At 44.7% G+C, this 72,089-nt stretch overlaps 2 protein-coding genes across 3 annotated transcripts; both read right to left on the minus strand.

Annotated features, from left to right (window-relative positions):
- Positions 1–1,647: 1,647 nt before the first annotated feature.
- Positions 1,648–30,557, minus strand: KCNA5 (potassium voltage-gated channel subfamily A member 5). The gene is made up of 3 exons (XM_075901710.2): positions 27,064–30,557; positions 5,241–5,372; positions 1,648–3,361 (listed from the first exon to the last, which is right to left on the minus strand). Exon 1 carries the CDS (start codon positions 30,304–30,306, stop codon positions 28,495–28,497), a length of 1,812 nt encoding a protein of 603 aa, XP_075757825.1. The 5' UTR covers positions 30,307–30,557; the 3' UTR covers positions 1,648–3,361; positions 5,241–5,372; positions 27,064–28,494.
- Positions 30,558–46,792: 16,235 nt separating this feature from the next.
- Positions 46,793–59,700, minus strand: LOC102463304 (very long chain fatty acid elongase 4-like). Of its 2 annotated transcripts, none has more exons than XM_089771468.1 (8): positions 58,784–59,700; positions 57,144–57,210; positions 56,003–56,190; positions 53,688–53,768; positions 53,070–53,129; positions 50,283–50,397; positions 48,987–49,114; positions 46,793–47,211 (listed from the first exon to the last, which is right to left on the minus strand). In XM_089771468.1, the coding sequence occupies exons 2-8, from the start codon at positions 57,199–57,201 to the stop codon at positions 47,041–47,043; spliced, it is 801 nt and encodes a 266-aa protein (XP_089627594.1). In that variant the 5' UTR covers positions 57,202–57,210; positions 58,784–59,700; the 3' UTR covers positions 46,793–47,040. The 2 variants fall into 2 exon arrangements, with proteins under 2 accessions (XP_089627594.1, XP_014425756.2); XM_014570270.4 differs by having other exon boundaries at positions 53,070–53,126; positions 58,784–59,633.
- Between the last annotated feature and the right edge of the window lie 12,389 nt (positions 59,701–72,089).

A 72,089-nucleotide genomic window follows, 5' to 3' on the forward strand; every position in this document is an offset into this window, starting at 1 on the left:
AATGCCCTGCTGGTGTCCTTTGTTCCCCATATTTGTATTTTAGATATCTAGGTAGGTATTTATATGGCTCCCATTACAGTAGCCTCTGATCATCTCACAATCCTTAATGTCTTTTTCTCATAACATTCTTGTGAGCTAGAGAACTACTATTGTCCCCATTGTACAGAGAGGGAAATCTGACTTGCCCATGGTCATACAATAGGTCTCCAGCAGAGAAAGGATCTAAGCCTACTCTTCCAATTCACTGACTACTGCCTTATCCACTAGACCATCCTTCTTCTCTTCTGAGGGAGGCTGTGGTATAGTAGTAGCCCAAAAAGTTTCCTCCTAAGATCTCTGAACGACATGTACAGCCTCAAGAGCAGGACAAATGATTTATTGTAGTTGTATAGTCAGGGCTGTGCCCAGGACCCTAAGCTACGGGAGCCCTGCAAAAAGATTTCCCTTCTGCTAAAAATCCAGTGGCACAGCACAGGGGACAAGAAGTCTGCCTGCGTGCTGTGGCCCTACACTGTTCCCAGAAATAGCTGGTTGCTGGCATGTCTCTGCAACCCCTACTGGAGGGGAGGGAGGGAGATGGCTTCAGAGGCTGCAATTATCCCTGGTTGGGCTGGATCTGGGAGCGCTGGCTTGTGATCAGGGAAGTTCCAGTGCTGACCTCACCTGCAGGTGCTGCCCCCACAGCTCCATTGGTCAGGAATTGTCGCTAATGGGAACTGTGGGGGTGGCATCTGCAGGCAAGGGCAGCATGTGAAGCCACCTGCCTGCCCCTCACCCCCACCCCGAGGTTGCAGCCAGGTTTACGCTGGCAGCTTCTGAGAGTTGTGTGGGGCCAAGGAAGGCAGGGATTCTGCCTCAGTACTGTTGCACTATGAAATAGGAGCTGCCTGAGGTAAGTGCCCCACACTCCAAGTCTCAGCCCTGAGCCCTCCTCCTGCATCCTAATTCCCTCCCATACCCTGCACCCCAACCCCCTGCCCCAGCCCTGAGCCTATCTCAACATCCTAACTCCTGCCCAAACTCTACACCCAACCTCCTGCCCAGAGCCACCTCCTGCAGTCCAAACCCCTTATCCTCAGCCCCATCCCAGAGCCTGCACCATCACCCCCAAAACTCCAATCTTCTACCCAGCTTGGAGCCCCCTCCCACACGCTGAATCCCTCATATTTGTGTCCACCCCAGAGCACAGGGGAAGACCTGAAGCTGTGCCTCCCCCTACATGTGATTATAGGAGAAAGAGTTGTGGGGGGGGGGCACAAAATCTAATAGTTCTAGGCCTCCAGCAGAGTTAATCTGGCCCAGTATCTATTCACCACTGCGCTGGAATAACATATGATATACACATGAGGCCAAATTAGACCTAGGGTAAATGGGCTCAACACCATTGATTTGCATCTGCTTATATTAGCTCTGAATATAGCCCGTGGTGTACAATATTTTAAGAAACAGATGCCTTTGAAAAAATCTTTTCAACATAAGCAATATGATATAGTTATTGTTGTAGGAATTAATTTACCCCTTCACTGATATAGTTGCACCCTCTCAAATCCCACATCAGAAGAACACCTACTCATGGCAGATATATTCAGTGCGCACCTACAAAGATTTTGTTTCTATACTATGTAAATAACATACTTCTGAGGAAAACATTTTTTATTGAATTACGAGATGGGACAAAAGGCAGAAAAAATACAGGCAGTGCATATTTCCCAAAATACCAATATTAACAGAAAGAAAGTTGGGAATGTATTCAAGTCAAAGCCACACAAAAACTAAGACTACCCTTCAGATGGGTACTAGACCTGTATGCACAGTATTTTGAGCTAAGATTTAACATAGTAAACCCAGAGACTTCACATCTTAAAAATACAAAATAACAGAAAATGAATGTCAAAAAAGGCAGAAATAAATGATACTTCAATAATCTCCCTACACTATGCAAGACTTTGACAAAGAACAGCACTAGTGGAAGGAAAACAAAGAATTAGAGACAATCATTCACATATTTCCATACAAAATCCAAAATAGCAGTCACTGACGTATTTCTCTATATCTGAGAATGAGATCAAAAGTGGCTCTTCAGACTCCTGTCTTCTTCTAATGCAGAAAAGCTTCTCTGTAAGAGCACGTCTACATGGCAGAGCTAAATTTATTTCAACTTTTGGCGCTTATTTAGACTTTTGTCTACACTGCAGTTATTTCGAGAAAAAGCACTCTTCCCCCAACTTCACTTACTCCTCTTACAACGAGGTTACAGGGGTCAGAGTAAGCAGCCCTCCAGCTTAAAATGATTTAGACATTATATACGAAATAACTGCTTATGTGTAGACACCGACTATATTATTTTGGAATAATGTCAGTTATTCTGAAATAATGCTGCTGTGTAGACATAGCCTAAGAGAATCTCCCCTGCACGCCAATAGAACAGATTTCCAAACATCTGAGTTGAGGAATACAACCAATGAGAACACATCTATATAAGCGGAGTAAGGAAGGGAGTACATAAATAAAGCTGGGCAACTCCAAAGCAATGTATGCAGGGGAAAAGCTTCCAACAGAGTTTCGTATCCAAAGAGGGTATGAGAACAAGAAGCAAAGGGGTCTGGCTACCTGCATTTCTCTGAATTTCTTCCCAATGTCCTTTTACTGCAGCATGACACCAGGAGAAAAGCAGCCAGTCCTCTACCAAGCAACTACAGTTTCAGTCTTTAGGATGCATACCAGACACAGAGATATGGCTTAGATCAGGAGTGGCAGAATCACAGATTATAATATTCCATTATTTTGCTGTCCTTTAAGAGCAAATCAATAATGTATCAGTGCCTCCAGAAACCATTCCTGACTTTCCTGTTGGATAATTCTTTTAATTCAGTACAGTTGCATAGACAGATTTCACAGAAGAAAGAAATTACTTTTGTCTCCTATACTAGTAAGTTAGATTTCTAGGGTAACATTTTCAGAAAAGTAGATAGATCATTTGCAGGACTGTATGCTCAATTACATGCCTACATTTGTGCATGCAATGAATACAGCTACCTCTGCATTTACAAATCACCAGTTGTCTTGGCCAAATTACCATTTATAATGAACTGATTTCCACTGACTTTAAGGGCAGTTGTACATTTTCCTACCTCCAATCTTTGTTCCAAAGATGTCAAATCAGAATTACAATTACTTCCTTTTTTCCCCTCACATAAATATGAATAAAAAATTAATGATTGTTTTACAAATTTTGAAATAAAAATAAATAATATGCCAAAAATGATGAGCTAAGCAGGTGTCAGTATAAATTAAAAAGAACAACTCAAGATCAGTCAAAAATATTATAAAAAGATGTCCTAAATAGCTTCTCATTCAGCCTCTGAAAAAGAAAATAGAAATAGAAAGGATTATTCAGGAAGGTTTCTTCTTAGTGCAACCACATAAGTCATATGTAAAAAGATTAGAAGGGAAGAAAAATATTTTGCTCACAAACATAAACCTGGTCCTGGCAACACAGGCACACAAGCTTCACATTAAGCACGTGCATCAGTGTTTGCAAGACAAGGGTCACTCTCTCCCTGTCTAAATTTCAGCAACCCAAGAGGCTGGGTACATGTCCTATCTCATCAGGAAGCTAAGAGAAGGGGAGGAAGAGGAGAATATTTACAGACAGGTAAATTTACATTTTCAATAATGTAGCATTGTGAATGGTAAGTAGAGCATTCATAATTAGAGGAAGTGATGGATAAGAATACAGAGTCTTGCCTTATAAACCCCAGATTTCACTAGCCTCTCACTTTTGCAAGTCTTCGCTGTTTTTGCTGAAAATTTCCACATTCCCATTAGAGCCCAGAGGAAAATTATGTTAAGAAAGTTGACGAAAAATACAGTTTTGTTCATTTTGAATTTACTCCACATAAAATAAAAAATATCCTTTCTTCCTGTTAAAAAAAATGAAGCCCCACCAACCGGGTTAATTCAAAATGGCTGAACTTCAAATCCAGGACCTGTCTATTTGGTAGCAAAGATGACCGTGGGTGTGAATCTATGCTCATTGAAGCCAATGCCAAAGTTCCCATTGACTTTAATGATGCAGAATCAGGGCCTGATTTCCTGACTAAACTGTAGTGGACCGCCATTAATCCTTCCTGCGAGGTTTTGAGGAGGAAATCCCCATGAGGACCTTCTTCCCGATACCCCATTGTCCTTTCAAGGAAGTGAGAAGCATTCTTGCAGTATAGAAAAGGCCAACATTTTGTTATTCAACTGAGGGGCAACTATGCCACACAACCAATAATGCTAATATAGCACAAGGACTTCATACAAAGACCATTCAAGTCAACGGGCATTTTCCCATTAACTTCAGTAAGATTTAGTCCAGCCAGAAGAATCAGATTTACAAAGGCCCCTAAAGATGTAGATAAGCACCTAAACACCTAGCTCCCATTGAAACCAACGGGTGTAAGGCATGTAGGGACAATTTTTCAAGGATATTTAGACACCTAAAGTCCATTGATTTAATCAAAAGTACAGAATATTTTGGGCATTTTTTCAAGCAAACAGTGGGTTTTCACTATCATTCAGTGCTGGCCTAACCCCCGTCCCGAAATCTGATTTGGACTCTAACTCCCATTGATTTAATTGGGAGTCAGGCACTTCAACATCTTTTAAAATCTGGCACTTAGTGCCTATATGCAGTGGCCTTTAAGTTTTCTATCGGTGTTTATCTTGGCAAGAACATAAAAGTAAATCTGGCCATTTATTTACCCCTAGAAAAGGGAGAGAAAAGAAGGAGGAAGGGGTAAAAAAAAAAAAGGGAAATGAAAATATTTCATTTTCATTCTTCTCAGTTCAAATTGTAATGATTTTTTTTTTTTTGCATTTCAAATTATTTTGTCCAAAATCTGGAAATCTTGAATGATGCAAAAAATTCATACAGAAATATCCAAACTGTTTGAAAAAGCATTTTCCATTGGAAAAAAAATATTTTTTTCAATCAGCCCTAAAAACAGGTATTATGGGGAACTGCCCAATCTGGCATCCTAACCCATATATTTTCAGAATAGTAAATAACAATCTGTGTTATGCACAGCAGTGCTCAGTAGTATTGTGGCTAATACGAGCAAAGATAATCATAGAATCATAGAATCCTAGGGCTGGAAGAGACCTCAGGAGGTCATTATAATTCAACATAACAGATTAACATTCAACATCATACTGCATTCCGTTATTTTTATCCTGCTGTCTCTTTCACTCACCAGCTCATGATTCACACCCTCCCCAGACTGGTGTTTCCATCCCAGTACTGTGTCTCATTGGGTGTGCCATGGATTGCTGTGCCCTGGGAAGCCTTCTCAAAGACAGCACCACAGTGTCTGCTCCAGGTTCCTCTAGAGAACAAAAAAATGCAAGGTCACCTATAACATGGCATCACAATTACTGTGGCTGGATCAGTCTGTTTAGCAAGCTGTTGTCAGCATTCACTGGGGATATGACACTGATTAAGTTTATTAGCTAGGTGCCCACACGTAGGAACATAGATGATAGCAATGCCTACGGCAGGAAGATAATACAACTACAGAAAGACCATCACATGGGTAACCTACATTTCAGAAGCCTTGTGCAATAGGAAAATTAAATTCAGTGGATAAATGCAAAATAATGTACACTGGAAGGGAAAACTTAAATGGCTCATAAACTTTATAAGCTTCTAAATTAGCTGTATCAGCTTAAGACAGCAATCTGGGTGTCAAGTGTAGACAGTTCAGTGAAGAGCTGTGCTTAAAAAAAGCTACCATTATGTATAAAGAATGAGATGAGAATCATAAACTGGAAATATTATAATGCTGAATATAAATCAATGATACCACCTGGTCTGGAATAGCATGTGTAGTATTAGTAACCCCTTCTCAGTCCATACATGGCTTCTTCCTCTCTTGTCTCTCTTGGAGCCAGATTGTAGTCCAACCTTCCATGGCTACACTGGGGCATAAAACCTCCTCTACGCTTCCCTCCAACCCACATTGCTGCTTGTGATGGAATGGGAAAGCAAGCTCCATATGGCCACTGTTCCCACTGCAGTCATGTGGGTGGGGTGGGAGCAAAGAGGGACAGGAAGACATAGAAGCCTTGGCTCCACTCCCTGCATGGCATGAACCGGTGGAACGTAAATGACTCTGGAGCTGGTATCGACAGGAAGTCATCTGCCTCTGTTATGGAGCTCTGGAATAGGAAGTAACTTAGCCCTGAAGCAAGGGGTATCAAGAGAGGCTATGGGATTCTCTGAGTTGCAATTCCTTTTCTGCGCTGCTGCTGAGGTGGCACAGATATGCACCAGTCTGTGCTAATTGCTTCATCCTTCCAGTGCTCCCAGTCAGATCCCTTGAGTCTCTGTTCTCTCTCAATCTTTCATGCCTGTTCTCACAGACACCCACAAAAACCTTCTTGAGGAGAGGCCAAAGCACATTGTGCTACCATGAAAGTTACATTCTGTTCTCTGCACATCCATTAGTCTTCTAGCAAGTGTAATTTCCTGTCAGCTCAATTTTCAGCAGGCCCTTCTAGGTGCCCTGATGATGGTGAATTAGACAGTCAGACAGCAGTACCAAGCAGTCTGCGCTGCCAGAGACACTTTACTGCTCTACATGCTGATGCTACCTCAGGCCACCCGTTCTGTCCCCCCATTCTACTCCCTCACCCAGCCCAAAGCCAGTGTATGACTGAGTGGCTAGGGGGAGTGGGCGTGCACACGAGGGAAAGAAGACTGAAGGCTTACTCATACTCCCCACATTCAAATGTCAGGGTCGTCCTTCAGTCCAAATAATAGGGCATCTTGAATGCAGAAGCGTATCCTCTGCACACCAGTCATGTCTCTGCCTCCCACCATTTTCCCCAGTTGCAGAAAGCCTGAAGCAGACACTGGAAGAGGTTGTGGTTACTGACCTGAAATGAAACCTGTTGCCATTTTAAAGACTGGTTTTGTTTTGTTTTGTTTGTTTTGTTTTGTTTTGCGGGAAAGCTAATGGGAATCGAAGGGTTCCCCCAGAAGGGGCAGAGCTGTCAAAGCAGCACAACATCCTGCTGTCAGTGCCTGTGAATGTTCAGTCGCAGCTGCAGCAGGACAGTATCTGGATATGACTGGATCAAATCAGAAACAGGCTGTATTTGTTGAACCCCGGTCAGAGACACTATTCAGCAATAGTGAGCTTTAACCTCTTGCCTTGAGCCTATGTTGTCCCTGAGCTTGTAGCTCATTTGTTTTGAAGTGGTATATTTTAACTCAGTTGGTCTGGAGTCTGTGCAATTTGAGTGGGACTCGGACAATATCTTGCTAAATCCTCCTAAGCACCCCAGCCTCTTCCCACCATCCGAGACGTGCAAAAGGGCTGCAGAGCAGCCACTCTGGCCACTGCTGTGAATTCGCCTGGCAAGGGGGTGTCTTTCAGCTGTCACAGAGCTGTGTACTGAGACCTTGTGCTAGACCCATCCCATCCACTCAACCACAGTGTAGGAAGAGGGAGGCAGCATGGGCAAAATATACTGTACTCCATCTCTGATTCTACTGATGCATGGACCATTAGGGAACATAGCCATCTGGCAACAGCTGGAGCGGCCCTAGATTGTTTTCACCTGTGCCAGGGTGACATCTATCAGCGCCAAGAATCAGGGAGCCATAATCAGTTTCCTATTCCCCCTACCCTTTTGCTGAGTCATATGAAAGTGCAATGAAGTTGAGGCATCAGGACCTGACAATAAATTATTGTGAGTCATAATAATGTGTTTCTTAAGGACCGTTCCTATTTTAGGTCAGTCCTAGAGGTAGTTCTCTCACTCCTAGTTTTGGTACCAAAGATGTTTCTCTGTCTACTAACTGGTTTGTCTTTCTCATTTGAAAGGAGGTTTTAAATAGGCAGCTTAGGAAAGATGTAACTAGGATGTCATTCCTTAGGTGTTAAGGCAAACCTAAAGGGTCTTGACTCTTAGCCCAGACTCAGTTGCTATCTCTCATTGGCCAGTTTTGACCAAGTCATTTGACATCCATATATCATACAATGGCAATTTCATGGTACATGAAGGACCACAGCAGAGTATATTTGTTGGTTACAGAGGGAAAACCAACAGTCTTTCTTACAGGTTTCCAACAAGAGTCAGGGTATGTCTACACTAGCCCCCTAGTTCGAACTAGGCTAATGAGGGCAACTGAAATTGCACATGAAGCGTGAGATTTAAATATCCCGCGCTTCATTAGGATGTTCCCAGGCGGTCGCCATTTTTGGAAATTGACTAGCCCTGAAGAACTGCCTGCATCTATACGCGGCAGAGAAGGATGATTCTGAAATAAACCCCTTACTTTGAATTACCAGTTAAACCTCATTCCATTCCATGAAGTTTAACTGGTAATTCGAACTAAGGGGTTTATTTCGGAATCACCCTTCTCTGCCGCGTGTAGACGCGGGCAGTTCTTCCAGGCTAGTCAGTTTCCAAAAATGGCAACCGCCTGGGAACATCCTAATGAAGTTAGGGATATTTAAATCCCGGGCTTCATTTGTAACTTCTAATGCCTACATTAGCCTCCCTAGTTCGAACTAGGGGGCTAGTGTAGACATACCCTAATTCATCAACTATATCACCAAAACCTGAGGCCTTGTCTACACTGGCAAGTTTTGTAACCAAAAACCGCCTTTCAACTTCCAGGCATGGAGGAGAACTAGATTGAGTAGATCTGACCTAGCACTCTGGGGGTACGTCTAAACTACATGCCTCTGTCGACGGAGGCATGTAGATTAGACAGATCGGCAGAGGGAAATGAAGCCTCGATTAAAATAATCGCGGCTTCATTTAAATTTAAAGGGCTGCCCCGCTCTGCCGATCAGCTGTTTGTCGGCAGATCTGGGCAGTCTGGACGCGCCGCGTCGACAAAGAAGCCTTTCTTGATCAGCACAGGAAAACCTGGTTTCACGAGGCATACTTGTGCCGATCAAGAAAGGCTTCTTTGTCGACGCGGCGCGTCCAGACTGCCCAGATCTGCCGACAAACAGCTGATCGGCAGAGCGGGGCAGCCATTTAAATTTAAATGAAGCCGCGATTATTTTAATCGAGGCTTCATTTCCCTCTGCCGATCTGTCTAATCTACATGCCTCTGCCGACAGAGGCATGTAGTCTAGACACAGCCTGGGAGATGGGAGTAATAGCTCTGTGACATCATCTCTCCCTGGTCCTGAGGAAACTCCATAGTGAAGGGAGCATCAGAATCGGGTGCTGTGTCTGTGAATCAGGAACCAAAACTGGAACATCACTCTGTCAGAAAATGCAGGGATTACCCATGTAAAATAATACTGATCCTGTCAACACAAAGTGTTGGGTCCTCCACCATGCATGGCCCAGGCCACCGCTTCCAGCAGCTCCCTTTGGCTGAAAACAGTGAATTTGAGCCAATGGGAGCTGTGAGGCTCCGTGGCTACAGAGCCTTTAGATAAAAAAGACTCACTTCGGGAAAAACCGGTCAGATAAATGGTTAACAAGGCTAACATGTCGGAGAGAAAAGCTTCAGAGGGGTAGCCGAGTTAATCTGTAAAAGGAAAAACTTTAAAAACAAGAAATAGTCTAGTAGCACCTACATATTTTGTTAGTCTTTAAGGTGCTGCTAGACTATCTGTTGTTTTTTAAAGTTTTTCCTAAATAAAGTAGATTGGAAGCTTCCGCTATCTCTGTCTTATAACATAAGAACACAAGAACAAGGGGAGATTCAATCAAAATAAAAGGTGTAAAACTCAAAATCAATGAAAGGAAATACTTGTTCATACAAAGGAGAATTAATCTGTGGAACTCACTGCCACAAGGAGTAGTTAAGGCCAAGAATGTGACAAAGTTCAAAAAGGGATTGACGCCCAGAATTATCAAAATCAATGTTAAAACATTTGGAAGGGATATAAAATTTTGTTCTTTGGGGGTTATGCTATTCTCTGGCTATTAGAGAACAAGAGGAGACTAAGTCTAGGTCTACACTGCAAAGATAAATTAGAAAAAGAAATGCAATTTGCAGTACGCAAATTGTGTCTTTTTTTTCACTTTACTGTCGAAAGAGACTTTTCCAAAATTTGGCATGACTACATGGCGCCAAATTTTGGAAAAAAGTCCTTTTTCAACACATCCTTTCTTCCTCATAAAATGAGGTTTACAGGGATGGTGAAAGAGCATGTCCACTTTTTCAAAAAAAATTGTGAAAAAGCAGATGCACTCCTTGGATGCGGTATCCTGGAAAAGCACTGCAGTCTAGACATAGACTTACTGGCTATTGTCAGAGATAGAGTTCTGGGTTAGATGGGTTAGATTGTCCACTGGACTGACCCAGTATGATATGTCCTATGTTCCACATGAGGCACTCTGCTACCCTATATTTTATATTGAATGAAATCTAATAGCCAGAGAATTGAACCTTTTTAATAATCCATTGTCTCAAACAAACATGAGAGCACCCCGTGAATTAGACATGGATGAGTTGTTTTTCAATTTTGGTGTCATTTGCAAATTGGATCATGGTTGACTGTACACCAAAGAAATACTCGACAAAATGAGATGTGATGCAACCATGCTGTGTGCATAGATGGGCATTTATTTATTATTGATTACTATTATTATTGCTGTTCAAAAAGCATCATGAAACCCTACAAGTCTTGGAAGGATCTAAAAATAGCAGGGCACATCACTGAAGACTGATAGACACAGCTCTACATTTTTCCAACTATATTAAAAGAAAAGTTAAGGAGGAACAAAGAGAGAATATCTGAGTCTTGCTACTTTTGGGAGGAGAACATCGACAAAATGTATGAATTCCCTGTACAGCCTCCAGTGCCTGCACTTTTGCTTCATCCCTGTGATATAGACAATCACTGTAAAAACAAGAATGAAGAAAATGTTTAGGATGAAATCTTCAAAAGCTTTCAGCATTAGCCTAACTGCACCCACTGAAATCAATGAACTTCTGCTGGCTTCAGGGGAGCACACTTATGCCAATATAAAGTGCCTTTAAAAATCCCAGCCTTCTTGTTTGATACAGTGAGTTCATTTCGAATGAATGTATCTGAACTGACATGTTTGCTCCTATAGTTATTTCTGGTACCCTTCAAAATACTTCTTAACATCCTCTTATACTGTGGTATTATGGTGCACTGCAATATCAAATCATTTCCGATAAGCTTTCAGATTCACTTCATAAGGAAAGTACAAAGCACCACTTGACTTAGAACTCCTTGTGCAGTTCTATTTTCCAGGTTAAACATTATGCACTGGCAGTGACATCAGGCCTTATATAATAATTTCATGTGATGTCTTTCTAGACAGTGTAGATACAGACTGAATCACAACTTTGCTTTAGAGTTGACAATGAATAATAATTATATTGCCTCCAGCCTTTTCCAAAATGCTCTCTCATCTTGCAGCTAGTTCAGAGGCATGCTGAGGCCCTGTCTGGCTCTCACAGAAGTCAATGGGAAAACAACAGTTGAAATATTCATACCTTCAAAGATTGGTTTTACTTGCCAGTCAATGTTTGCCTATAGAGCCCGTGATCTTTGATGACAGCTATCGTATGTTTGCACATCAAGCACTATAATGCAACCCTAACAGCACTACTTTAAAAAGTGAACTAGGAAACTATTAGTGAGCAATAGCAGGGTCTACATGGACCAATTATTGAAGAACTGTTCAGGTACAAGTTGAACCTCTCAAGTCTGGCACTCTCGGGACCTGACCAGAGAATTTGCCAGAGCATGAGAGGTTTATATTTTCTAGCAGCATTACCAATTGGGGCTGTAAAAAAAAACTATAAGCAACCATGGGAAAATTGGCCACACCCATGATAAGTGGACATCAGGCTAATTAAAATCATACCAGACCATGGATGTTGTCAGACCATAAAGTGCCGGATCAGAGAGATTCAACCTGGCTACGTCTACACTGGCCCCTTTTCCGAAAGGGGCATGCTAATTTTACAGGTCGTAATAGGGAAATCCGCGGGGGATTTAAATATCCCCCGCGGCATTTAAATAAAAATGTCTGCCGCTTTTTTCCGGCTTTTAGAAAAGCTGGAAAAGAGCGTCTACACTGGCCCCGATCCTCCGGAAAAAAGCCCTTTTCCGGAGGATCTTTTATTCCTACTTCAAAGGAATAAAAGATCCTCCGGAAAAGGGCTTTTTTCCGGAGGATCGGGGCCAGTGTAGACGCTCTTTTCCGGCTTTTCTAAAAGCCGGAAAAAAGCGGCGGATATTTTTATTTAAATGCCGCGGGGGATATTTAAATCCCCCACGGATTTCCCTATTACGACCTGTAAAATTAGCATGCCCCTTTCGGAAAAGGGGCCAGTGTAGACGTAGCCCCTGTGTTTCAATTCCAGTATAATTATACTAGATTAGTAAAACCGGATTAAGCCCTGTGTGAACACACTCAGTTCGAAAAAGTATCCTTAATTAGGTTTAATTTAATTCAATTCCAAAGCACATTAAACTAAACTGAATTAAATCCACTTTTATTTCAAATGAGAATATCAACGTAGGATTTTAATCCAGTTTAACATATTTAGTTAAAATTCACATTTTTGGTTAATTCAGATTAACTCTCCTAAGTGTTCCCATCTACACTTAGAACCTTAGGCTCTTAAGGCTTTTGAAAATGTTACACCCAATGCCGAGATTTCATCTCTATGATGGAAGTTGTTGTAGCATACAGATAGGAAACTCTAAATGGATAATAGTAATGCAACACACTGAGTCCATACTGCACATCTATCTAATCTAATCTATGTATTTTTTAAGAATATTTCTGATAGCACTCACCACCATAGTGCATAAGGTCTGACATCGAAATTCAAAGGTGGATTCTTTGGATTATGGCAATGACCAAAATACATTTCCAGCTCCAATTATTTCATTGCATATCAACTCTGGGAATAAGGCCCATTTGGCAGAACATTGACATACACATCTCTGGCTTTTAGCCTGTGTGCTTACTGCATTATTTTTAAAAGCTATTTATTAGCCAGTCCTAAGCATCTACCAATAATTGGTAGGTAGCTCTGAGTAAATTGTGAAGGCTCTGTGTGCAAGCTTATTATGTAAACTGACCTGGATCATTCAGGTCTGACTGTTCTGTGAGTATTATACCAGACAGAGGGCAAAATTATTGTTTCCAAAAGGTCAAAGGGCAATGATTAATACTGCAGGGCTGATACTTTGCCCTGTTCTGGAACATAATTTGAATATATCCCCAAAGTGGGAGTGTGGACACAGAGAAAGCATATCTGGCTCCCAGAAACAAGTTAGAGCAATGCCTGGGTTGCTCTAACCTGCTCTAGGACTCAAAGAGTTGTAACTAGTTATTGATTCTCCTCTTCTGTTTAGTTCTCCTTTCTCCTGAGTTGCCCTAGGTGGCTGTTTTTGAGGAAGGCGGGAGAAGAAAGGGAAGCCATCCTTTGTCATGTGCTCCCTTACGCTTAAGCAGAGCCAGTCGGCCCCCAGCCCTCTCCCTGGAGTGCCCCATTGTTCAGCATGGAAGACCCCATTCCCTCCCCCTAGTGGTAATTCTGATGCCAACATTTCTATTTAATATCAGAGGGTGTGGCTCAAAGAATGCCTTTTCAATTATCATTTTTTCTTTTTAAGGCAGTCACCTTTGAGAGTAATAATTTATAACCCTGAGGGCTGCAAGTGGTTCCCAGTACACACATGAAACACCGTGGCTGCGTCCAAATGCATTCTGGTATATAGCATGTAAATTGACTGTATAAATGAGGCATGTGTGAATGCATTGTTTTCACTGTACTTACTCAAGGAAACAATGGTATTTTTTCCAGAAACAAAAAAAACATGTATCAAAATTTTCAAGATATATAACCAGAGGATTAAGCAGAGCATGAAGGTACAAAGAAAGACCATGGGCAGATATTTTCCCCCTATTTATGTAATCAAGATCCAGATATGAAACAATCAGACTACTCATTGTTTTTAAAGTTACAGACTAACACTGCTACCACTCTGAGAATCTCTTATTCAGTTAAGCCCACATAACAAAGGTACATAGGTACCTAGACCTCAAAGTTAGGTATGTAAAGCCTTTTTACACTCCAATGAGATTCTCAAAACTCACACCAAACCCTGAAGGCATCTAAACTCACTCTGTGGCTAAGTTTTTGCAATGAAAGTTCCCAACGTATCTACGTTTATGCCTCTGGCTACATGCAATGCTGCCTCACTCCAGGTGCCTGGGGACCTATTTTCCACCTACACCCAGAGTATGTCTACACTGCATGGCTATTTTGGGATATCAAAGGTATCCCAAAATAGCTACCCCACGTCTTCACAAGCTGCTCATTATTTCAAAATATATAACGGGCATGCTATTTCGGCATCCTGGTAAACGTTGTCGTACAAGGGATGGCTCGAAATAGAGTGTTATTTCAAAATTTGGCACTGTGTAGATGCACCAAATTTCAAAATAAGCTATTTTGAAATAGTTTTGAGATAAGATACATACACTAGGGGATAAATTCAAATAAAGGAACACAATGGCAGCTACATTCATTGCGTAGCTGAAGTCGAAGTATCTTAATTCGAATTTTGGCACCATCCGCGCTGCAGGGAGTCAAAGGGAGAACACTTTCCCTTTGACTTCTCTTGCTCCTTGTGAAAGCAGGACCACTGGCACCAACAGGAATGCCCTCTCAGTTCAAATTAACGTGTCTTCATTAGACCCATTAACTCAATCCCTAGAAGATTGACTGCGGCTGCTTCGATCTTATCTGTATTGTGGATATGACCTGAATGTTTGTAAAAGGCTCTGGAATCACTGGAGGGAAGGAACTATCTTAATGCAGCATTATTATTTTCCAGTATTATACCCTATTTCCCATTGGTACTTTGTAACCTTCCTCTAATCAGTGTTTGTTGCATTGCAAAAGAGAAATGGGAAAGAAAAATCAGCAGGAGCTCTATTTGATTCCCTATGATTGTTTTCTGGAACGCCAACATGATGTTTTTCACTGTTACTCTGCAATGCTACCTATAGGAGTGAGATCACAAGTCATTAGCATATGCTAATGGTGGGCCAAAATCCGGTCTCAGGATGCCCCAGTACAAATCCCTTGAACTGAGTTCTGTGCTGACTTACTCCATGTGCAACCCCATTAATTCTGATTGGGTGTCATGTCTGTCATTGACAGCAGAATTTTGCCTGCTCAGTGTAAAATGCTGCTATATGGTAACTCCATAGTTGATTTAATAGGGTAATTAAAAGAGCACACTGGGAAGCCTATAAAATTTGTTAACATGCCCAATACTATTAATTAGCCACATTCATTCGTATAATTCTAGTTTTCCCTTGAATAATAAAAGGCCATGGACCTGATTTCCTCTGTGCTAGGCCTGTTTTATGCTGGTGTTCTCCAATTACACCAGCATAAAACTGGAGTAATGCAATGGTGAATTAGATACAAGAACAGTATTAACCATTTTTTTCACTGACATCAGGGTTAAACCTTAAAAAATTCTATTTTCACTATAGTCCTTTACAGCACACGTATTTTTTTCTCCTTCTGGGAAGTAAATGCAAGGTTGGTTGCTTATCCTTTGGGAAGAAAAAGGAATTGAATGTATCCTTATTAATATACCAGATATTCCAGAATTCATTTCACTCTTTCCCTAAATAAAGAAGGCAAGAACTACATACACGTGAGTGAAACAACTTCATTAGCGGGATTCCTTTTCAGAAAATGTACCTATATCATGTTTTCTATTCATGGGAGACTAAAACTTCACAGAATGTTATTGGCAGCTCTCACAGGATATTTTCCATTTGCACATATTTCTAAAAATGTCAACCTCACTGTAACTATTCTCATGCAGGAAGTCTAACATCAGATGTACATTAGATTGAAAAAAATCACAAACTGCTTTTAAAAAGGAAAACAAATTTAAAGTATGTTATACTGGCTCATGTCTATCAGCTTTTTTCCAATAATACCGAGAAATCATATTTTTGGACCTTACGATGACACAGTCGTGGCAATGCAGTTTGAAAACCTGCAACAAGAACTCTGAGGTTTTAATTTACGAACAACGGATTTTATGTGAGCCCTTTATTAAGGCCTGATTCCTCCACGTGGATGTGTATTACTGAATATAGGGAAAAACTGTGTATGAGGCATCAAGACCCAGTCCTGGAATTAAAAATAGACATCTAAGCAAGTGTGCCTCTGGCTGGAGGAGTCCTCACCAAAAAGGGGAGAAGTGCAATGCCATGGCATGTATACTGTGCACCAATCATCTCTCCTAGTATGTCTACACTACCACCCTAGTTCGAACTAGGGTGGTTAATGTAGGCAACCGGAGTTGCAAATGAAGCCAGGGATTTGAATTTCCTGGGCTTCATTTGCATATTGCCGGGCGCCACCATTTTTAAACGTCCGCTAGTTCAGACTCCGTGCCCGCAGCTACACGCGGCACGAACTAGGTAGTTCGGATTAGGCTTCCTATTCCGAACTACCGTTACTCCTCGTGGAAAAATGGCAGCACCTGGCAATATGCAAATGAAGCCTGGGAAATTCAAATCCCGGGCTTCATTTGCAACTCCGATTGCCTACATTAACCACCCTAGTTCGAACTAGGGTGGTAGTGTAGACATACCCCTAGATGATTACGTTGACTAATTTGGGACCCCACTGGATATAATTGCTTTGGAACTAATCCTCTTGTAACTTTTGCTCAGGGCATGAAATAAATATGGAAACATGAAATATCTGCTCTCTAGACATTTTGCATGTCAAGCATGTGGAATACACAGGCTTTGGTCACTACACACCCTCCTCCCCACACTAACACATCCACTCTTCCTATTAGCCATCTAAGGGTGTGTCTACACAGCAAAGTTATTTCGGAATAATAGTTGTTATTCCAAAATAACTATGCAAGAGTCTACACAGCAATTCCATTATTTCGAAATAATTTCGAAATAACAGACGGCTTGTTCCAGTTTCTGTAAACCACATTCTAAAAAGAATAACTCCTATTCCAAAATACCTATTTCGAAATAAAGTGTGTGTAGATGCTCCACTTCTGTTTTTTTGAAATAGCCCCTCCCCAGGGCCATTCTAAGTTATTCCATCTGGGGCTCTAAATCGAGATAGCAAGTCTACATTAGACTAATTTTGAGGCTCGGACTAATTTTGAGGCCGGCCTCGGACTAATTTTGAGGCTTCCCTGCAGTATTGACGTGAGCCATTAGTTAGTTTGAGCACCCTATTGAAATCCGTCAGGCTTCTAGGCCTTTCTGTAGGATTTCTCTGCTCACTTCTGAGCCAACCACTTTTGATCCTACTATACCTTTGCTATTATTACATTTCCCCTGCACATCTCCTATATCTTTTTTCCTGTCCGTTCCCCTCCATATAGTAGCTGCTTAATAAAGTTTTAATTCAATGGCAAAGGGTTCAGTGGCCAACATTTAAGTAAAACCAAAATCAGACCATGTAAATAACCAGTCAAGTTCATTCTACATTAACTATATGTAAAAAGCAACAGAATAATCTGAAAAAAAAACAAACAACCACAGCTACTAATAATATGTAACATTTGTGAATTCAACAATAGCACTTACATGGCACTTTACCCATTGCCAGTAAAGATTGGTGAACCAGTGCCACCTCACAACACTCCAGAGAGATACATTGGTCAATATAACTAAATATGGGGAAACTGAGCAAGAAATTCAAAGGGTCTTGCCCATGGCCTCAAAATGAAGCAGTGGCAGAGTTGGAATTCAGGGCCTGCTAGTTTCCAACCATAAGCTCATTTCTCCAGACCATCCTCCCTTAGCCAAAATTGTGCTGCCGCTCTGTGTCTCCATTTCCCCATCTGTAAAAAGGTGATTGTGATATTGGCCTCCTTTGCAAAAGTCTTTTTGAGATATATAGATGAAAAGTGCTATGCAAAAACTGGGTGATTATTAATTATTATTATTGTCATAATTATTATTAATCTCTTTTCAGACTGATCATGTTTTTCTAAATAATCATTTATTATTGAATTAATCATTTGGCAAGCAGTCTGAAAATTCCACAATTTCACTGTTTAATAATAAACAATTTTCAAATTAACTTTCCTCATCTTTAAATAACCCTTCTATGCCTTGAAAAATTAGTGTTTTCTAAAGAAAAAACCACCATAAATTCATTCCCATTACAAATTTGCTGCAATTACTCCCCCTCAGATTTCCAAAACATTTAACAAGAGCGAGAAATTACAAGGCTACGCTGTTTCAATAATGCAAATCTCTTTTCAGCTGTCCACAAAAATCACATGCATTTCTAGCTATGGGAAGGGATATGCAGATTCACTTGGGAGTAGAGGGAGGAGGGAGAGACATAAAGGTGCCTTGAGCTTGCTCAAGAGAGTTAAGTAGAGCAGAATCTCACTAATCCCTTCTAACTCTGCAGAGGGCAAAGAGAACCTTGGTGCGGATTTGTGGGGTCTGAGGATTACCAAATGATGAGCCACTAGTGTAGGTAATTAAATTTTACTGGTCATACAGCCTGGAACGTCACCACTGCTGGGCCTGCTTCCAGCACTGATGCAGAATCTCAGTTTTCTGCACTATTGTCTGCCTAGCCACCATATTTGTAATGCCCCCATCAACGTTGTTATAGCTGAGTGCAAGCAAACTGCAAACCTGGTAATGGGGATTTGCCATTGTACTGGTTGTTGAAGGCTGGAGCATCAAGATTATATTGTATATGTGTTATCTGTATGGAATATATCGTATTGTAATGGGCCTCCCTGCCCTTTCCTCTTTCCCTCCCACTGCTGGATTACAGGTGGGTGTGGATTGAGGGAGATGTGAGGTAAAGTTTTGTGGTAAAGAAGAGGGCCTTCGGATTGGTACACATTAGTTCTCTGGGGCTATGTCTATATTGCATGCTTATTTTAAAATAATTCATGGTATTTTGAAATAAAGTGCACGTCTACACAGCAAACCTGTTATTTCAAAATAATGGGCTTCTTACTGTGACTCATGATAATTCTTATTTCACTAGCCAATAGCCCATCATAAGATGGGATTTTTGGGTCTTACTCCTCCATGTCTGTCTCTCTCTCTCTCTTTCTCTTCTCCTCTCCCTTCTGCCTCTTATTCGGGGGTCTGCGGAGCCCAAATGGCCACTTGAGCCGCTTGCTCCCCCGCAGTGGCCGGGCTTAGCGGCGCAGTTGTCAGCCGAGCGCCACGGTGGGAGGTGAATGACGTGACTCAGGCAACAGCGCCGCCCAGAGGGAACAGCCAGCATTTCAGCGTTACAGAGTCACAGACATTGGGCTACTATATATATGATGAGGAGTAAGGGAAGTCGAAAGAAGAGTGTTTTTCCTTCGACTTCCTGCTGGGTAGACAGCACTTAAAGCTGAGTTAAGCTATTTCGACTTAAGCCAAGCAATTGACATAGCTGAAGCCACATAGCTTAATTCGACTTTAGCCCTGCAGTGCAGACGTGCCTTAAGGAAGGTGCCCTCAGGAGGTAAGGGAGAGGAGGGGAGGCACAGTCAGGGCAGTCAACATCCAACTTCTTGAGATAAGCATCTGCCACTAATGGGAAAACTAAAGTTTGAGTTGCTCAAAATGTAGGAAGGGACAGAAGCATGTGATGCAAATGTCAGTGGAGCCAAATGTACATCAAGACACCTGAGCATAGGATATAAAACAGCACAAAATTTGGCCCTGCTTTCTGCAGGGCAGCAAATGACATTCTTCATGCCCTGTTGCAGCCAAAACACAGAAATGTGATTTTGTCTTTCACTTCACCCTCCATGCCATCAAATATTACAACCTTTTTTACCTTCTTTGGGTACCTAATTTCATGGTGATACTAAACCAAAGCCTGCAGATGATACCCCAGAGGAGTTCCAAGATTTATATTGTGATAATTTGACATTTTTGGTAAACTTCCTTTAGGTTAATCCATTGCATTTATTCATTGGATTATCTATATTGAGACCCACCCCCACCGCCCGCCACACACAGCAGTCTTTAAACTAAAACAGAAATCTTCTTCAGATAATGCAGCGTTTGCCTGTTACGAAGATAATTAATCCACTGCCAGATAAGGGAATTTCAAAAGTTATTCTACCCTTGCACTGCCAAAAATGCAGAGCAACAGCATCCCAGTGAAGTCATGGGACCTGATTTTGATCTCATTTACATTTCTGTAAATCCAGCATAACTTCATAAACTAACAGTATCATATTTATGTAAAAACAGTGTTAGTGAGATCAGTGGATTTCAGTTGTGCTTCTTTGGATTTTGGTAGTATAAAGCAAAGTTTGCGCAATTATGTTGAACAACAAATGCTTAAATAAACCCAAAGATGGACTAGCTATCAACAGGTAATATGTTCTGGAGTGCCGCTGGGCAAACTTTTTGAACCACCAGATACTGTTGTAATTTGGCAGTAACTCCACTGCAGTAAGTGACTTGCAAAGCAGATGTGAATGAAGATCAAGTCCTATGCATTTATGACAGTAGGGAATTTCATAAAGTTATGCATTCCTGTTTCTGTCTGCACAGATCTGCTGAAAGTCTGGAATTATTGGAGATCAGAAGCTCTGCTGGTGTAAAATCAGTGCAGCCCCATTGTTTATTCTATTTCTAGGAGAATTCTAATTACCTCTACTTATGATTTATTGTCAGAGATTTGTAAGGGATTTTGCAATACAAGATATGGCTAAATCCTCTGACCAATGGACTGATACTGCAAACACTTGCTAGAGCAAGGGTGGCCAACACATGGCTCTTGAGCCACATGCAGCTTTTTGCTCAAAGAAATGTGGCTCTTGCTAGTTCAGAGCCACGCGTCTGGACTACTCACAGCCGCTCTGCGCACGTACGCCAGCACCTGGAGCAAGAAGCACATGGCTGCAGCGGCAGTGGCTCCAGTGAGACCCAGGTATTGGGTTAGAACGGGGGGGCGGGGGCTGGGAGTGTCTGGTTACGGGGGAGTGGGATTGGGTTTGAGCAGAGGAGCTGGGGGTGCCTAGCTCTGGGGGAGAAGAGGGAGAATGGGTTAGAGTGGGGCAGCTGGGAGTGCCTGGTTATGAGAGAGGGGGATTGGGTCAAAGCAGGAGAGAATGGGGGTGCCTAGCTCTGGGGGATGTGTAGGTGCATTGGGTTAGAGCAGCAGGGCTGGGGGTGACTGGCTCTGCAGGATGGGTAGGTGCATTGGGTTAGAGTGGAGGGGCTGAACTCAAAATCTTCATAGATGCAGAATAAGGCAGCCAACACAGATTTCATATTTAAATTCCAGGGTGGAAAAGAATCATCATGTACCTGGTTTACACTGTGTTTCTTTAAAGAAAATTCAAAGGCCACTGTTTGCCAGGCTGAAGCAACTATTCTGAGATATGAGTCTCTTCCTTATTTATTTTTAAACCTCTCATAGTTGCAGTCTGAGACAGACCTGAATTTTTAGAGCTATAAAAAAGCCATAATTTTCATAAGCAAAAAAAAATGAGGAAATCATTCCAGAGATCAACACGCTGGAGTGAAATAGGCACTTCAAATTGTGCTAATTTACTTCAGTTTAATTTTTTAAAACTCACAGGACATAATAGGGCAGTAGTGTTACATTTAAAATACATGGTGGGGATGCTTATTTTTATTGTGAGAGTATTACTGTATTTTCAAAGGTATTTTAATTTGATGTTTGTTCCTTGTCAAGTTCTCTGAAGATCTATGGACTGGCCATGATTTTTTGAAGAGACTAGAGACTTTTTTATTGGTTTGTGTCCAAAATGTCCTGTAATTTTATTTTTATCACTACAGTTTGTGTACTATATCTAATCTAATCTATCTATCTATGTGAGTCACACAATACTTAACAGAATGATTTTGCCCAGTGATTTTGATGGTTTGCAATCTATAATAGAGTATATTTCTTTTTTCAATTTTAAAAAAATGTAGCTGTATTAAGTGAGGTGGGCAGGTTGGTCCTCATGAAAATAAGGGGTAGAAAAAAAATCTAAAGCAGATGGGGCAAGCAGATGCTAGTAACGCTTTCTATCACATTTTCCACCAAAGCACCTCAACTCTGACCTGAATCAACCCTATTATTACAGCCTGAGGTCTTTCTAAAGCACAAATTACCAAACGTGCCAAACGATATTCAAAATCCATCTTTTGGGTGAGTTGCGAAACCAATGTCCTGAATAGCGCCTTAAAGATCCATACTCTAGAGCTCATGAATCATGATAGGGAACAGCCTGAGGCTATGTCTACACATTAGTCCAAAATAACATAGTGCACATCTACATGCAAGCCTTTATTTCAACATAATGTCAAGCAGAAGGGCTTCTTACTCTGACTCCTGTAACCCTCATTTCACGAGGAGTAAGGGAAGTTGAAGGAAGACTGTTCTTCCTTCGATTTCCTGCTGTGTAGACAGCGCCCAAAGTCGAATTGAGTATTTTGACTTAAGCTACATGATTGCTGTAGCTGAAGTTGCATAGCTTAATTCGAGTTTTGCCCTGCTGTGTAGATGTACCCTGAGAGAATGGGGTGGGGAGGCGAAGTCACGTAATATATCCCTTACTCATAGCCCAAAAATCATACAAAAGGAGGTTTTGTTAATGCTGTTGGAAGCAGCGTTAACTGTCCCTATGTGTTTGGCGTGCTCGGGTAGATCCATCCAATGATGGCGAGGTCACCGAGCATAAATGCTGACTCAGAGCCAATGGCTGCACTTCCCCCAGCCACAATGCCTGAGGCTGCTGTGTGCAAGGGCAGGACAGCAGAAGGGAACGGGAAGACTGAGCTGCTCCATCTCTGTGGGGGTTGGTCTAGGGATCCCTAGGTTATATATCATATTGGGCACTGTCCAGTAGCACTGATGCAGCACTAGTGGCCCAGTGCAGAAGAGCAGCTGTCTTGCAAACACTGCTTCCTTTCTCCCTGGCCATTCTCAGGAAGTGTTATTGCCCCTTTTGCTGTGGGCAAAGTACTCTGGGGCTACGTCTAGACTGGCATGATTTTCCGCAAATGCTTTTAATTGAAAAGTTTTCTGTTAAAAGCATTTGCGGAAAAGAGCGTCTAGATTGGCACGGATGCTTTTCCGCAAAAGCACTTTTGCGGAAAAGCGTCCGTGCCAATCTAGATGCACTTTTCCGCAAAAAAGTCCCGATCGCCATTTTTGCAATTGGGGCTTTTTTGTGCAAAACAAATCTGAGCTGTCTACACTGGTCCTTTTGCGTAAAAGCTTTGCACAAAAGGACTTTTGCCTGAACGGGAGCAGCATAGTATTTCCGCAATAAGCACTGATTTGAGACAGTAGGAAGTCAGTGTTCTTGTGGAAATTCAAGCAGCCAGTGTAGAGAGCTGGCAAGTTTTTCCGCAAAAGCAGCTGCTTTTGTGGAAAAACTTACCAGTCTAGACACAGCCAGGGACTAAATGGGGTTCTAGAACTGGTACTGTATTATCATTTGCAGGGGGACAGGTTTTAGGTGTTCCTAAATGTCCGTTAGTGACCAGACTGAGCACTGGTTACCCAAAGGATGATTCAAACCAGCACCTTAAAAATGGAAGTCAAATGTTTTTCAATATCATCCTGTCCCAAACAGCAAGTCATTAATAACAATTCTAGTGACTAGAGCAGAACATTGATACTGGGTCCTCCCATAAGGCATTACATTATCCATAAGTCCTGACCAACAACCACTATTATTTTCCAACTTTGATTGAATTCCTTTTGAATGAAGCTTTTACATTTTGTGGGTTGGATTGGTCTAAAGAGGTTTTAGTTTGTGTTTTACTTTCCAGGTCAGCTAACATAAAACCAGTAAGGATCTGGTACAGATTTTCTTCCTGAAATGATTGGTAAACGGGTGAAAGCAGTATGAACTTTCTCCATTTGTCATTTAAATGCATGACCTTTGTAATTTTGGATTTTGGGGTAGAATAATAGCAGTTTGTTCCTTCTCATACGTCTTCAGCACTGCATGTAGGAGTGGGTCAATGCCAGAGCCTGCTCCCAGTGAAGTCAATTAGTGTGGTTAGCATTGCTGACTTTAATGATAGGGTCTGAGTGAGGAAGGATCACACTCAGGAGCAAGGGTCACAAGTTCTCATTTATAATAAGAATAGTGGAAAATAATAGGGAAAGTAGAAACTTGAGGTATAATCCTGGTGCACAACACATGGCTTCAGGTCCAGTCTTCAAGGTGTGAAGCACCTTCTGAAAATGATTAAAATTCTCAATTCTTCATCTTAAAGTCAATGGGAACTAAGGGCTGTCAGTCCCCATTTGGGCACATGCTTAGCTTTAAGCAGCTGAGTAAGTACTGAATACAATGCTTAAGTTACTTAAGCACATACTTAAATGTTTTGGTGAACCAGGGCCTAAGCACTTCTTAAATTCCAATTCTCAGCACCTTGTAAGCTCTACCTCTTTCTGCCTCATCAACCTTCAGCAATCTCTTCTCCCTGAAAAGCTTTCAACCCTGAGTTCAAAATGCAGGCTTGACCATTTAAAAAAGACAAGCCAAACAAATATTTTCAATCATAGCTGAAGAATAATGTTTGACAGCTTTTCCCTTTTACCGTGGAAAACCTCAGCATGTGAAATAGCTATAGAAATGTAGCCGTGTTAGTCTGGTGTAGCTGAAACAAAATACAGGACTATGTAGCACTTTAAAGACTAACAAGATGGTTTATTAGGTGATGAGCTTTTGTGGGCCAGACCCACTTCCTCAGATCAAATAGTGGAAGAAAATTGTCACAACCATATATACCAAAGGATACAATCAAAAGAATGAACACATATGAAAAGAACAAATCAAATTTCAGAATAGAAGGAGGATGGGGGGGGGGGGGAGGTAAATGTCTGTGAGCTAATGATATTAGAGGTGATAATTGGGGAAGCTATCTTTGTAATGGGTAAGATAATTAATGTCTTTGTTTAGACCTAGGCGTAAAGTGTCGAATTTAAGCATGAATGACAGTTGAGAGGATTCTCTTTCAAGTGTAGTCTTAAAAGGTCTTTGAAGCAGGATGCAGGTAATCAAGTCGATGAGACAATGTCCTTTCTGGTTGAAATGGCAAGAAACTGTTTTTTCTATGTATTCCTGCGCCTCCAGAAATATAATCTATGCTATCATGCGCCGAAAGTGTCCGTCTGCTATGTACATTGGACAAACGTCTCAGACACTTCGCCAAAGAATCAATGCCCACAAAACAGATATTAGACAGGATCACAAAGAAAAAACAGTTGCTTGCCATTTCAACCAGAAAGGACACTGTCTCAATGACCTGCTAACCTGCATCCTTCTTCAGAAGACATTCAAATCTGCACTTGAAAGGGAATCCTCTGAACTGGCATTCATGCTAAAATTCGACACTCTCCGCGGGGGACTGAACAAAGATCCCAGCTATCTTACCCATTACAAAGATAGCTTCCCCAATTATCACCTCTAATACTATTAACTCACAGACATCTACCCTTCCCCACCTCTAATATCATTAACTCACAGGCATTCACCTTCCTTCCCCCCCCCCCCCCCCCGCATCCCCCTTCTGTTCTAAAATGTGATTTGTCCTTTTCATATGTGTTCATTTTTTTAATTGTATCCTTTGGCATATATGGCTGTGACTATTTTCTTCCACTATTTGATCTGAGGAAGTGGGTCTGGCCCACGAAAGCTCATCATCTAATAAACCATCTTGTTAGTCTTTAAAGTGCTACATAGTCCTGTTTTTTGCTTCAGCTACATCAGACTAACACGGCTACATTTCTATCAAATTTCAAAATAATCTACTTCAAAATTACTTCAAAAAAAGCTATGCAATTTGTGTAGAACAAATTACGTAGCTTATTTCAAGGTAAGAGTGCAGTGTAGATGCACCCTTAGGCTGTGTCTACATTGGCACCCCTTTCCAGAAAAGGGATGCTAATGTAGACTTCGGAATTGCAAATTCTGCGGGGGATTTAAATATCCCCCGCGGCATTTGCATTTACATGGCTGCCCCTTTTTTCCGGATTGGGGATAACCCAGAGAAAAGCGCCAGTCTAGACGTGATTCTCCGGAAAATAAGCCCTTTTCCGGAGGATTTCTTATTCCTACTTTTCCGGAAAGGGGTGCCAATGTAGACACAGCCTTAGTGTCCAGAGAACCAAAAGAGGATTAGGACACTAATCCTCTTCTACAGGCACTGTAGAAGCATTCAGGTCCTTCCCCAAAAAGCTTACAATCTAACCTGAGAACAAGAGACAAGTGGGAGAACAAATAATGGAGAACATGAGGGAGAAAGGACCAGGGTATCAGCCTTAGGGTTACAAAGTCAAAGTCTGATCTTGCAAGCCTTAGTCAGATGTCTCAAAAAGGGTCTAACCAAAGTCAAAGGGACTATTTGCCTGTAAAGGCAAATACTAGAAGATCCTATATTCTAGAGTCTTGAGTCCTTAAAAACTGCAGCAGGCAGACTGTGCCACCTCTCCTTTAAAAACATTTTTGCTGAACCTCACCATAGGCCTAATCCCACACTTTTCATGTAAGCAGAACCCCATTGAAACAAAAGAAAACTTTGCCTATATCAGGACTCTGGCAAGATCAGGCCCTTTATTTGTAAGTTTTGTTGTGAATGATTTCTAAACAGACTACACTGCAGCATCACATCAAACCCAAAAGACAAAGATCTAATGCCAGTGGGAAGAATCCGGCACTCTTCCCTTCCGCAAATTCTCCCTGGTTTGGGGTTGAGCCTTATGTGATATTTCTTTATGCCATCTTGAAAAAATTCTACTTGCCAGTTGACCTGGCATTAGTCATATTTTTTTAAACAAGAGGGAAAATATCACTTTGTTTTCATTATCATCAGTCATCAAAGTAAAGGAAGGATGAATAGGTGCTAGATATTGTGCATGGGCTATGGATCATTAAAGGAAATTTTTGCATGGTTAATTTACACTAACCTCAGTGCATACAGTTTACTGTCTTGCATAAAATGTAGTCTTCTCTTAAGTAAAGTAAGTGCATTGAAAATTTGATTTAAAAAACCCCAAACCTTGAGTGTTGACAAGCAAGACTTCTTTTCCATGATCTGCTAATCTTACATCCTTCAGCAGTGAAACAGACGTTTGCAAAAAATGTGTAAGTTCTTTGCAACATAAATGTTAAGGTAGTGCTTTGATTTGAAGTAACGAATCAACTTCATTTCTGTGTTCACTAAGATCACTCCACAGTGCCATGTCATCAAAATGAAGATGATCTGTCATTGTCATTCAGGAATATTTAAATTGTAAAATCTATAACATTGTGAGGGTTTTGCTTTGAAATAACAGAAAAAGAAAACATGTTGATGAAAGATGGTTCTTTTCTCCTCAGTCCAAGATATAAGCCACGTGATGGTTACTTAAGTAGCACTCTGTGCCATGTCAGACTCTAAGTGCCATCCCTTTTTTTAAAAATGTGATCATTATAAACAGCAAGCCATTCAGACAAATGGCATGGATACCCATTTGTGACTGATTCATATGCTAAAGAATGTTGGAGTGTAAACCCCCCAAAAAAAAAAAAAAAAAAAACCTTTGCAGATACTGCACATATGAATAGCTTTCAACTTGTTTCCCCCAGTTCCCACTGTTTATGATCTGTTGTGCACTTGGATAAAAACCAGTAACAGCAGACAATAGCCTATAAAAATCTTCAAATTATATCACTGATAGAAAAACAAACAAAAAACTGCACGTTTTTTCTGGGATAAAAAGCACAGGGCTGAGTTATTAGAAATTTTGAAACAGTAAGATTGTTAATAAAAAGTACTTATAAAGAAATATATCTACAATACTTAATAATTTAAGGCTCACAAAAACCAATATATTCTCAATAACAAAACTAAAGTTTTCTGCTCTAGGTTAAAAGCACCAGTTTCACTTCACATACTAGACAACCAGATCTGTACGGATCACAAGTGGAGAAGTCTGAAAGTGTTTCTTAGCTAATGTTTCTAGTGTTTTAATGAAGTCATGTCTCACAGGAAAAGAAATACCCCTTTTGCTCCTAAATACACATATATAAAATATATTGGAATAATTTCAGTTTGAAACTACATTACAAAAAAATCCATTCATCCTCCACTCACAACCCCTCCAACCTTTTAATACTAAACTCTGAGTAAGTGAATTAGTTACAAATGACCCATTTAAAAATCACAGTTTGCTAAAGCAAATGTCTACAAGTAACACCAGTTTGCACTCTACAAATTTTCCTGCTCCTGCATGGTGGAGTGCATCTTATTCTTAGTCTGTTTTAAAAATTGGTGGCCCTTTGTGCTGTTGGGAAAAGAACATAAAAACATGTCCTCCTGGAGGTCTGTTCAATTATAAAATATAGGCTGACTTAAAATACTGTCTAAGTGATACAAAAATTATATATATATATATTTTCCAACATCCACAAACCCTGCTTTCTCTCGGAACCCATATGCACTCCATCCTTACAGGTCTGTTTCCCTGCTGGTGTCCAGACAGAGCGCATACAGGGATTTTCTGAGATCTAGGTTGCTTTTAGCTTTGATATTGGTTTTCTCTAAGGAGCCAGTGCCATTGTTGATCCCCTCGCTGTTTTCCAAGTGCACAACAGATTTGTCCAGAGAGTTTCTACTGCGGCTTCTCTTCAGCTCCCCCGCAGCGGAGCTGCCCTGAGCGCTGCTCGGCTCCTCCTTGAGGATGGCCTGCTCCTCGTTGTCCGTCTCTCGGTGGTAGAAGTAGTTGAAGTTGGACACGATGACAGGCACGGGCAGGGCTATGGTCAGCACGCCAGCGATGGCGCACAGGGAACCCACGATCTTGCCCCCTACGGTGACCGGCCTCATATCCCCATAGCCCACCGTGGTCATGGTCACCACCGCCCACCAGAAAGCGTCGGGGATGCTGGAGAAATGGGAGTCGGGGTCATCCGCCTCGGCAAAGTACACGGCGCTGGAGAAGAGGATCACCCCGATGAAAAGGAAGAAGATGAGGAGGCCCAGCTCCCGCATGCTGGCTTTCAGCGTCTGCCCCAGGATCTGCAGCCCCTTGGAGTGTCTGGAGAGCTTGAAGATCCTGAAGACCCTGACCAGGCGGATGACCCTGAGGATGGCCAGGGACATGGCTTGCTGCTGGCCCCCGTTGTTGCTGCTGGCGGAGCTGGGGGCCCCGGGCTGCTGCTGCTCGTGAGCCAGCTCGGTGCCCAGGGTGATGAAGTAGGGGATGATGGCCACGATGTCGATGATGTTCATGATGTTGCGGGAGAACTCGGGCTTGCTGGGGCAGGCGAAGAAGCGCACCAGCAGCTCGAAGGTGAACCAGATCACGCACGTGGTCTCGACGATGAAGAAAGGGTCGGAAAGGCTGCTGGGGTGCTGGAACTGGGGGGCCTCCCCGGCGGTGCCGTTCAGGGGCGGAGGCGGGGGGGTCTGCAGCTCCCTCTCGTCCCGGAACTCGGGCAAGGTCTCCAGGCAGAAAGTGATGATGGAGATGAGGATCACCAGCACCGAGACGATGGCGATGCCGCGGGCGGAGCTGGAGCTCTCGGGGTACTCGAAGATGAGCCACACTTGCCGCTGGAACTCGTTGCGGGGCAGCGGCTTCTCCTCCTCCTTGAGGAAGCCCTCGTCCTCCCGGAACCGCTCCATGGCCTCCTCGCCCAGCTGGTAGAAGCGGATCTCGTCGGCGAAGACGTCGATGGAGACGTTGACCGGGCGGCGCAGCTTGCCGCCGGACTGGTAGAAGTAGAGGATCCCGTCGAAGCTGGGCCGGTTGCGGTCGAAGAAGTACTCGTTGCGCAGCGGGTCGAAGTACCGCATGCGCTTGGCCGGGTCCCCCAGCAGCGTGTCCGGGAACTGGCTGAGGGTGCCCAGCTGCGTCTCGAAGCGCAGCCCGGAGATGTTGATCAGCACCCGCTGGCGGAGCAGGGCGCGCTGGCTCTCGTCCTCCTCCTCGGCCGCCGCGGCCATGGCCATGCCCAGCCGGTGCCCGCCTTCCTCCGGCAGCACCAGCGCCTCCTCCTCGCCGGGCCAGGCCCGGGGCGCGGCGGGCGGCGGCGGCGGCGAGGCTCCCTGGGCGACGGGCACCTTGCGGCTGGGGCTGCCGCCGCTCTCGCTCCCGCCGCCGCTGCCGTCGCTCAGCCAAGCGGGGGCGGCGGCGGAGCTGGGGCCGTGCAGCAGGTCCCCCCGCCGCCGCGCCCGGCCGCCGCCGCCCTCAGCATCCTCGCCGCCCCCGATGGCCGTGGCGCCCCCGTTCTCCAGAGTCACCAGCGCGATCTCCATGGGCAGCGGCGGGAGGGCGGCGCAGGGCAGGCGGCGGGCATGCTGCGCTCCCCTCCCTGCCTGCCTGCGCGCCGCCCGCCCCCGGAGCGCTAGCGCGCCGCGACTGGCAGCCCGGCAGAGCCCCGGGAGCCGCGCGGGGACCCGGATATGAACGAGCGAGCGGGAGGCTTGACGTCAACGAGGATCCCTTCGTCCCCGCAACCCCCCGAGGCGCCCAACCCGCCGCCTCCCCGTTACCAGGCGGCCCCCTCCCCGCCTGGCACGCACGCCCGGCCCGGCCCCTCGCGCCCCGGGGAGAAGGGGATGCTCCCGCCGCCAGCCCTGGGAACGCACGGGAGGCTGGGGAGCTACGGCGGCGACGGATGGCGGGGAGGTTGTCCCCTCGGATCCCAGGCACGCTGGAGCACAGCCGGGGAAATCAGTGTCGCTACTCCGGGTTCACGCTGGTTTCACTGGGATCTGAATCGGATCGGGAGTGGGGGGAAGGGGAGGCAGGGAGACCTGGGGGAAGAAGTGCAAATATGACACAACAGGGAACCCTTCCCGCGCTCCTGCCTCGGTAAAATCCCCCCTAAGCGCCCCACAGCGGGTCTCCTTCCAGTGCCAGACCGCGCCGCTCGCGCGCAGCAGTGTGACAGGAGACACAGGCGGCTGAGCAGGTTGACTGGACAGGACCCAGCTCCCTGGAATAATGCGCTGCGAGGAAGGACGCGGCAAACTGGCTCTCGCCCTTCGCGGAATACAGGAGCGATTGAAGTTACACAATGAAGCCTGCGTAGACATCACATCCACTCCAACTCACGCTCCCTCGCACACACACGTGCCTGCACACACAAGCACTTCAGGCTGAAACAAAGGATTACACTGCCTGGCCTCATTCATGGATTATTCCTTAAAAGGATTTTATACAGTCTCCCCTGCCACAAAACCCCATTTACACACGATGACAATCATAATCAGACCAACACACTTTGGGGATTCTTTCGATTTTTCCCCCTAAATTCAGACAGATCAAAAAAATGGGACGTTGCAGCCTATCCTGAGTTTGTTCAGCCTGCAGAATGCATGAGCTGTTGTTTGTTTCAAAGTTCTCGGGGAAAGAAAAATTATTTTCACCCGAATACATTTCTATTTAGGATTTCAGTATATCAGTACCACTGGCCATGCTTTCCTTTGACATACATTCTTAAGCCACATCAAAACTTCGTACATTTCAATAGATGCAAATGTATTAGGACAACGGGTTGAATCTGTTTGAAGTTGCCACTTAAATTATGCTACACTGAGTAAAATCCATGCTAAAATATTATTTGTTTGCCATCTTCAGCACATCTACTCATTTTCTACGTGGGCATATAATAAATATGTATTAGAATCGTACTACATTTAATATTTTAAAACTTGTGTTGCACCTATTTTTAACTGCTGCAGATTTCTGAAAAAATCAGAAGTAAAATAGTTCTGAAGTGGAAAACCATTTTCCTTCCCCTCCTATGCACCACTGCAATAACATTATTCATCACTGCATCCTTTTGTTATATTCATGTGGCTGCATAATGATTTACCTAGTTTCATGGGGATTAATTCATTTGCACTTAATGCAAAATGTTACCTCTGTACACAACATATGCCCACACATATTAACTATTCCTGAAATAGAAAAATATAATTATATTAAATGGTTGTCATTAGTGATTATTTCCCATTGATATGGTCCTGTTCTATAATTTGCCTTCCAGATCTTACACAATATCAGTGACGTGTAAAGCAATGCAGCTGTACCCTAGGGTCCAATCCTGCAAACACAAGCAACTTTACTTGTAAGAGCAGTTCCCTTTGAATTCAATAGGACTACTTGCCCAAGAGCAAAATTATGTGTTTATTTGCAACATGGGGCCCTTAGTTTGCAGCCCCAGTGATTTAGATAATAAATCAGATTTGCAAAAGGTGTTGTAATACTCTCTGGGGTATTTATTGCTGTGTTTGCCTTCAGAAAGACCTGCACATTATCACCCGATTGGTAACACAAATACCTGTCCAGCCTCCCTCTGAGAGAAGAATAGTCCCATTTCCATAGAACACATTAGCCCAGACCCCTCTGAGTTAGCCCCAGTCCAACTATCAGATCACAGGGGAAGAAAGAAATCTCCACTGTTTCCATGTGTGTGCCATGGAACTAGCAGGCATGCTCCAGAAAAGAGATCTGTAACCTGGTCATCACTGTATACACTTTCTCCACCCACTCACCCATCTCTCCCCTTCAAAAATGCACTCAGACACACCCACAGACACATATCCCTGCCTGCTCCCATCCATCCCACTGCTACACCCATCCACAGGTGCATGTAAATCTCCAAACACATACTGAATTGCCTGTGTACACCCACCCAGACCCAGACACATCCACCTATTTACTGCATTTACATGAACACATAAATCCACTACACCTCTGCACTTGCCCACTCATAGGGGTGTCCTCATGAACTTTCCCACACAACTGCACACCATCTCCCCTTCACACTGTTCCACCATGTTGCACCCACAATAATCCAACCATGGCAGGAGGTACACCTTGACAAATGCCCCAAAGACATCCCAGAATGCCAATCCCTGGCCCTCCCTACACATCACAGATTCCCACTCATGGGAGTGAGAACTGCAGATCTTTCTGGAGGTGAATGTATGTGGCTACAGTGTATACAGCTCAGCGCGTACTCCTGAAGCATCCACCTACACTCACCCCCAGAAACACCATCTGCAATTCTCTCTCCTCTCTCATCTCTCCCCCCCACACCCACACACACACACACATGGCAAACACAGTGCTGGGTTAGGATGGAGATCACAGCCTTTCCTGGCACAGCATCTAGGAGCTGATGCTATTGTTTCTTTTGCCAGGATAGAATACAGTGGGGGAAGGACTGGCAGATTTCTGCCTTCCAGAGTGTTCCATCCTAGCCCCAATAGGGGTGGGAGTGAGCCCGCACTCTGTGCTATACCATACCAGCATTTCTCTGATGCCCATGGGAGTTTCAGCAGAATTTAAGCTTTCATTGGAAATAAAGGTCCGAGCCCTTACGGCTGTGAAGGGAACCTTCTGAAGGTGAAGTGCTGTGGTGCCATTTCCCTGTTTTTGCAGGCAAATGAGGATTATAGCAGTAGAAGAGAGCTGAGTCGTCTTAATTTAGCTCAGACAGATGATTAACTCTGAAACCTAATGAAGGACATTAAAACGGAAACATCCTTATCTCTCCTCATGCTGATTGTTTCAGCAGAAACATCCCACTCCTCTGGGACTGTGGACAGTGTTTGAGGAGAATACCACAATTTCTTTCTCTCTCTCTCCATCACCCCCTTCCAATGCCCTTCCAGTTTGACCATTCTGAGAACTCTTACCTCTATGTACCATTGTGTCTGGATCCCTTTCCTTTACAGAGGGCAGGTTATCAGGGTGTGTGTTTGTGGCATTGCATGTGCCAGAGGGACATGGTGGGAAAGCAAAGAGAAGACTGGAAGGAGAGAGAGCGGTTCATGTTCAGCCCCCCCCCCCCCCCCCCATTTCTCAGTGAAGTGGCTGTGTGGCTGATGCTTACTTGGAGGTTAATAGCGTCAATAGAAATCCCACTGGCATTTGATAGGGAGGGAGGAATGGAAACTGGGCTGACAAATAGATAGTGCTGCCAATATTTTAACAAGGGGCTTTCTCAGAAATGTTCCACTTCACTCAGTGGCACGTGTGACATTCTTTGAATAGCATAAGCCAAACCACTCCCATCCTCATACACACCAGAACATTCCAGTCTTTCCCGCTCCATCCATGTGTCAAAGGAATCGACACTTTCACTCTCAATTTATCCTATTTCCTAGTATCTTGGGAGGTGCTTCTCCATGGCCCTCTTACCTGCTACTCATGGCAGGAGCAGGTGGATTGGCTTGTGGACTGGGTAAGACACCTCCTCTGGTGGTTGGCTGGCTGGTAAATAGGATTCCTCTACCAGAGGTAACACGAAAGAGCTATTCCAGGACTTTGAACATGTCCGCTATTTCAAAATATAGCGGATGTGCTATTTTGCCATCCCCGTAAATCTCATTGTATGAGGAGTAAGGGATGGCTAGAAATAGCGCTGTTCAGACAGCGCCAAATGATGAAATAAGCATTTTGAAATAGACTCAAAATAATCTTATTTTGAGTGCTCTGTAGAGGCACCCTAGGTGGGCTGGCTCCTTCTGCCTGCTGCTAATTTCCTGTGGCCAGGGTTTTCCTCCTTTGCTGAGGAGAGAGAAATGGCTCCCTTTCTCTGGTTCCCTAGGGTGTGTCTACACTGCACCCTTAGCTCGAAATAATCTACACAATTTGAGCCACACAAATTGCTTAGCTTATTTTGAGTATATTTTGAAATAGCTTACTTTGTTATTTGGCACTGTCCACACAGTGCCAAATTTTGAAATACAGGCAGTCCCCGGGTACGTACAAGATAGGGACTGTAGTTTTGTTCTTAAGTTGAATTTGTATGTAAGTCGGACTGGTACATATTGTAGGGGAAACTCTAGCCAAACATTTCTCCAGAGCTCAGTTTTATTCTCCCACACCTCACTTCCCTCAGTCCTTTATTCTCAAGCTGAGGTGTCTGCTGAGAAAAGCCGCTCTGCATCTCTCTGGTCTGCTGGGGGAGGGGGAGCGCTAGCTTCGTGTCTCCCTGGTCTGCTGGCGGAAAGCAGCTAGTGCGGGGTTGCCTCACCCCGTTTGTAAGTAGGGATCCAATGTAAGTCGGATCCATGTAACCGGGGGACTGCCTGTATTCTTAAATTTCCCTTAAATCTCGTGGAATGAGGTTTACAAGGACATCGGAACAGCGAGCCCAATGTTTCAAAATATCTTTCAAAATAAGGGTGTGCCATCAAGACGTGGAATAGCTATTTTGAGATACTGGAAGTATCCCGAAATAGTGCCACAGTGTAGACATACCCATAGAGTGCTAGTCTCCTGGAGCACTGGCTTCCATTGTCTTGTGAGATGAGGACTCCCTATGAAGGAGAATCTGAAATGTGGACAGGAACAGGAGCTAGTGCCTGGCTGAGACTCCCATCCTTTTGTACCAGTGCCTGAGAAAGGGAGTGGGGAAGGTATCCATAGCTGTGACTCCTCTATCTCAGGGGTCTCCAACCTTTTTAAGCACAAGATCAGTTTTTGAATTTAAGTCAGTCCAGGATGTTCCTCAAACCCAAATACCCCTGCCCCGCCCCTTCACTGAGGCCCCGCCCTCCTCACTCTGTGAAGATGGGGTACAGAAGAGGGGGACAGACATCAGTTCCCCCCTGCTGCTGTCTCCCCTACCCTGCACAACGAGCAGGTAGCTCCCAGGGGCAGCTCTGAGGCTCTGGGCAGGAGCAATATGGTAGTGCAAGGAAGGGCAGCTGAAACGCTGGCACTTGATAGCCTCTTGGCCAAACCCGTCAGGATCATCTGTCAGAGGCTCTACGATCTACTGGTAGTTCCCAATCTACTGGTTGGTGACCACTGCTCTATCTGCATTCTAAGACAGCCCTATACCCATCCCATTGTCATCCTGTACTCATACACACATCCCTCTGCCAGGTCCCTGTCCCAGGCACAGATAAATAATATAATCATATACAGATTTACCATCAAACCTCTATTTTGAAAGGTCTATACATTTTCTGAAATGCGAAGAATTGCATAATGTTCCATGGAAGGATCCCCAAAGCCTCTATCTTTATTTGTGTTTCAGTCTGTCCAGATTCTCCTCCCTGGCCCCATTCTCCATCTGGATAGAAATGGGGATGGGAAAAATCAGTAATGTGTTAGCTTCACTGGCTCTGCCACCTAACACTGGGCAAATCTTCTGTCCAAAGACTTTTCCAGTGAAAATGCATATTTGACCATACCGAAACATTTGTCATGTCACCAGATTGTTTGTGCTTGTGTCTACTGTTTGTTCAGAAATTCCCTTCCCTTTTCTTAATTAAAAATTCTCTAAATCTAAATGAAATGGTATTATCCCAAATATATGCATACTGATAATTGTGAAAAGTGGTTTTGGATCAACCCAAACTGTTTTTTTTTAATTTTCAGAATTTCCAGTTAACCAACCCCCACCAACCCCCTCACCAAAAAAAAAAAAAAAAACAACAACAACAAAAAAAAAAAAACACACCAAAAACCCCCAAACCCATCCTTTCATACAGCTCAGATGCCCCCTGCCCAGTACTACATACTGGTCACCCACACAAGTAATTTTGGGGGGCTATAAATCTTCTTGGGGAGACTTGCTGCTTCAGTTACCTTTACTTGTGTGGCCATGTGTCTCCCCTTAGAGCCTCCCATCCTTTTAGATGCTGCTAAAGTATATCACCCAGAATATATATATATATATATATATATATATATATATATATATATATATATATATATATATATATAGACACTGAGATGTAACTACACCTGATGAGTTATCTCTTGATATTGATCAGCTTTTATCATTGACCTGAGCTGGTGTAGGGGTTGGAGTGGGAGAATGGACCTCCTTTGGTAGGTGGGGTGGGGGTGCAGGGTCAACTGTGGAAGTGAGGATCTACTATACATTCCCCTGGGTTTCCTCTCCACTCATGCCATAGTTGACCTGTGAACAGTATGTCTCTCCTGATCAACCAGGTAAGGAATCCATTTGAAGCAGAGAAGCTGCTGAAGGGGTTAAATGCAAATCCATGCCCTCTCTTTGCTAATCCTCCAGCAGCTTGATCCTATGTTGTGATGATTCAGGCCAGAGAGACAGAGAGAATTTCTGCCTAAACTGCCATGTCCCTCAGGGATATCCCCACATGGATTCTTATTTCCTGTTCAGGAGGATTAAGTACAATGCCATTGATAAATCACAGTGAACATCTGTATGTGAGCACTCTCTCCAACAAGGCCTAATCCCAAAAGAAATTCATTAATGAATTCAAGACATTCACACTGTTCTATCTATAGTGTCTGGCTGATCTATTTTAATGACAGCTTTGCAGATGTGTATTTCTGCACCACTGATTTTTTTATTTATTTCATGTGACAATCTACTAAGTTACCCCCTTTGTTCAATGAGCTGCAGAAAACTGCTGTGTACATGCATGATGATGTCTCTGCTTTTGGACTGTAGACTGCACCACCTATACTGATATTAGCTGAAAAGATGTAAGAATGATAACAAAGCCAGCTGATGTTCCTAGCTTTTATATTTCCCTAGAATGAATACATCTGGTCGGTAGCACCTCACCATCATCTGTTACAGTATATGGAAAAGATTTAAAATCCAGGTTTATTTTTTATATTTTGTTCTGATTAAAATTAAAATCCCTCAGGGATATGTTCTGTCTTAAACTGAACATTAGGCTATTTCTTTCTTTACTGTGGTGCCTTGTGCTCAAACATTTCAAATTCAGACAGTTTTTAGGCACACCAAAATAAAAAACCCAATTTTCAGAAGTGCTAAGCCTCAGCTCTCCCCTTGACTTGAAGAGCAGTCGTGAGTGCCCAGCACTTATGGAAATCAGGCCTCTTATACACACTCATAGAGGGTACAGTCTACATTGCTTTCCTTCTTTGACAGAGGAATGCAAATGCAGACAAGCGAAATTGCAACTGAAGCGTGGATTTGAATTTCCCACACTTCATTTGCAAAATTGCAGATGGCCGCTTTTCCGAAATAGCGTATTTCGGGAAAACAAACACAGTCTACACGGGTTATTTTGAGAAAAAACCTTTCCTTTGAAATAACCCTTACTCCTTAAAAAATGAGGTTTAAGGGTTATTTCAAAGGAAGGCTTTTTTCTTGATATAACCCCGCATGGACGGCGTTTTTCTCGAAATATGCTATTTTGGAAAAGCATCCATCCGCTATTATGCAAATGAAGTGCAGGAAATTCAAATCTGCGCTTCATTTGCAATTTTGCTTGTCTGCATTTGCATTCCTCTCTCAAAGGAAGAATGCAATGTAGACACACCCATAATGATTTTCATCCAGAGAGCTCAAGGTGCTATTTGAAAAAAAGGTCTAATGAGCCCCATTTACAAATGGGAAAATGGAGGTACTGAGATATAATGTGATTTGTCCAATATCACACAAAAAGTCAGTGATAGCTGGGAACAGAATGCAAATTTTCTGATCCAGCATCTTGCACACTGGAGTACTCTAATTCTGACACACACACAAAAAAAAAAAAATCAGGCCATCTATTAGACCAGAGTGGTGCTTTTAGCTACTGTGCACTGTATAGGCCATACTTGAATATCATCCTGCTCACATGGAAGTCAATGAGAGCTTTGTCACTGATGTTAGAAAGATCAGAATTGGACCCAGGAACTATTACAAATCCAGATGTTACAGGGTATTTTCCAATCCACTCTCAAAGCTTTGGCCTCCACTAGAGAACATTCTGACTTGCAAACATGTGCCTGATTTTTTTAATCTCCAATCTTTTGCTACTAAGAGTATATTACTGTGATGTAGTCTTTAACTCTAGGGACATTTAGCTACAAAGGGATCTCACAAAACTGGGCAACTGGGCAACAAAAAGGTAGATGAAATTCAATGTTGCTAAATGCAAAGTAGTGCACATTGGAAAAGATAAACCCAACTATACATATAAAATGATAGGGACTACATAAGCTCAAAAGAGAGATCTCAGAGTCATTGTGAATAGTTCTCTGAAAACATCCACTCAATGTGTAGCAGCAGCCAAAAAAACTATCAGAATGCTGGGAACTATTAAGAAAGGGATATATATTGTCAGGAAAATGTCATATTGCCTCTATATAACTTCCTGGTATGCTCACATCTCAAATACTGCCTGCAGATGTGGTCATCCCATCTCAAAAAGACATATTAGAATTAGAAAAGATTCAGAAAAGAGCAATAAAATAATTAGGGTCATAGAACATCTCCCGTATCAAGAGAGATTGATTAGATTGGAACTTTTCAGCTTGAAAAAGAGAGGACTATGGGAGGATATGATGTCTCACTTTGGTGCCTCCCATCCTTTTACATTCTGCAAAAGTATATCACTCAGAAATATATATATATACACACACACTGAGATGTAACTATACCTGATGAATTCTCTCTTGATGTTGATCAGCTTTTATCATTGACCTCAGCTGACCTATGAAATGATGACTAATGTGGAGAAAGTAAATAAGGAAGTGTTATTTACTCCTTCTCTTAACACAGGTACTGGGGGAGTGGGAAGTCACCAAATGAAAGTAATAGACAGCTGACAGAAAACAAACAAAAGGAAGTACTTCTTCACACAACACACTGTCAGCCTGCGGAACTCTTTAGTAGAGAATGTTGTGAAGGCCAAGACTATAACAGGGTTCAAAAAAGAACTAGATAAATTCATAACAGATAGGTCCGTCAATGGCTCTTAGCCAGGATGGGCAGAGATGGTGTCCCTAGCCCAGCGTTTCTTAAATGGTGTTCCGTGGCACACCGGTGTGCTGCAAGGCAGTCGGAGGTGTGCCGTGGAGAACAACAGAATTCAAAATGGCCACCCTTAAAGGGGCAGGTGACCTTTTTTTTTTTCCAATAACGTTCCCTCGACCCTTTTTCCCCCCGACTTTTTGTTGTTGTTCAACAAAAAATCCTTAGTGTCCCCCCCCCCCCAAAAATTATTGTTTGGTGTTCCTCGGTATAAAAAAGTTTAAGAAACACTGCCCTAGCTTCTGTTTGTGAGTAGATGGGAATGGGTGATAGGAAATGGATCACTCTCTCTGGGGCACCTGGTGTTGGCCACTGTCAGAAGACAGGATACTGTGCTAGATAGATCTTTTATCTGACCTAGTTTGTCAGTTCTTATGTTCTTATTAAATGAGTTCTGAACAGCTGTTTGGTCATGTCTGCTCCCCTTTTTCTTTACTGGCACTGCAAACTGACTCATAAATGTGTTTTGATTGCACTGTTGTTCACAGAATGTTCTTCAGATGAATACCTACGTGTGCATACAAACAAGGGTATTTCTATGCAAACAAGATTGTCCAGCATTGCTAATTGTCCTGTTGAAAATACTTCACTATCATTGAAGGTTTGACCATGGACTTAAAAACTGTGGGGCAGCTTCCATTGATTCTCACCAAACTGAGTGATTGGGCAACAAAATGGCAAATGAAATTTAATGTGGATAAGTGTAAAGTAATGCACGTTGGAAAAAATAACTCCAACTATACATACAGTATGATGGGGGCTAATTTGACTATGACAAATCAGGAAAGAAAAAAAGAAATCTTGGAGTTATCGTGGATAGTTCTCTGAAAACTTCCACACAGTGTGCAGCGGTGGTCAAAAAGGCAAATAGGATGTTAGGAATTATTAAGAAAGGGATAGAAAATAAGACAGAATATCTTACTGACCCTGTACAAAACTATGGTTCTCCCACATCTTGAATACTGTGTACAGATGTGGTCTCCTCCCCTCAAAAATATATTTTGGCCTTAGAAAGGGTTCAGAAAAAGGCAACTAAAATGATTAGGGGTTTGGCACGGGTCCCATATGAAGAGAGGTTAAAGTGACTGGGACTTTTCAGTTTACAAAAGAGGAGACTAAAGGGGGATATTATAGAGGTATATAAAATCATGAGTGGTGTAGAGAGGGCGAATAAAGAAAAGTTATTTATTAGTTCCTATAATAGAAGAACAAGAGGACACCAAATGAAGTTAATGGGTAGCAGGTTTAAAACTAATAAAAGAAAGTTCTTCTTCACACAGCATGTAGTCAACCTGTGGAACTCCTTGCCAGAGGAGTCTGTGAAGGCTAGGACTATAACAGAGTTTAAAGAGAAGCTAGATAATTTCATGGAGGTTAGGTCCATAAAAGGCTATTAGCCAGGAGATAGAAATGGTGTCCCTGGCTTCTGTTTGTCAGAGGCTGGAGAAGAATGGCAGGAGACAAATCACTTGATCATTGTCTTCGGTCCACTCCCTCTGGGGCACCTGGTGCTGGCCACTGTCGGCAGACAGGCTACTGGGCTGATGGACCTTTGGTCTGACCCACTACGGCCATTCTTATGTTCTTATGTAATGGTGCATGCACAAGCCATAAAACAGGGAGTAGAAACAGTATAATTTGACTTAATTTATCAATCGCACACCCCAAATAGTAATACTGTTGTCATTTTCATTGTCTTACTGTGTAGGCGTCCAGGACCCCATTGTGCTAGGGCCTGTAATACTTAGACTCATAGTTGGTTGCACAAAGTGCCTAAAAAGTTGTTTGAAATTTTTAGAATTTTAAATGTGAATGTTGATTTCACTTTCTATCCAAACTCTAGTCTGAGTGATTCTGAATAGAGAATAAATTAGTAAAACAGCAAAGTCCTGATTCTCCTCTAGTGAATTAGGAGTAACTCCATTGAAGTCAGTGAACTTGAATGGCAAAAGTGGTGTGAGAGAGGCCAAGTTGTTCATGACTGGTTCACATACAGAGGAAAATGGGCCAAATTCATTAGATAATTTGTTTACAACACAAATAATTCAGCTGCAGGCAGAGATTCCTCTATGCTATATATCAGAAAGAGTGAGACAAATTTATTGATGACTTAAGCAGTGGCATAGGCAGAAGTGAGTCATTAAGTGGACAGGAACTGTAAGGCTGTGTAGTTTTCACCAACTTGGTGTTCAGTGGGCGGCTATGCAAATTAGTGCAACTTACACATCAAATATGTGCAAAGGCATTTGATAAGAAAAGTAGCTAAAAAGGTGGGTGTCAGATAAACTGTTCAGGCTTAGATGTCTTCATAAATACTCAAATTAATGGAATTATGCTTGTGAAAAAAAAATCCAAGCTTGTCTTCATATATAGAGCTACAGCTATGCAGCTGTATCTCGATAGACAGGAAAGCTTCTCCCATTGGCATAGTTAACCCAGCCCCCTAAAAGGTGATAACTATGTTAATGGGAGAAGCTCTTCTGTCAGCACAGTGCTGTCTACAGAGGGGATAGGTTGGTATAAGTAGATCACTCAGGGGGTGTGGATTTTTTACCCCAAACCACACAGATATCCAGCTATAAGCCTGTAGAACAGATTCTGCCCCTCTATTCACAAATAAACCCTTTCTGAGGAAAATTGCTTTCTCTTTCACCTTCTCACTAACTGTTATTCTCTCTTCCTCCTGCCCCCACCCGTCGCTGTGTAGATTACATTAGTTTTGTGCAGTCACTACTTATTAAATCGGTGCACATTGCACTGCTTTGTAGTTTATGCCTTTTTCTAGCCCCATTTATACCCTTTGGCTGTGTCTAGACTGCATCCCTTTTCCGTAAAAGGGATGCAAATTAGACACATCGCTATTGCAAAAGAAGCGGGGATTTAAATCCCCACCGCTTCATTTGCATAAACATGGCTGCCGCTTTTTTCCAGCTCAGAGCTTTGCCAGAAAAAAGCACCGGTCTAGACGCGGATCTTTCGGAAAATAAAGCCTTTTCTGAAAGATCCCAAGTAATATGGGATCTTTCAGAAAAGGCTTTATTTTCCGAAAGATTCGCGTCTAGACCGGTGCTTTTTTCCGGCAAAGCTCTGAGCCGGAAAAAAGCGGCAGCCATGTTTATGCAAATGAAGCGGGGGGATTTAAATCCCCACTTCATTTGCAATTGCGATGTGTCTAATTTGCATCCCTTTTACGGAAAAGGGATGCAGTCTAGACACAGCCTATGTGTTACTTGCTCCACCATTTACATTACCAATACATCTATCCTAGACTTTTCCATCTGAGTAGTACCTGCATGTTATTCATTATTATTACTACTACTATGATCTGGCCATAGCACCTAGTTACATCAGGGATGTATTTGGTCCAGCATTGATACGGGTATGTCACCAAGCTGATTAGAAAATTCACATTTGAGAGATCTAAGAGTCAGCAATGAAGAATTAACCCTGGGCAAAAACACTCAATACAAGTTTTTAACAAGAAAATTAGAGTGCACTGAATACAGGTGGGTGGTTTATGAGTTCGATGTGGGATTTCCAGAAGTGTCTAACTTCCATTTAAACGACTTTCAGTTAAGCACCTAGATGCTTTGAAAATCCCACTAGACACCTTAAGTGTTTAAATATCTTTTGAAATGACTTAGGAGCACTGAAGAGTCATGCAGGCTTTTTAGAACACATGGCACACCACCAACATGGCACATGGATCTGTGCTAATTTACATTTTGGATCCAGAGTTATATGGGATTTTATAGTACGTGGTTACCGATTGCTATCTACAGCCTCAAAAACAACTCTGACATTATAATCAAAGAGGCTGACAAAAAAGGCACTGTTGTCATTATGAATAGGTCAGATTACTCATAGGAGGCTGCCAGGCAACTCAACACCACACTCCACAGGCCGCTATCTCAGATCCTACTGAGGAATACAAACAAACAAACAAACAAAAACCCAAAACCCTACACCATCTGCTCAAGAATCTCCTTGCAATAGCATGTGACCAAATTTACACAGACACACCTTTAGAGCCCCAACCAGGGGTATTCTGCTACCCAATATCAATAAACCTGGAAATCCTGTATATACCATCACCTCAAGCATTGGCACTCTCACAGAAAGGTTTTCCAGCAATGTGGACTATCTCCTCAGACTCTATGCAACCAGCAATCCTAGCTATCTTTGAGACACCACTAACTTCCAGAGGAAACTAGAGTGCATCAGGGTATGTCTACACTACCACCCTAGTTCGAACTAGGGTGGAAATGTAGGCAACCAGAGTTGCAAATGAAGCCTGGGATTTGAATTTCCCGGGCTTCATTTGCATCTTGCCGGGCGGCGCCATTTTTAAAGGTCTGCTAGTGAGGACTCCGTGCCGCGCGGCTACACGCAGCACGGACTAGGTAGTTCGGACTAGGCTTTCTATTCCGAACTACCATTACTCCTCAAAACTACCGTTACTCCTTAAAAATGGTGCCGTCCAGCAAGATGCAAATGAAGCCCGGGAAATTCAAATCCCGGGCTTCATTTGCAACTCCGGTTGCCTACATTACCACCCTAGTTCGAACTAGGGTGGTAGTGTAGACATACCCTCAGTGATCTTCCCCATCCTGGCCACCATGAATATAAAAGCTCTTTACACCAATATTCCACATGAGGATGAACTATTAGCTGTCAAGAATACTATCCCCAATCACACAGCAGTGCACCTGGCGACTGGGCTTTGTGACTTTGTCCTCAACCACAACTATTTCCAATTTTGCAACAATTTATACCTTCAAGTCAATGGCACAGCTATGGGCACCCTCTTGGCCCCACAATATGCCAACATTTTTATGGCCAACCTAGGACTGTTTTTCAAAGTGGGCTGTGGGGGCCATATCACTTCCCACAGCTTCCCTTATCTGGAAATGGTGAACCACAGATGATGGGAGCTATGAGGCTCCGTGGTTACGGACATTTTAGATAATCAAAGCAGCGAGGCCCGCCAGTAGTGTATCCAAGTGGGCCTATGACCCATCTTGAGAAACACTGTCCCAGAACAACACTTCCTCAGTTCCTGTCCTCTAGCAGGCCTCCTCTGCTTGCACTACATTGATGACAACTTCATCATCTGGACTCACAGGAAGGAGGCCTATGAAAAATTCCACCAGGATTTCAACCATTTCCACCCTATCATCAATCTCATCCTGGACCAGTCTATACAAGAGATCCACTTTGTGGACACTATAGTACAAATAAATGATGATCACATAAACACCACCCTATACCAGAAATCTATGGATCTCTATTCTTACCTACATGCTGCTAGCTTCCACCCAGGATACATCATACGATCCATTGTCTGAAGCCAAGCCCTAAGATACAACTGTATCAGTTCTAATTCCTCAGACAGAGATAAACAGCTACAAGATCGTTATCAGGCATTCGTAAATCTAAAATTCCCACCTGGAGAAGTGAATTGACAGAGGCGGACAAGTACCCAGAAATCACCTACTACAGGACAGGCCCAACAAAGAAAATAACGGAACACCAGTGATCATCACCTACAGCCCCCAGCTTAAACCCTTCCAGTGCATCATTGACAATCTTCAACCTGTCCTGAAAAATGATCCCTCACTCTCACAGACCTTGGGAGACAGACCAGGCCTTGCCTGCAGACAGCCCCCCAACCCAAAGCAAATATTCACCAGCAGCCCCACACCACAGTATATAGACACTAACCAAGGAACCTATCCCTGCAACAAATCCCATTGCCAACTCTGTCCACACATCTATACAAATGACACCATCACAGGACCTAACCACATAAGCCACCGCATCAGGGCCTCATCCACCTGCACATCCACTAATGTGATCTATGTCATCGAGTCCCAGCAATGCCCCTCTGCCATGGATATTGGCCATACTAGACAGTCACTACAACAAAGAATAAATGGACACAAATCAGACATCAAGAAAGGTAACATACAAACAGTAGTAGAACACTGCCTAGACACTCAGTAATGGATTTAAAAGTAGTCATCCTTCTACAAAAAAACCTTCAAAACCAAGAGACACAGCAGAGCTGCAGTTCATCTGCAAACTGAATACAATCAAATTAGGACTGAATACGGATTTAGACTGGTTATCTCACTACAAATACCCTTTTCTTGGTATTCACACCTCCCCATCAGCTGTTGGGAGTAAGGCAAATCCACCCTGGCTGAATTGGCCTAATTAACACTGGTTCTACACTTGATAAGTAACTCCCTTCTTTTGATATAGTAATATATATATATATATCCTTGCCTTTCTAATTTCCACTCAAATGCACCTGATAAAGTGGTTTTTAACCACAAAAGCTTATGCCCAAATAAATCTGTTAGTCTTTAAGATGCCACAGAACTCCTCATTATGGTTATCAGTATTAGTCAAAATGTCTTCCACTTCTGAGTGGAAAAATAAGTAACAGTAATTATCACCAGTTAAAAACATATACATGAGGAAAGAACTGACAGGAGCAATGCCAAGTGGGTTGCACTGCTAAAAAGTATTTTAGTGTCACAGAAATCAAAAGAGAAATGCATGGCACAAACTGGTATGTTAATAGGTTCCACTCATCGTGTTAATTTCTTACTTAGGGTGACTATTAGTTCTGGATTGACAATTATGCAGGGTGGTGCCGTAGGCTGAGTCACTAAGCAGGTGCAGCAGAAGAGCAAGTTTCCCATAGTTAGTACCTGATTCTCCTTGTACTTACCCTGATGTAAACTGAAGTCTGTGGGGTTACACCCGTGTGAACGAGAGAGCAGGATGAAGTCCACTCTCTGCTAGTGTGCTCCTGGTGGGGAAGAATAGAAAAGGGAAATAGACTATGCGCTCCCTGATAAGGAGAGAAGACAAGCTAATACATTCTCCACTCCCAATGGTTCTTCCTTTACAGGTTACAAATGAGCCAGATATGCTTTGCACACGTATCCACTAGTCTTGGACCCGAGAAAAGCAATTTCACACAGGTCACCAAATGTTGATAACGGTCATTTTCTATTAAGTTTGCTTACATTTGCACCAATATTCAATATACAAACACCTCAGTATTCATCTTCTGAGCCCGCTAGTCTCATTTCCCTTCCCAACTGATAACGATAAGGCAACCAAGAATTGGCTTGTATGTTCCTCTCTCCGTCTCTCCAAATGCATCTTCCGCATGAAATCACAGTAAAGGCAGTGAGTGTATGTGAATTCCAGCCATGGCCTCAAACTGTGCCCCCCCTCAGGTTAGTTTCTCCCGCTTTCCCCCGAGGTAGGTCCAGTAGTAGAAGTTTAGGAAGAGAACAATGAGGCTGAGGATGTAGAGGAAGACTGCCAAGTTGAAGCCATCTGGGAATGGGCACTCTGTGAAGAGGTTATAGGCGGAGTGAACAGCGATGGCCACAAACTGGCACTGTCGGGGAGAAAAAAACCACAGAGGCAGGGTTAGCAAGGCTGCATAACAAAACAGTCAAACTACAAGTGACTATTGGTCCATCCAGTCCAGCCTCTCTCTTCTAGCTACATCACACTTAGTTCTGAACATCATTCTTTTAGCCTGCAGCAGCCTAGCCCATCTCCCACCATTGTGGAGGAGATCATTTATTCACCAAGCCCAATATTCAGCTTCCTATCATACTGAAGGATATCCTGGGTCCAGGTAGTTCTAGAGCCTCCCCGTTGCCATGGAGGAGCAGGAAATTAGTTCATACAATTGAGTATATTGCCCCATGCCATACAAGAGCAGATCACTCAGTCTCCTTTTGTGACCCTTCGCAGTCAGGGTGTGTCTAGACTACATGCCTCCGTCGACGGAGGCATGTAGATTAGACAGATTGGCGGAGGGAAATGAAGCCGTGATTAAAATAATCGCGGCTTCATTTAAATTTAAATGGCTGCCCCGCTCTGCCGATCAGCTGTTTGTCAGCTGTATGCCTCGTGAAACCAGGTTTACCTGTGCCGATCAAGAAAGGCTTCTTTATCGACGCAGCGCGTCCAGACTGCCCCGATCTGCCAACAAACAGCTGATCGGCAGAGCGGGGCAGCCATTTAAATTTAAATGAAGCCGCGATTATTTTAATCGCGGCTTCATTTCCCTCTGCCGATCTGTCTAATCTACATGCCTCCATCGACGGAGGCATGTAGTTTAGACGTACCCTTACAGTCCAGTACCTGATGTTTTGGGATAGATGTCTATAGGGTAAGGAGAATCCTTTGGTTCCCCAGGTGGTGTTACAATTACACCTTTAACCACTGCTATTGCAAGCCCTTTGAATTGTAGCTTAATGGATGTAACTGCAGCTATTACTCTTATTCATATAAGCATCAATTCATTTTTATCTTACTAAGCCATTTGCTTTAATATCTTGCAGTGTGCCGTCCTATATATTGACAGTACGTTGTGTAAACACGTATTTCTTTTGCTCTTGATTTGCATTTTTTAAATTTTTCATTCATACAATGCCTTCTTTGTCTTTGTATTATAGCACAGGGTAAATAAGAGCTCCAAATCAGGCTTCTTTACACCCTTTATTATTTTAACTTTATGGTATCTCCTCTAATTCTTCTCTAGTAACTAAATAATCCTAGACATCATAATCTCTTTTTGTACGGAATTAACTCCCTGTCTCCCTCCCTTCCTCGCCTGGCACATGGCTCTAATCATTGCCTTTCTCTGGACTATTTCTATTTATGTTGTGGCCTTCAGCAACCTGAGAAACACATGGTTGAAATGTCAGGATTTGTACTATCCTCAGAGATGAGAAAAGGAGAAAGCCAAGAGAAAACAATTTAGAAGGAACTTGTTTTGGTTTGCTTTAAAAACAACAACAACCACATGAGTGCATACAACCTAAATCTAAACCGAGGAAAAAAATAAAAATAAAAAAGTCAGATTCTGAGAGTTACTGGACAAGCATAGCTACCACAAACTCCAGTGCTCACTCAACACTTCAATACAAAAAAATGAAGCCACTTGGTTAGCACTTCATTGGTGAAAGTTGTCAAATTTTCCTGATGAGAAATTACCTTCCCCCAGAGTACTCAACCCAGACTTCTCCCTGATCCATTGCAGCAGGGTATCCAGGGAGGCAGCCATTGCAATAGGTTAAATGAGGGATGAGACAGAAAATTAATGCCACCCTGTTCCAAGGCCGGAGAGGGAGGAGGTGGATGTTTGGAATGGATTACCAGCTGCAGGAGGGTCAGATAGCGTTTCCACCACAAGTAGCGCTGCATTTGTGGTCCCAGGCTGGCCAGCCCATAATACAGGTACATGAAGATGTGCACAAAGGAGTTCAACATCCCAATGAAGAAGGCTGTAGGATAGAGAATTCAGGAAAGGACGACAAGTGAGGCACACAAGTGGTGTCTTGTGCAGATAGACACCAACCCCTAAGTGACCTGTTCAAAATGTTGTCCCCCGGTGACCCATATATATGGGACACCCTTCAGTTACTAAACTTCACCAAGAATGCCCTAGAAACATGACCCTCCATCCTAGATCATCTCTCTCCCTCAAAGTACAGCCTTATGCCACCCTGTTCCCTCTTCCTCAGCCATAACTGGTTTCTAGCAGGCACAGACCGAAGGAGGAATGCTGGATTCAGTACTGGAGACCAGTCAGATAATTAAAGCTCTTTACAAAACTGCTTCCCATACAAAAGCACTATTAATTCCTATACAAAGCGTGGCTCTGTATCTCCAGCATTGTGCTTTAGGGTGAGTTAGTGAGAGGGGCAGTCAGGCTAGACAAGAGTGGGGAATAGTCTGGGTATGAGCTGGAGAGTGAGTGGAACAATCCAGGTCTGGGCACAGCTGTATGTGGGACAAGCCCTAGCTGAACAGAGAATGAGGGCAGTCCTGCGCTGGGAAGGAAAACAAATAGGTGCAAACTTGGGTTTTAAACCTATGGTGTGTCTAGACTACAGGGTTTTGTCGACAAAAGTGGACTTTTGTCGACAAAACTAAACCTGTGTCTACACTACCGCTGAGTTCTGTCGACATAACGTCAACAGAACTCAGCAGTTTTGTCAACGCTGGTAAACCTCATTTTACGAGGAATAATGCCTTTTGTTGACAGAGTTCTGTCGACAGAAGGTGTTATTGCATCTAGGGTTGTGTCTAGACTACAGGGTTTTGTTGACAAAGCAGCTTTCTTTGTCGACAGAACTGGATGTAGTCTAGACACTCTTTGTCGACATAAGCCTGTAGTCTAGACGTACCCTTAGTTTTCTCATTTCTGTCTGGGCAGGAAATGAGGCTGTTTTGCCCTGTATGAGGCAGTGACTAGAACAGTCTAGAGGTGGACAGGACAGTGCAATAAAGCATCTAACAGGTGTCAGTCGTGATACTCTTGCCTCTCATTACCAAAGTGGGTAATGTGCAGTGAGCTTTTTGTCCACTGGCCAGTCAAGATGTAGGGTTCAAATTATCTCCAGAGCAAGAAAGAGAGAGACACAGTAGGCCCAGTGGCATGAAACTTACCCTGTCCTCCAGGCACATATTTGACACCAGCCCACCAGTTGAAGAGCATGGTGCCATGATGATACACATGCAGGAAAGTCACCTGCTCAGGCTTCTTGCGCAGAATGAAGATGACCTGAAAGAAGTCAGAAGAGGGAACACCTTTATTTCTTCCATATGTTCAGACAGGGCCTTGGAGTACAAGGAGGTAAGGAGAACCAGAGCTGCCCTGAAGCAGTCCAACTCCATTCTGCTTGCATCTTGTGACATACCACCCTTCTCTTTAGAACAGGGGTAGGCCAGAGGCTGCCTCGCTGGAACTCTTATGCAGCGAACAACTCACTCATTAAACAGCTGGCTGCTCTCCACTCTGGATTACAGGGGAGGGAGGAGGGAGACTTTGCACGATACTCCCGGCCCTCAGCAAAACCCCTCAGCTCCCTTTCGCAAGTTTCTGGCTGATAGGAGCTGAGAATTTTTGCTGAGGCCAGGAACAGTGTGTGTAGCCCTCCCCCAACCCTTGTGTGTGGAACAGCCAGCAGATTGAGACTTCAGCAGGGAGCCTGCCTCAGTTTCCTGCAAGGCTACAGTCTGGGAGCCACCTAGGTAAGTACCTTCCAGCCAGAGCCTGTCTCTGGCTCCCACCCCCTTGATCACCCAACTACCTGACCCAGGACACCACCCAAAACCTCTTTACCTCTTTCCCCCTTCTTCCAGGTCACAGCTCTTTCCCCAGACCCTGCACCGCCCTCCTACATCTCTCCCCCAGGCCAGAATCATCTCTGGTACCCATACCCCCTCCCTAATCCTGCATCCCATTCCCCTGCCCCTGGACACCACACAAATCCTCTGCACCCTCTTCTTCCTGGTCACAACTGTACCCCCCGGCTAGAGCACCTTCCCCAGGCTTGAATTCTCTCCTGCACCCTTATCTCCTCTTGGATCCTGCCCCCCAAATCCCTGCCCCAGATCACACCTCCTTTATTCACCCAAACTCCCTCAGATTCCATGTCCTCTCCTGCACCCTAGTCCCCTACCCCAAGATCCCTTCTGCACCCAATCTCTGACCCAGACCTCACACCTGCTCCACAGAAGTGCTGCTCTTGACCACTTGTGAAAATCTTGAAATGGCCCCCAATTAAAAATTATTGTCCATCCCTGTTTTAGAAGCCAAGTTGAGGACTGGCAAATCTAACGCACACACAGAGCTGATGCTATTTGTAAGGGGAGCGGCCAAAGGACAGCGCCTTTTCCACAAAGCCTCAGCCATCTAGACCTTGGGATCCCACTGCAGATTCTCTCAGTGGTTACCATGAGACACATCTGGATCCAGGCTTGAGCTCCAAATAGCTTGGAAGTGCCTGGATCTGGGGTTTTGTTTCCAGTCCACAATGCAGAAGCACAGGTTACATGCACTGGAGACAGATCTCCAGGGGAGGCATCACATTGAGCAGCCAAGCTCTGATGGTGTTCCCATTCAGAAAGACGGTGCTATCAACCCGTCATACACCACTTTGTCTCTACCAGGAAGAATGGCTTTCTGGGCAGTGGTGACTGGGGGGAACAGCCTGTATCTGCCCTCCAGAATGCAGAGGGGTAGATGAGCCTATTAGCCTTGTAATTTTCATTCCTCCAAATTGATCCAGTTCATAGGCAGTTCCTACACTCATAAAATTTGGGGATAGAGAGTGTCAAACTATTCCCCAGCCAGGATCAGTTCTAAAGGTTGTAGGCAATGCAGCAAACATCCTGCCTTTGCTGATCCGTTCCCCCTATAGGGTGTGTCTACACTGCACCATTATTCCAGAATAACGGCCGTTATGCCAGAAAAACAATGCTAGTATCCACACAGCAGTTGTGTTATTTCAAAAGAAAATCAAAATAATGGAAGGCTTTTTCCAGTGTTGGTAAACCTCATTCCACAAGGAATAATGCCTCTTCTGAAAAAGCTCTTTCGGAAGAGGGTGCGTATGCATGCTGCACTGCTGTTATGTGAAAATAGCTCTTCAACAGGGCCATATTCCTCCCCAGTACCTCCCGGGGCTCTAAATCAAGATAGCACGCCCACATTAGGGGAGCCTGCCTTGGACTAATTTGGAAGCTTGCCTGTAATGTGGATGCTCTATTTCAAAATAAGCTTTTCTGGAAGATCTCTTCCAGAATAGCTTTTTTTGAAAGAAACGTGCAGTGTAGACATACCCATAGGGTCCAGCTGCCATTCAGGTGCAAGTGAAGGTCCAGTACACCACTGTGGAGCAGTAATCCTCTACGATGGAAATCCAAGGTAAGTCAAAAGTCAGCCATGACACAAACCCTTAGGCTAAGACCAGTGACTTGAAATAATCTCATATGGTCAATGCAGAATCTATAGAGGAGACTCTGGGACATACACCTACATAGCCCTAGTCTTCAACATAACATCATGCTTTGGCCAGAGGGAGAATGACTGGCCTGGGTCTACTGTCAAAAGGGAAGACACTACAATAGACTTAATCAATTGGTGAAATTACTTCACTTGCATTTGGGAACTGGACACCAAGACTATGATGCCAGATATGCAATCACTGGGACAGAGAAGGTGCAGCCAAAATTGAGGAATGTGCAGTTCTCTCACAAGGGGTGTGTGTGTGTGTGTGTGTGTGTGTGTGTGTCTGGGTGTGTGTAAGCATGCGCTAAAAGGCATCAGCCACCTAGAGAATAAATACAGAGCACTGGCTTTGGCATTATGTCTTTGTCCCATTGGGGGGTTCAAAGCCAGTGGCTTATTACAGACCCGCATTCCCCTTAAATTGGCCATGTCCACCTTACCGTATCAAGCAGCTCGATGACTTTGGAGAAGAAGAACCACCAACACACTCTCGCCATCTGCTGGGAAGTACAAGGAAATGCAATCTGATACTGACAAAAATTCTTGTTTAACACCTAGTTTAGGGAACATCTACATTTAAAATGCTACAGCAGCAGAGCTACAGGTTTGCAGAGGTGCCACTATAGTGCCTTAGTGTAAATAGTCATTACAGGGAGGGTAGGATTTTCTCACCGCTGTACTTAATTTGCTTCCCCGACAGATAGAGCTGGGTTGTTGGAGGAATTCTTCTAAGCACTGTCTACATAGAGGTGCTAGGTTGGCATGGCTACTTCTCTCAGGGATGTGGATTTCTCTCAGCCCCTGAAAGATGTAGCTATGCCAATATATGTTTGCTGTACATTTCCTCTGAGGGTCTTATACTGGTGCCCTTCATAATGGCATCTGATGTCTTCTCCATAAAATCTATAGGCACAGGGAAGCTCCTAGTGGGCTTATGGATCTCTGTTTTTAAAAGGCACAATTTCAGCCTGCAGTTTGGCTCCAGGCTTCTAGCAAAGCAACCCATCCATCTCTGAAGAATCAGAGGAACCCAAGATGAGTTCTGTATGAAACTGTACCCGCATTCCCAACTCGCTTTGGGTATAATCCACTGGCTGACACAGGTAGCTGTAGTTGGCCAGGACCGAAGTTACCAGAAACTGAAAGAAAAGAAAAAAACCTACTAAGATAAATCCATTCTCTGTTCTGCATCTATCCTATCTTTCATATTCCCTTGGTCCCAAGGAGATATACCCTCTAATGCTAGGTAAGTAGTTCCAATCCAACACAAGCAGAGAGTGACTCAAATTCATCACTACGGATGTGCAAATATTTGCAGGGTGTGCTTTTTTTAATCTGTTGGACTCTGAAAGTAAATTTCTATATAGCAGCATTCGTGACCCTTTGGTGCAAATATCTGAGTGCTAGAATGAAAAGTGAATTATAAGGTTGAGAATTCTCTGCAAGCAAGATTTGAATTGTGTATTAGACTGTAAACTTCACTGTGCAGTTTGTGTTGGTAAGTTGCATTAGTCGGCCAACTGGGGACCTAAAACCAAACCATGTGGCCCCTATAACTGACCGACCAAAGAAGAGAAGTGAATATTCACTTCTGAGCAATCTGTTTGCTAGAGAACTTTGCAATTCTTTTGGAACAAGTGTGGGAACTTCATAATCCTTTTGAACACAGGAAGTAAAAGTCAAGCTCTTTAATTAGATCATTCATTTCAAATGTACTCAGCTCTATTCATTTGCTAGGTATTCAGTGTCCTATATGAAAAGAGGTGATAGATCTCAATTCAGTTCCTACCAGAAAGGTTCTCACACTATTAAAAACAATACAAATAAACATGTCTTTCACTGCCAATGTCAGTGATTTGCACTCTTGTTGGAGGCATCCGCAAACAATCACATGAAAAAAAAACCTCTCACACTCCCAGAGATGGCCCTTGTAATGGCTGCGGCACACTGTAGGGGACAAATGTACATCATGAGCTCTGAGACTGCTACATAGTAGCTTTTGTTCTTCGGTTTTGTCATCAACCCCAGAGACCTTTCACCAGCAGTAAGTCTATTCAATCTAAGGGGCAGTGCATTAGGGAAAGCTGCAACAAGGGGAAAATTGTGTCTGACATACAGGGTATGTCTGCCCTGCATTTAAGAACCTGCGCCTGGCCTGTGCCAGCTGACTTGGGGGGATAGGGTTCAGGCTAAGGGGCTGTTGAACTGCAGTGTAGACCTTCATGCTCTGACTGCAGCCTGAGCTCTAGGATCGCATGAAGTGGAAGGGTCCGAGAGCCTGAATGTCTACATTGCGATGAAACAGCCCCTTAAGCCTGAGTTAGCAGGCATGGACCAGCCAGGGGATATCTAACTAGAGTGTAGGCAAACCCACAGAGCTGTGGTTTTCAACCTAATTTGATTGCATCCTCCTTCTTTGTGTCTGTAGCCGTTTATGTACCCTCCCCCTTGGGCAGCTCCACACTTCAGCCACCCAGCCCTGAATGCAAAGCAGAGAGTGGTGGCTGCTGGCTGGAAGCTTAGCTCTGAAGGCAGTGCCACCACCAGTCCACATCACCTTGATTCTGTGCTGCTGCTGATGATGGCAGTGCTGCCTTCAGAGCTGGGTGTCTACCCAGCAGCTGCTACTCCAGTTGCCCAACTCTATTTATTTTCCCCTAAAGCTTCTTGTGGCAGGGGTCTCCCTGCCAGCGGGGTGGTCTAGTGGTTAGGTCCCAGATTTAGCTGCCAGAAAAGGGGTGCAGGCCCCTGCCACTGATGCCCCGGGCCTAGGAATTCTGGCCTACTCTCTGCATACAGTCCTTAAGTTTGGGGCTTATCCCCAACAGTCCAAACTTCCCCCTCCTCAGTGAAGGTTTTGAGTAGTTCCCCTCCTTTTGCCCCAGGGGGTGGGGTTGGAGGCTTACTTGCTCCTGTGGCTGGCCAAGTAGACGGGCTCCAGCTCAGGTCCTGAAGTCTGCAGAACCACACTCCTGTCTCCTTGCTAGACAGCCCCTAACTGAGCCAGGCTTCTTCCTTTTGTGCTCCCTCCAGGCCTGGCATTGGCTACAGGTAAAGTGGGGCGGGACTAGCTAGGCCAGAGGGCTTTGTTTGACTCCTGTCATGCCAGGCCCTCATCTTTTCACTCCCTCTCATTTCTCATATCCCTGCAGGGGTGCAGGCCTCCGACTCTGAGAACTGCTGCCATAGAGATTTCACCACCATGCTTAACAGGGTAGAATGTGCCCTCTAGTGCAAGATCAAAAACATGTCCCAGTCCTTGTCACCTCCTCTTTTAGCCTGCGGTGGTTCATCAGAAAAGAAGTTTAATGGGTTCCTACTTCAAATCCTCTTCCAAATGTTTACGCAGGTGGAGTCGACCCATTCTCCTTACCTCATAGAACATATAGGCTGACAAAGCCACCAGAGCCAAATTATAGGCAACCAGAAGACCCTTGAGTCTCAATGGCTCCCACTTCTGCATCAGGCGTGGTCCCAGTGCCACAAAGAAGAGGTAGAGGGTGAAAAGAAGTGTGACTGGAAATGGGGAATAAACCAGGAGCCAGGGGTCTGTCCTCGGGTCTGCAAAGCAAAACATATTGTGCAAAAGCAAAGAACACGGTGGATTGTGGGCCTTGAAAGGGAAACAAGCTTTCCATCTAAATAAACTTCTCCTGTCCTGGATTTAAGGTATCCCCTCCATCTCTGGGTCCGCCACATTTCTCTTGTGTCCCAGACAATCTCCACACCCAAGCTGACAAGACTTTATTTAATGAGCACATTGAAAAAAAGGAGGCTCATTCAGTGTGAGCCTAAATGCAATTTTCACACATCCCTGTAATACCTTCTACCTCGGGATGATGATATGCAGCACCTATAGTTGCTGCAACAGATGATCAGTTAGCATATACAACATCCTAAAACAGCACAGCTGAATAGCCACTAGTTCATGAGGTGTCAACACATATATCCTCAATTAACACTGTGCAAGTTATTTTATGTTTAAAAAAAGGAAAAAGAAGAAACAGCTTGTTTAGTGTGGGAGACAGTTACCAATATTACAAGATAAATCTACATAAAACTGCTAAAATATTTGGGATATATTTGCACCCTATACACATTTTGATGCAGAAAACTTTCTATGCAAAATTACAATTTTGACTGAATTGTGTACATGTACTTAAGTGAAAATGTCCTAAAACGGTATTATTGGAGAGCCACTACTTCGTGACTTATCACAATATATATGCTTGTGGGGCACAACATTATACTGCATATGTGGGTAAAGGTTAAAGAATTTTCCTTCACAAGAACTAAAGCATTATAATCCCTTTTCCCACCCCACAAACTGGAGTTTCCTTGGGCCATAGCTCAGGACTCTAAATAAATGTAAGATCTTGGTAGGCAAACAGTGAGATTTTGCTGTGTGTCAAAGGAAGTAAGATCAAGTGGGAGATGATTCTTATGAATGGTTTGTACTTCCTATATTGCCATCTAATGGCATCCTTGGGAAATTCCCGCACAACTTCACCTACCTCCATTTTCAAGGGCCCAATTGTAGAAATCTTGAGTTTTCTGCCAAGTTGAAGCCATATTGGATCCCTGAATGGAAAGCAAAATGAAATTGAACCTTGTCTGTGATCACCCCACCCCATCTATACTTCTTCAGGAGCATCAAGTGTGTAGAGTCTTCCAGTTCCTGACAGCATGGACTTCACAGGGGACACACACACACAGATGTTCACACATACACACCCATCACAGGCTCACTAGCACAGATGTATCCCCTGATGCAACTCCAGTTGGACCAGGGGAAATTTGGCTTCTTGATGCCTTCTCTGCTCAATTGTATTAACTGTACTGGTGTATGTATTGTGGTATGTGTTATGGGCTTCCCTGGCTACTAGTTCCAGATTCCCAACACTTGCTTTCTGAGGGAGACTTCTTCTACAGCCTTTGGGGAGGCAGCAGTTGACCCAGAAATCACTCCCAGATCTGTTATCAGTAACAATCTGTCCCCTTTACCAACAAATACAATCCCAGTGCCTGCTCCAATTATCAGCAACTAAGTCACTGATTAGGGTTTTTCTTCTGGCTGGATTTCAAGTGTGCTGCAAGCAGATCAGAGCCGTCACTCTTTCAGTCTGCTCTCTGGGCTGGTCTCCAGGCCTCTACCTTACTACGTCACTACAGGAGCAGGAGCAGCCTGTGTCTTCTCCACTAGCCTGGGCAACCTCTTCCCAATGGCACGTCCCTCCTCCAGGAGGACAGGCAGAAGCAAGGAGGCGCAGGATTTTCTGCCAACTCATTAGCCAGCCAGTGGTGTGGTGAGGGTGGAGAGATTAGCTTCTCCTTAGCTTATCCGCAGCTGACTGGGGCCAGACGTGAGAGCCAGCCTTCACAGAACTGCTATTTACCTGAGGTGATGGGTTACACAGCTGGACCACCCCCTGATATGGATTGCACTTCTATCTTACTTTATACTGGTATAATTTTGTCTATGCTAGGGGCTATACCAGTGCAACTATTTCGGGTGGGGGTGAGGAAGGACACCCCTAACTGACACTGCTGTACTAGTACAAAAGCAGAACAGACCAGGCCTGACACTATGGGCCAAATATGGTTCTCATTTACATCATTGTAAATCTGGAGGATTTACTTTTCCAGTCAGTGGTATCATTACAGATCTGCATTGGTGAAACACAGCATAATTAGGCTCTCTCTATTTAGGTGTTATACCACACCTAACACCTGGGAACCGAAATGCAATCTGTCAGGCACCCAACTACATTCTAAAATGTACACAGTAATCACGCGCAACAACATGCACAAGGCTCTTGCTTTCTCCCACACATGAAGCAATCCACTTTCACTCGGTCAGTCTCACACACTTCCCCATCCCCCACCGCTATTCTCTGTCATGGCCACTTCTATACACACTGTGACCACACAAAAAACATGCACACTCGCATCACCAGGAAAGAAATCTCCAGCAGAGATCTATCAAGAGATTAACAGCTTGTTCTGAGTCAAACCAAGGAGGATCCCTTTGGGTGTTATACACACACACATACTTTACACACAGACCAGTCTGTTACATTCCCTCTCTTTTTCTCCCAAACAGAGAGCTGAACCCCAAGCGGAGGAGAACCCCCATGGTACAGAGCATACTTACCTTTCCAGAGGAGACACCGTAACTTCTCTCTTTTTCCAAGAATGCTGCTAGGGTGCGGAAACCTTCCCAGTCCTTCCTGATACACCCCAGAGACAGCAGAGCAAAGCTGCCAGCGTCTGTGCTGTGATGCAGGCACCGTGCCACGTTTTTCTTCCTCACCTGAGGAAGGGATCTGAGCCGCTGGGTTCCCACGGAGATGCTCCACACATTGGTTTCAAGACAAGAGCCAGGGCCTGTCTGTGGTGTTTACCCCAAATGACTGTGAGCTACAGGCACCACCATTGCTGAAGGCAATCTCTGACTTTGCCTGGTCTGGAGTTACATCACACTCCTTTCCCCCGCCCTGTTTTACGGCTCCTCACATGCTTTGTCAGATTAAGACTGGGAAAACAACAGTTAAATTGGGCTGAGCTTCTCTGAATGAACCTCTGACCTTCGGCCTCGTGCCTGGGAACGATGCCAAGTCTCCATGTGAGAATCACAAATGCCTGCTGTGTTCTGCCTCAGGGGCAGGTTGCAGCAGCTTTTCAAGCCCTGAGAGATGGGCAAGACCGGGGCTACTAGACTGGGCAACACTCTGGAAAGAATACTGTTGGGAGCCCTCTTGCAGAGCCCCATAGCTCTCCCCCACGAGGATTTGTTAAATGGGCTCTTCCACCTCCAAAAGGCAAGTCCAGATCAGGGGATCATAGTGCAGAAAGTGCTGACCGCAGCCAGCAAATAAATCCTTCCTGCAGCGTGGGAGGGGACATTGGGCACAATTTCCATCATTATTTCCCAGGGAAGAATAAGGGACCGTCTTTAAATGCTGCAGGGAGACTTCCAGACATGATTGCCAAGTGTTAGTCCTCAGGTATTTCAAGGTGGGCTCAATACCATCACCACCCATGAGCGTTGGCTGGAATTTCCTCACCTGTGATCTCCAGCTTCTATTCCTGAGAACAGGATTAACTCTTGGAAGCTACAATTTTCCCAGCAAACATGTAATATCATAAGATTTGTAGCTCCCAAGGCTTAGAAGGGGCCATTGAAATAATCTCTAAGAGCATATCTTTCAGGGAAAAAAACCATATTGATTTAAAAACTGGAAGTGATGGAGAATCCACCATGACCCTTGATCAGCCATTCCAATGGTGAATTAGTCTCATGGTTAAAATTTTACCCCTTATTTCCAAGATGGATATATTTAGCTACAGCCTCCAGCTGTTGAATCATGTTATAACCTTTCTCTATTAGATTGTAGTGCCCATTTTTAAATTTGTTCCCCATTTAGGTCCTTTAGATTCTAATCAAGTCGCCCTTTAACCATCTCTTTGTTAAGACACATAGGGTATGTCTACACTACCCCGCTATTCGAACTAGCGGGGTAGTGTAGACATACCCATAGATTGATCTTTTTCAATCTTTCACTATAAAGTGTGTTTTCCAATCCCTTAATCCAGGAGTGGGATCAGGGGCCGCTGACCCATAAAAAAATCAGTCGAGGGCTGCACACAAATGAGAACCAAAACAAACAAACAAACAAAAAAAAAATCCCCTCACTGAAGTGGACCCCAGCTGAGAAGGAGAAAGACACTTCCCTATTCTCTTTGCACACCAGAGCCTAGGAGAGCCCAACCCTCCATCCCTGGGGGGTCAGGAGTGTTGGAGTGTCTGCATGGGCTCTCCAATTTCGGGGGGGGGGGGACTGAGCCTTGAGGGCCAGATCCAGGCAAGCTGGGGGCATCCAGCCCCTGGGTGTTAGGTTCCTAACCTCTGCCTCAATCCTTCTCGTGGCTATTCTGTGAACCCTCTCCAATTTATCTCCCCATTCTTGAATTGTGGGCATCAGAACCAGACACAGTAATCCAGCAGTGGTCACACAACTGCCAAATACATGCATAAATTACCCCTGCTCTTCTACTCAAGATTTTCTTGATTATGCATCACTGGAATGCATTAGCCCTTTTGGACACTGTGTTGCACTGGGAATTCATGTTCAGCTAACAAATCTTTTTCAGTCACTGATTTCCAGGACAGAATTTCCCATTTCTATAGACTTTGAGGATAGGACAAGAAGCAATGGGCTTAAATTGTAGCAAGGGAGGTTTGCCTAGGGATGCTGTGGAATCTCCATCACTGGAGATTTTAACGGGCAGGTTAGACAAACACTTGTCAGTGATGGTCTCAATCAGTGGGAGACAAATATCAGCCTGCGAGTCAGATCTGGTTTTCCAGGGTTAGCTCCTGATGGGTCCCCACTGCTGAAACAATGTCCCGGTTTGCACGACTTTCTGATACTTTGATTGGCTGAGAACAGTGCCAATACCTGCAGTCATGTAGGTAAACACAGTGGCAGAGGCCCACTAGGGGATAACCCTGGCGAATTGCCACCATGTTATTGCCCACCCCTGGTCTAGATAATACTTAGTCCTGCCATGAGTGCAGGGCGCTGGACTAGATGGCTTCTCATTGTCCCTTCCAGATGTATGATTATGAAAGCATGGCTTACTTTCGTTGTTCCTAGAAGCATACTTTCACAAGTAGCAATATTTAAATGCACACTGTTTGCTTATGCCCAGTTTACCAAGTGATCTAGATCATTCTGAATCAGTGACCTGTCCTCGTTCATTGTCTAGCACTCTTCCAAATTCTGCATCCTGGTCTGCGCTGCTTCCCACAGCTCCCCTTGGCTGGAAACAGCAACCACAACCATAGGCGTGTGCACGGGGTGTGCCGGGTGTGCCCAGGCACATCCTAATGTCTGGGGCCAGCCAGCAGCTGCTGGAGGAAGAGAGGGATTTGTGACAGAGTGCCACAGCCCCTCACTTTAAATTCCCCGCAGCCATATACTGGGCACTGTGGGGCAGAGAGAGCGCATGTGGGGCGTCCTCAAATGCTGTGGAACAGGTGAGAGGAGAAACGCTGGGAACTTTAAAATCCAGCAGCCCAGCTCCAAAAGCAGCTGGGGCCCGACTACAAATGGCGGCCTGAGCCATTTTTGCGGCCTGGACCCCACCCTACAGCACCGCGCGGCACCCTGGGGGTGCCCCCGCCTGGCCCGGCAGCATCGCACGGCGCCCTGGGGTTGCCCCTCCCCCGCCCTGCAGCTTGGGCTGGCTCTGACTCCAGCCCTGGAAGTTGTAAGGCAGAAGCTGAAGATAAGGGGTGGGGGAATAAGAGGAAGGGGCTTTTGCAATGGGGGCGGGTGGAGGAGGAAGAAAGGGGAAGAGGTGGCAGGGGATTGTACGGAGGGGGAAGAAAGGGGAAAGGCACCAAAGAGACAGGGTAGAGGAGACACAAATGCTAGGGGGGAAGTGGAGACAATGAGGAAAAGGGCAGGAGGGGAGGTATCAGTGGGAGGGGGGACAGGGTGATGCTGGAAGAGGAGAGGGTAAGGGCATTGAGGATTGGAGGGGGAGGTGCTGGGAGAGGCTTGATTGAAGGGGTAGGCATGAGGAAGGTGGGGTTGGAGCAAGTCGTGTGAGGGCACAGGGGCATGAGGGGAATGGGGGCAGAGGGTGGTGAGGGGATGGGCATCAGGGAAAAAAGGGCAAAGGGGACAGGGGCAGTGAGGGAAGGGGGAGTCACCAGGAGGGTGCAGGGGTAAGGGAATTCTGGGGTGAAGCAGAAGGGCAGACACCTGCAGGGGAGGGAGCAGAGGAGAGAGGCGAGGGAGGTGTTAGATGAGGGGATGAGGAGGGGTAGCTCACATAATCAGAGCAGGGCTACTGGAGGAGTGGGCACAGGGGGGAGAGAAGGGCTGGCGGAGGGGGGCAGGTCTCAGGAAGGCTGAGGGCAGTGAGAAGGGTAGGAGTCAGGACAGCAGAGGAGGCTGATGGGTTGGGGGGCAGCAGGTACCAGGAGAGTTGATGGAGCAAGGGGAGGAGACATAGCAGCAGAGTGGAAAGGTAGATATTTATTAATAACTTGGGTGCCACAGTGGCACATCCAAACAAGCCACATGAACTCAGTACTGGTGCACAAAACAAAATTCATTCTGCTCATGGGAGGAAACTCTTAGAGGGAACACTTTCCCCCCTCCCCCCAGCCTCTCCACCCCCACATTCATGTCACACACATTGGGTTAATGCAATTGCAGGATAGTTGCATGGGGGGGGGGGGGGAATTGGTGGGGGCCAAACTAATCCCTATTGGTAGGAGGATGGTGGGAAAAGTCCTTGGGGTGGGAGGTCACATAACACTTTTTACTTTTGGTCATGTGCCCATCTTGCCCGGAGAGGGTTACCTCCAGAGGCGTGGCTAATGGGGATCAGGGGAGTGGTTAACAGGGGTCGGGGTGTGGCTAATGGGGGTCAAAGTACATTTTTAAAATATTCTTTGGATGCACACCCTAATGAAATGTGCTGTGCATGCCTATGACCACAACCAAAGCTGTGAGGCTCTGTGGATACGGAGCTTTAGAGTAAACAAAGCATCACAGGCCCACCAAGGGCTTTCCCTGGTGGGTTCATGATCCAAGTTTGAAAACCCCTGTCCTAGAATGCACACCCCAATCCCCAGCCCTGGGCTGATTCTAGCACCCTAATTCCCATCCAGACCCCCCATTCCCACCTCATGTCCGGAGCCTCTCCTACATCACAAATACCTCATCCCCAGCCCCAACCCAGAGCCTGCACTGAGACAGAGCCTTTGCCCCCTCCCACACTCTCTCCCCTGCCTCAACCCACAGCCCCCTCTTGCTCTCTGAACCCCACATTTTTGGCCTCTTCCTGAACCCTAGAGAGCCCCACCAAATCTAATAGCCCCAGACTCCTGAGAAATTAATCTGGCCCTGGTGTCTGGGGAACTTATATCTAGCTGACTCCCCAATTTACAGCATATTTTAGTGACAGACATACACCACACTCTCATATCTTTATATGCACTGAAGATATACCTATGTAAATAGAACAGATTTTTCAGCCAATCATAACTTTTTCCCTGATACAAAATACAGGACTATGTAGCACTTTAAAGACTAACAAGATGGTTTATTAGATGATGAGCTTTCGTGGGCCAGACCCACTTCCTCAGATCAAATAGTGGAAGAAAATAGTCACAGCCATACTAACACGGCTGCATTTCTATCACTTTTTCCCTGATAGCTCACTTGGCATACTTCAGATGTAATATCACAATTATATAGAAATGAGGAATACAGGGGCTCCCCCAAAATGTAGAATATCACACTGTTGCATAAAACTTTGCTAGGCACAATTGTCAGAAGATATTTTGGAAAGTGTACAGTAAAGTTATGTGAGTTATTGTAGCACACTTTCATAATCACATCAGGATTCAACTGCTAATGACAGAAATAAATAACAGCTGCTTTGATGAGTCTTCTTTCAACAACTGGTAATTAAATAATAGATGTTTCCCCACCAATACAATCTCCTACAGAGCCAATACTGAAGCACTCATTTTGTTATGTTAATGTGCAGTTATCAGCCCCTGGACTTTTTTAACGACGTATAAACGAAGTGAAGTTTTTCAGGTGGATTTCTGGAGATTAAAAACTATCAGTAAAATCTGAGTAAGTATGAAAAGCACTGAAATGTCATTTTGTCCTGTTTTAGGAACCCCTGCTCCATTGACAAAAGAAGAAAAAGTCACAGGCGAAGGACATTTTGGACATTTTTGCCCTTATCTTGTCAGTACCAGCAAGGTCTAGAAAGTGAAGTGGGAAATTGCGAATCTGGATCATGCCTGGCCAAAGAGTGCGGGGTCCAAGGCAGCACGCTCAGCCGCATGGCTGCAAAGTTCCCAGCCAGGTGGGAGCTGGGCAGTGCGGGGCCCTGAATGCATGGAGCCCAAGGCGACCGCCTCGTTCACCAGGCCCAAAGGCCGGGCCTGTCTGGACCCTTGGATTCTATTTCTTACTGTGTGATCTAGAGAAACTCACTAGCCCTTTCTATAGCTTGATTTATCCATCTAGAAAGTGGAAATAGCACCTGCTTCATAGGGATGATGTAAGGATCAACCAACCAATTAATATATGAGGAGCACTCTGGGTCCCTTTGAAAGCGAATGTTACAGAAATACAAAGTATTTTTACTTATTAATCCAACATCATCACATATATTGCAGGAGAACCCCCCCCCTGACCATTTAAGATCAAAATCCCCATCTTTGATCATATAGGAAATATGGACCCCACCTTCAGGGCTGGCCCTACCATGAGGCGAACTGAGGCGGCCACCTCAGGTGCCAGACTGTGAGGGGGTGCCACTAGGACCCAGAGTGTAGAAAATTGTGTTTGCTGCTGGTGCGTATGTAGGTAGCAGAGCAGTCTCATGAGAGGAGTAGAACAGGAAGAAGGCAGAATTAAGACCTTTTGAAGTTTTGGCCAAAGCGAGGGGGCATAGGGGTGTCATTTGAGCTCCCCGCCTCAGGTGCCAAAATGTTGTGGGCCAGCCCTGCCCACCTTTACTCTTCCAGTGATGACAAACTGAATTGCAGGAAAACTGTCCTCTTCCTATAAGACCATTGTGTTTTTTCCCATGCTTCCCTGACTCACGCTTCCCTCCACATCAAAATTCAAAAAAGCTACCCTCTTATCCCCTTTTAAATCCCTCCTTAAAATCTATGTTATCCATGGAGCTGACCAGTCACTGGCACCTGACGTTGGCTGGGCAAGTGGCAAGCCTTGATTTCTTTTTAAACTCTCCTGGGCAAAGACCCACTTTGTCAAAACAGAAGTGGTTCTTTGCCCAAATGTATCTGTTATTCTTTAACACAAGACTTTGTTGTTTTTGCAGATACCGACTAATATGGGTACTCCCCTGAGAATTTTTAAACTCTGTTCACTTTAGTATCACATACTCCCACCCCACCACAATCCTGTTTGTCTAATCCATCCAGCTGTCACAGCCTGTCTGGCATACAGATTGTGAGCCATCTGGGACAAAGGCTGTCTTGCTTGTTACTAGTTTGTACAGTGACTACCACAAACTGATCTTATAGTGACCTTCCCAAGCACCTATCAGAACAACAAATCATGAGATCAGGAAATTCTAGTGAAATTCTGGGGCATATAATCCCAGTTATTTGCAAGCTAAGTGTGGTGGATTTTTCTAGTAGAGGGATTATTCATTTTCTAATTTACCTTTCCCAGCATCCCAAATCAGTGATGGGCAGGGTGGGCTTGTGATTTAGACATCAGGCTGCTGTGCTCCATTCTCTAGCCTGTTGGTGACACTCCACTTGGAGGAATGATGAGCCTTTCCTAAAATTCCCTTTGTTGTTTCAATTGGAAAAGGGATTCTGCTTCATGATGCCCCACTTGTGGTATGCATGTGTGCTCTGCGTGCCAGGGACGTGAGAAAACTTTGCACCATGTTAATAAGGCCCACATCAAAGCACCACTTTGTTTTTAAGAAGTGAACAGGTGTTCTTTGATTTTTGCCTGGCTCAGACTGTGCCCTGTGCTGTGTAACTGACTGAGAAAGCAGAGAGGAGATGTTTGGGGCAGTTTCAGGACCAAAAGGCTTTGGACTTTCTTTGGACTTCAGTAGTGGGACACTGCTCCTCTCTTGGACTTGACCACATTCATGGGGAGAATTTCAACTGGATTTTCTTTGTGACGCATTAATGAAATCAGACGAAAGAGCAACACCACTGTGCATGCTTCCTATCTCACACATACAGAGCCTGGTTGGCTACTGATGTCATTGGCAGCAAGTCCCCTTACTCCCAAGTATTTGTATCCTGTAGGGTCTAGCAAGGCAGAGTGCTCTTAAACAGCTGTCATAGTGCATTCCAGAAGTGTATCCGAGGGTTGTGGGTGGATGGCTTACGTAATTAACATTTGCAGATGGTTGGAGATCCTCATAAAAAGCAATATGCAAGTAGAAAGGGTTGGGAGAAGGATTTGGGCGGTCGGGCCAAAATGCACTCGTGGCCCTTTTAATTAACGTGTGTCCTGAGCGGGCTTCCGTCGGGTGCAGAGCTGGGCTTGGGAAAACCAGAAAAACGTACTTAATTAGAAAATACCGGACATTTATGTGTCTGGTATTGTCTCAATTTGTTTATTGGACAAAAAGTCCAAATATCGGACTGTCCAGTTCAATACCGGTTACCTGGCAACCCTATCTGGAGCTAAGCAAGGAACGGTTTTCAGCATGGCTACGTCTACATTGGCCCCTTCTCCGGAAGAGGCATGTTAATTTCCAACTTCAGAATAGGGAAATCCGCGGGGGATTTAAATATCCCCCGCGGGATTTAAATAAACATGGCCGCCGCTTTTTTTCCCTACTTCAAGTAGGAATAAGAGATCCTCTGGAAAAGGGCTTTATTCCGGAGGATTGCGCCAGTCTAGACGCTTTTTTTCCAGCTTTTCCCCAAGCCGGGAAAAAAGCGGCGGCCATGTTTATTTAAATCCCGCAGGGGATATTTAAATCCCCCGCGGATTTCCCTATTCTGAAGTTGGAAATTAACATGCCTCTTCCGGAGAAGGGGCCAATGTAGACGTAGCCCATGTGTTTTTAAGTGCCCATGCTAGGCTTTAGTGCTCATTTTTTCCCTACAGGAGTCACTAGGGGCATGTCTATACTGCAGGGCTAAAGCCAAAATAAGCTACACAACTTGAGCTACGTCAATTGTGTAGCTTAAGTTGAAATAGCTTCATTCAGCTTTTGGCGCTGTCTACTCAGCAGGAAGTCTGAGAAAGAGCACCCTTCCTTTGACTTCCCTTACTCCTCATACAATGAGGGTTACAGGAGTCAGAGTAAGCAGTCCTCCAACTTGACATTGTTTTGACATGATGTCCAAATAACTGCTTGTAGTGTATCAGAGGGGTAGGCGTGTTAGTCTGAATCTGCAAAAGTGGCGAGAAGTCACACCTCCAGATCAGCTACTAGAAGTGGGCCTCATCCTCCCTGATTGGATTCACCTCGTTATCTCTAGCCTGATTCTGGCCTGCATATTTATACCTGCCTCTGGAAATTTCCACTACATGCATCTGACAAAATGGGTCTTTGTCCATGAAAGCTTATGGTCCAACACTTCTGTTAGTCTATGAGGGTATGTCTACACTACAAAGTTAATTCAAACTAACAGCCGTTAGTTCGAATTAACTTCAATAGGCGCTACACATGCAAACATGCAAACCGCTAGTTCGAACTTAATTCGAACTAGCGGAGCGCTTAATTCGAACTAGGTAAACTTCATTTTATGAAGACTAACGCCTAGTTCGAATTAACTAGTTCAAATTAAGGGCTGTGTAGCCCCCCTCCTGGCCCCGGAGCCCTTAAAGGGGCACGGGCTGGCTACGGTGCCCGTGCCAGGTGCAATCCTGCCAGCACCCAGCCAGCAGACCCTGCCCCTGGCACGGCTCGAGCCAGCCACCCGCTGTCACCCAGCCCTCCGCCTCTTCCCGGGACCAGGCTGGCGGCTCCCAGGAGCCTGCCCGGGTCCGCACGAGGCGGGCGCCCACCAGGTCTAGTGCGGACATCGTGGACCTCATCCACGACCTCCGCACTAGGCACAGGATAGTGGCCGTCTAGGACAGGATAGCGGCCAGCCTAGCCACCCAGGAGCAGGTGTGCATGAAAATCAGGGTGGTTCAGTGAGACCCCCGACCCTGAGCCCTGAGCTTAGAATGGCCATACTGGGTCAGACCAAAGGTCCATCTAGCCCAGTAGCCTCTCTGCCGACAGTGGCCAACACTAGGGACCCTGCAGGGAATGGACCGAAACAATGATCAAGCCATTTGTCTCGTGCCATCCATCTCCAGCCTTCCACAAACAGAGGCCAGGGACACCATTTCTACCCCCTGGCTAATACCACTCCATGGACCCAACCTCCATGACTTTATCTCACTTCTCTTTAAACTCTGTTAGGGTATGTCTACACTATCCCCCTAGTTCGAACTAGGGGGGTAATGTATGCATACCGAACTTGCTAATGAAGCCCGGGATTTGAATTTCCCGGGCTTCATTAGCATAAAGCCGGCGCCGCCATTTTTAAAAGCTGGCTAGTCCGAACCCCGTGCCGCGCGGCTACACGCGGCACGGACTAGATAGTTCGGATTAGGCTTCTAATCCGAACTATCTGTACGCCTCGCGGAAGCCTAATCCAAACTATCTAGTCGGGGTTCGCACTAGCCGGCTTTTAAAAATGGCGGCGCCGGCTTTATGCTAATGAAGCCCGGGAAATTCAAATCCCGGGCTTCATTAGCAAGTTCGGTATGCATACATTACCCCCCTAGTTCGAACTAGGGGGGTAGTGTAGACATACCCTAATAGTTCTAGCCTTCACCACCTCCTGCAGCGAGGAGTTCCACAGGTTGACTATTTGCTTTGTGAAGAAGAACTTGAAGCCTGCTACCCATTCATTTCATTTGGTGTCCTCTAGTCCTTCTATTATGGGAACTAATGAAGAACTTTTCCTTATGCACCCTCTCCACACCACTCGTGCTTTTATAGACCTCTATCATATCCCCCCTCAGTCTCCTCTTTTCTAAGCTGAGAAGTCCCAGTCTCTTTAGCCTCTCTTCATATGGGACCTGTTCCAAACCCCTGATCATTTTAGTTGCCCTCCCCTCTCCCACCCTCTCCCTTCCCCTCTCCCACCTCCTTTTCCCAGTCTCCCCGAGTTTTGTTCAATAAAGAGAGTTTCTATTTTTGAACACGTGTCCTTTATTTTGTACATCAGGAAGGGGGGCTAGGGAGGGGTAAGTGGAAGGAGGTGAGGGAGGAATGGAGCACGAGCCCCCGATGGGGAGGACTGGGCTGGCTCTGCGGGCTCCTTGGGGTGGAAGCTCTCCTGCAGCCCCCCAATTGACCCCCCCCCCCGGATGGCAGCCTGCGGCAAGTGCAGCCGGGCTGATGGCCGAGTGCTGTGATGTGCCGAGTGTGGGCACTCAGGGCACTCCAAGCCAGGACTGCTTTGCAAGCAGGGAACCCCTGAGAACTGTCTGTCTGGGGTGGGGGTCGGGTCCCTTTAAGCACAGCCCTTGGCTAGCCTGAGGCAGCAGCTCCATGCTCTAAGTCCTACTCTGATGCCCTGCCGGCACTGCTTCCAGCCATCCTTAACCTCGGTTTAGGGTCCACTCAGTGTGGACATGCTAGTTCGAATTAGTACCAAGGAACTACGTCCACAGAGTTCCCTACATGTAAACAGAATGTTCCAATATTGGAGCTAAGATCTGCCACATGGATCTTGTGCTAACTGCATTCCCTATGGCTGTGTCTAGACTGCATCCCTTTTCCGTAAAAGGGATGCAAATTAGACACATCGCAATTGCAAATGAAGCGGGGAGTTAAATTCCTGTAAGAGGAATAACGGATCTTTCGGAAAAGGCTTTATTTTCCGAAAGATCTGCATCTAAACTGGTGCTTTTTTCTGGCAAAGCTCCGAGCCAGAAAAACGCGGCAGCCATGTTTATGCAAATGAAGCGGGGAGGATTTAAATCCCCGCTTCATTTGCAATTGTGATGTGTCTAATTTGCATCCCTTTTATGGAAAAGGGATGCAGTCTAGACAAAGCCATATATGTGTCATTCAGAAATCAGCCGTAGAAGCAGGACAAAATAGAGCGCTGGAGCATGATGCCAGTTTTATTCAGAGAGTATTTGTTTACATGTCAGACATGAATATTTAAGCATGTTTCCTACAATTTTGTCTTTTTTTCCCCTCAGATATTTGTGTGGTTATTGTAGAGATATAGAGCCAGGTGCTTCAAAAGTTGTGAGTTGGAATAACAAAGATAGTCTGGTGTCAACCATCAGAGGGGTAGCCGTGTTAGTCTGAATCTGCAAAAGTGACGAGAAGTCCTGTGGCACCTTATAAACTAACAGATTTATTGGAGCATAAGCTTTTGTGGGCAAAGACCCACTTTGTCAGATGCAACATTTATCTGACGTAGTGGGTCTTTGCCCAAGAAAGCTTACACTCCAATAAATCTGTTAATGTATGTCTACACAGCAAAGTTATTTCGAAATAACAGCCCTTATTTCAAAATAACTTTCCTAGCGTCTACACAGACAAACCGCTATTTCAAAATAAATTCGAAATAGCAGAGCGTTTATTTTGAATTTGGTAAACCTCATTCTATGAGGAATAATGACAAATTCAAAATAGCTATTTCAAAATAAGTGCTGTGTAGACACTTATTTCAAAATAGGGGGCCTCCAGGCTTCCCAGGGTGCCCTGGTGGCCACTCCAGCCTCAACCAAGTACACTTCTCTCCCTCCCCCTCTCCCCGGAGCCCTTAAGGGGTAGTCTCTGCCCACAGTGCCTGTACCAGCTCCAAGCCTGCCAGCCCAGAGCCAGCAGTCACTGCCCCTGACACAGTGACCCCAAAACATGAGCCAGCAAGCCACTGGCAGCCAGCCCTCCGCCGCTCCCCAGGAGCAGTTTGCCAGCTCCCAGGACTCTGCCAGGGCCCAGAGAAGGCGGGCGCCTTCCTGGTCCAGGGTGGAGATCATGGACCTTATTCAGCTTTGGGGGGGATGCCCCCAATGTCCATGATCTCCACACTAGATGGAGGAACGTGGCCGTCTATGGCAGGATAGCTGCCAGCCTGGCCACCAAAGGCCACATGCGAACCCAGGGGCAGGTTTGCATGATAATCAAGTTGGTCCGGTGAGACCCCCAACTCCGAGCCCTGAGCTTCCCTGCCCCCTTCTTCCCTTTGCTTCCCCCTTCCAGCTCCCTCCTCCCAGGTTTCCCCCTCCCCTCTTTCACCCTCTCTTCTCCCCTCTCCCAGCTCCTTTCCCCAGTCTCACCAGAGTTTCATCACCCCCCCACCCCAGTTTAGTTAAATAAAGAGAGTTTGTGTTCATGAAAATACATGGTATTTTATTTGACATCAGGAAGTGGGGTTAGGGAGGGGTAAATGGAAGGATGTGAGGGAAGAATGAGGCACAACCCCCAGTGGAGCAAACCAGGGAGGCTCTTAGTGCTCCTCAGGGTGGAAGCTCTCCTGCAGGGCCTTCTGGATACTGACAGCCCCCCGATGGACCTCTCAGATGGCAGCCTGCAGAAAGTGCAGCCAGGCTCACAGCAACACGTCCACGAGAAGCACCAGAGTGCCCAGGGGCAGCTCTGACTCCATGTTGCAGAGTGCCGTGGTGTTCTGAATGAGGGCAACTAGAGCACGCAGAGAGAACATGCTTTGCTGTTCCTCATTGAGGTAGGCAAGCAAGCAGGGAAAGCTGAGAACTGGCTGTCCAGGGGGGTCCCTTTAAGCACAGACCTCAGATAGCCTCAGGCAGCAGCTCCACACAGTAAGTCCTGACCTGGTGCCCTGCTGGAACTGGTTCCAGCCAGCCTTAAATGCCATTCAGAGTCCACTCAGAGTGGACGCACTATTTTGAAATAGC

Source organism: Pelodiscus sinensis, chromosome 1, assembly GCF_052426305.1.
Source record: "Pelodiscus sinensis isolate ZL-2025 chromosome 1, ASM5242630v1, whole genome shotgun sequence".
NCBI classification, from domain to species: Eukaryota; Metazoa; Chordata; order Testudines; family Trionychidae; genus Pelodiscus; species Pelodiscus sinensis.

Coding starts and splice junctions, on each gene's coding strand:
- KCNA5 (XM_075901710.2), bottom strand. CDS start 30,306: ATGGAGATCGCGCTGGTGACTCTGGAGAACGGGGGCGCCACGGCCATC.
- LOC102463304 (XM_089771468.1), bottom strand. CDS start 57,201: ATGGCTTCAACTTGGCAGAAAACTCAAGATTTCTACAATTGGGCCCTT. Junction 53,769..56,002: donor CAGCCTATATGTTCTATGAG/GTAAGGAGAATG, acceptor CTTTTCTTTCAG/TTTCTGGTAACTTCGGTCCT. Junction 50,398..53,069: donor TCATCGAGCTGCTTGATACG/GTAAGGTGGACA, acceptor GACTTCTTTCAG/GTCATCTTCATTCTGCGCAA.